Here is a 72,089-nt window from a genome sequence, read left to right as displayed (position 1 = left end):
AAATTGTATTTTATCTGTCTTTTTATTAAAAAATAACAATAATAATAATAATTATCTGTACTGCGTTAGGCTAACCAAGACTTGTAATAGCACTTGCACGTTGTTGCTCTTTTGTTGGTTTTGATTGCTTCTTATGTCCTCATTTGTAAGTCGCTTTGGATAAAAGCGTCTGCTAAATGACTAAATAAATAAATAAAAGGCTCTGATCCTCTAAATATATAATCATAAAACCCAATAAAGAAAAACATTTGAGAAACATGATTTGATAAAAAATGATGTATGTTGGTGCATAATACATAAAGGGATCTCAAAAATGAAAATTCTGTCATTAATTACTCACCCTCATGTCATTCCAAACCTGTAAGAATTTTGTTCATCTTCAGTACATAAAATAAGATATTTTTAATGAAATCCGAGAGCTTTCTGACCCTGCATAGACAGCAAGGGTCCTACTACGTTCAAGGTCCAGAAACATACCAAGAACATCGACAAAATAGTCCATGTGACATCAGTGGTTCAACATACGTTTTGTGCGCAAAAAAATTTAATAATGACTTTATTCAACAATTCTTCTCCGCGTCACCCCTAGTGCCATTTTGGAGAGTATTATGATGCATACACGTGCTTTCCTCTGAACTTAAACAAGGAGCAGCGCATGTGTGGTGTACGTCAGCAGCACCATGCGCATGCATTGTTTTCATGCAGATCAAAGCATGCGCATGCATTGTGGTATTCTCCAAAATGGCGCTAGGGTGACGCGGAGGAGAAGAATTGTTAAATATTGTTATTTTAGTTTTGTTTTTTTTGCACACAAAAAGTATACCCGTAGCTTCATAAAATTATGGTTGAACCACTGATGAAACATGGACTATTTTGTTGAAGTTCTTGGTACGTTTCTGGACCTTGAATGTGGTACGACCCTTGCTATCTATCAAGGGTCAGAAAGCTCTCAGATTTCTTCAAAAATATCTTAATTTGTGTTCCGAAGATAAACAAAGGATGAGTCTGCAGCTGTGCCAGCTTGTCTAGAGCCCCTCCTCTCTCTCTCTCCACTGTCTGTTATTGGTCTGTGCCTCTGTGACAGCTGCTCCACTATGGCTCTCACCTCTTCTGCTGCATCCCTCTATTCACACAAAGCAAGAGGGGGAGAGAGTGTGTGTGTGTGCATGTGTGAGAGGGAGAGGATCACCTCTTCTGCTGCAGAGCTCCGTGCAGTTGTTCCTGTCGGTCTCTGAGTTGGCTCTGCAGGTGCCGGATCTCTTGATGATAATTTGCTGCTTTTCCTGCAAAGTCCTCCTCCTGCTCGCGAAGACGCCGACCCAGAGCGCATACACTCGCTGACGCCTGCTGCTTGTACACCTAGCAGCCGGGAGAGAGATATGAACACAGTTGCACTGGAGAGCACTGAAGAACAGTGGAGTATCACTTAAACTAAAAAAAGAATCAAAGAAAAGCAAAATAACTCAAACAACCCTGGAGGAGCCAGAGAAAGACTCTACACAGCACGGTAAGACTAGAAAAAGAGAGCTATTTTGTGTGGAGACGTGTTCATCTGTCTGGATTAGATCAAGTCTAACCAATGCAGGAAAAGTGACTGAAAGTATTATTACCTAGAAAGAGAAGAGCGCAGAGGAAAGGGAAGGATACTGAAGCACTGAGGGGTGTGAATTTACGGTTTAATACTTCAGATCGTAAAACCTTTATGAGGGAATATTTTACCCAAGCTTTTCCAACCTTGTGGATGAAAAATGAACCTGTGCACACACACACAATTAAGAATAAAACAGGAGAAAGGAAACACAGTTGATGTAGATGAATGAAGCAGAGATCTGCAGTGATATGTTGAACTGCAGACTCAGGGCAGATGCGTTATGGAGAGGAACAGATGTTGGCTTGTCTGCTGCTAAAACAGATGTGAGCCATTTAAATAAACAAACATACACATTTGCACAGCTCCTGTGGTTTCCAGGGAGAGGCAGCCTGTTGATGTAACTCATCTTCATAGCAGAGGGCAATAAGACAATTACAGCCGCATGAGTAAACGTGAGCAGTCAGATATGCTCAGTCCATAAATGCCTCATCGTAAATATATGACACCGGGGAGGATATGAGATGGATCTCTGAGAAGAAATTAAGCACAATAAAAACAAGGAGAAGAAAGAAAATGGATAGAATAAATGAGAAAGAAATAGAGCGACAGATAAGTGGATGCTGAGAGTTGTGCTCCTTGGTAACTGACGTTAGGCACAAATGTGATTTCCTTCAGAGATCAAAACCCAGAGGGAGGAATTCACAAATGATCATCTAATAATAACCGGGAAGAAAATTTCCACATGCACATAAATGTTAAAACATACGTATGTGTTTAGAGTACTGATTAGCAATGATAATGTCTTTAACGGACCCCCTGTGTTATCATATCTGCTTCAAGCAGAGCATTAGCATGTGTGGAGAGAGAGATTATGTGTGTGTGTGTGTGTGTGTTTGGAAGAGAGAGAGGTTTTGTCTTCTGTGGGGTTTAAGAACACATAGGTCCAAGCTTTCCCTCACACATCGATCAATAACACTCCACACAAACATGCCTCTGTCAACAGGTCGTTCAGTGCATGTGTGTGTGAGCATTCAATTACAGCAATTCAGACTCTCTCTGGTTGTCTGTTCCCTTTGTGAGATATTAGAAGTGTCTTGATCATTTCAAACAGTATCTGAGCAGCCACCAGACAAACCACAAAACCATTAAGGAGAACTGAAACTAATATTGCAAAAAAATGTGGCAACATGAAGTGATTTCAGTAACGTGGTGGACTGCAGTGGGTGATCTGACAATGTGATTTCAATTTGTGAAATCATTTTATTCATATCATTGTGATAGCAGGTGTGGCTATACTGATTTAGCCATGAAATTCTTACCATCAGGGTAAATCTGTCAATTGGAGCTGTTAGCAGGATCATCCATTTGCAGTTTGGATATTTCACTTCTGTTTTGAAGTTTTTCTGTCTTTAGAGAGTTTTGTATTCTCTTTTGAACTCTGCTGTCCATAATGGAGCTTTTCCATACAAAACTTCTTCCTAGGAGCCCCTAAGGCATTTTATGCCAAAACTAGTGTTGTCAAAATGAAAAGGCCCTACTCAAGGCCACATTCTTTTAGGCAGTGTTCAGAATGAGGCTAAACAATGTAGGGAATGCCTTGGGAAGTTCGACCTGTCAACTGTAATTCAACCAGGGGTCAGATTTAAGAAGATCTTTTTTTTATTCTTAAGGAGAAAATGACCTCAAAACACTTCAAAGGCCATCTTTTCGTGCCCCCTGCAGATTACTGTAATTATCATAATAAGCAGGCACATTATTTTCGTCATAACTGGCTTGAAGGGAGTTCTCTTGGAGTCACATTTTCCAATGTGTTGTGTAATTTACATAGGTATTTTTAAAGAGTATGTCCGTGTCCTGTTGCAATAGTCTCCTTAGCTCTCTGTGTCCTGTATCTGTGTACTTCTGAAAATGATGTTGTAATAATAAAATTAAAAACTATATTATATTATATAGTATTATATAGTAGATTTCTGAATATAAACAGAAATGCATAAGACTTTGGTTTGTAGTCTCTTCTCAGATGACTAAGCTTCTGGGTTGCTTTTACAGCTTGTTTAAGTTTCACAACTGATATTTCAGCTCTTTAAGTAAAAGGCAGTAAACATTTCTAATTGACAAAACTGTTTGTACTGATAAACTGGAGTTTTTCATTGAAGAAGACAAGTGTGGAAGTTGTGAGTTAAACCTCTTTAATTAGGCTTGTGCATGTTAGTATAGACAACAAAGGTAGAGACGTTGGTGTAGTATGACTCAATGAACTACTCCATCGTAACCATGGTGGTTGCCTGGAGACTCCTGATGTTGGCTCATGTTCACTGCAGTCTCACTGCTGCTTTCCACCTAAATGCCACCAATCAGTCCAAAGCTCAACTGAAACATGACGTTTAGCACCTCTACTAATTTTGATAGCATTTCCATGCACTTTTCCATTTACAGCCTGACAGCATGATGCTTAATGGATTTTTAAACACAACAAACAGAATTTTGCCATTCTGTTGTTATTATATATAATACACAATATATATTTGAGAAAATAACAGAATATATACTCTACTGTTCAAAATTCAAAGTTTATTTAATCAAAAATAGAGTAAACGGTGTAGTGAAATATTACAATTTACTGTTTTCTCTTTTAATATATTTTAAAATGTAATTTATTTCTGAAATGGCAAAGCTGAATTACTCCAATCCTCAGTTTCACATGATGCTTCAGAAATCATTCTAATATGCTAATGTGGAACACAAAAAAAACATTTCTTATTATTTCTTGATATTTTTGTGATAAAATGTTCCAGCCTTACTCTTTGTGGAACAGAAAGTTCAAAAGAACAGCATTTATTTGAAATAGAAATATTTTTTAAGATTCGAAATGTCTATACCGTCATTAGTTTATCTAATAATCACAGAATGGATGTAAACACCGTTCTGTACTTGAAACGTGGAGATTAATCATAATGAGCATGGAAGCCAATGCAGTAAATGAAGTGTTGTAAGAAGTGTAGATCAGCATCTGATGTGTCAGATGAGATCCATAATGTGAAGGCTGCTGTGATTGAGGTCCCTGACATGCAGTAGGAGGTTAAGACAGTCTAAGTGACTAAAGTAATTAAACTAAATTGTGCTTTTGAAACAATCCACACATATTCCAGAGGGAAAATTAGGGCAGACTGAGGTCAATTTACTGAAAAATGCAGAAATGAACACGAGGTTTTCTTTCAAATGAAAGTTGAAAAGATAATAGCAAAAGAGTGATGAACAGGGTAGGCTGTAATATGTCCTAAGGTCTGAGAATCAAAAATGTGGATGTGCATATGTGTTTGTCGGTGTTCTATGCAGCTATTATTGGCTTCTTTCAGGTGTGCTTCACTTCAGCTCAGCTGTGAACTGCAAACCCTAATTTCAGTAGAAAATCTAAATAAATACATTTCACTCATTCTCTCAATCTATTCCCCATCTCCCACATAGCTTCCATTTAGACACCAAACCTACAGAGGCTTTTTTCCTCAAATCCTTGTTACAAAAGCATCTTTGAAGCCAAGGGCCCTGCTTAGAGACTTGTGAGTTAGGACTGCTACAAATACCACACACACACACACACACACACACACACACACACACACGCACACACACGCGCGCACACACACGCGCGCACACACACACGCGCACACACACGCACACGCACATTTGGACTTGTACGTACTGACGACCTTATATATGGATGCTTAGATAGGTGTCATATTCCTATAGGTAGATGGGGATCGTCAGCTGACGCGAGCTTGACTGACGCGACCTGCCAGAACTAACGCTACGCTCAGTTTGTAAGTCTGCTAAATGACTAAATGTAAATGTAAAACAGATCTTGTGCATCTTCAACTAAGCATTGAACAACAAGTCAGTAACTAATGAGTTAATGTGTTTGAATCACTAAAAAGGACCAACTCAGAGTCATTCATTTGAGAAATGAACTACTCTGGTTCCTTGGGACTTATGCTTTTGATTCACTAGAAAGAACAAACCTTATCTGTGAGTGTAACTTACTGATAAGTTACATTAAATTAAACAAGTATGCCAACACAATGATGGCACAACTATGAATTAATGTACTTTACACATACACATACATATATGAAGGCATACACATGCATATATGCAATCCACATAACATGCATTCATCCTCAAGCACAAACAGAAACATTTAACCTCTTGACAGAAGCTGAACAAATGCAGGAACAAATGTTTACCTGTGTGAATATGAAGATTGTGTCACAGCGGTGGCAAATACATTTCATTCTCTTATTCTCAGAGTACAGGAATAATGGCATGGACCTAATCAAATGGCCTGACGTACTGTGTGGATCCAATTATTTTAACTGGCAGAATAGATTAGCAGCACAGACCTGCAATCTGCTTTTGAAAAGGGCCCAACTAAATACACTTCCACTGTCTTCTGAAAATCTCAGTTCACTCTATCTTTGTCTCCATCTCTTCATTCCCTTGTAATCTCTCCACAGAGACAAACATATTATTGCAATACAAAGCATTTCAGATTCCCTATAACTGCGCAGACCTTGCTGCAAAATGAATTCAGTCTCATGCTCTTTAAGATGACAGTAAGTAGCAAAAATTGGACAGTGCAAGCGCGAAACACTTTCTCAATGCTGTGTTCAAGCTGAAGATACAGCACAAGAGAGTGTGTATGTGTAGCTTGAGCCTGATCCAGTTAAAACATCTGTGAAATGACACATTACAGTAATCGCTTTCAGAGATCAATAAAGAGTTGTATGAATAACTTGAATGAAAGAGAGCACTGATGTCTAATGTTCGTCACTGAGGTATTTCTTTATTTGTCCCACTTTTCCATAAGTTATTGAAAAGCAGCAGACTGTTATTTCCTGTGCTCTGAATCCCAACCCTGAAAGTACAAGAATTAAAGATGTTACATAGACATTACTGCCTGTTTATAAGATTTGCTGTCCAACCTAATGAGGTAAATGATCACATTCAATACACGATGCAGCATTATATTATTAGTGAGAGAATGATCATATTGAATGTCACAGTTATGAGATGATGAGCTCAGTCTGGTTTATTGAGAAGATGAACTTGGCTGAAAATGAGGATTTATTTGGTTTAGGGGTCGACAGAGCCACCACCCTCTTTGGTTTAACCCACTCAATGCCAGACTATTCAGAGTCAACTTAGCTTCTAATATAGCCTAATACAGAACTTTAGTTTTAATCATTTTTGCACAGTATAAGAATTTGTGTGAGTCTGGGTTCAGAAATAAATGATCGGTCACGCAGGATTTCAAACCACAGCCCTGAGTAATAAAATATTAACAAATCCGCATGTGCCTTAAGAGCAGATCCCAGCATCCAGTGAGCTGCCCTTTGTAGCTCACTATTCATAAGGTATTCATAATCATCATCTATAAATGATTGAACAGAGCTTTAAATAGCATTGCCTTTATTGTTAAAACAGATAAGCACTCACAGTCTTCTCTCCGTCTGTCTGCACCTTGCATCTTACATATACAGGATGGTCTAAATAATTGAATTGACTTTGGATTCTCAGGTCCCTGGAGAGCGAGATGAATGAGGCGGCTAAATTTAAGAAGTCTAAGTGATTGCACTTGAAAGCGACTTAATGAACTGTGTGTGTTGCTGTATGTGACGTAAAGAACTCTTGCTGACATCTTTCCAATAAGGAGCTTTGATTCACACACTGTGCATCTCCTGGAGTATGATTACTAGAGATGCTAAGCGTTTAGCCAATAAGCAGTGCGTGAGAGTGACTCAACGGCTTTATTTTATCTTAAAGGGATAGTTCACCCAAAAATTGATTGGGACACGTCACAACAGCATTTGGTGGGAAGGAAAAGTTGTAGTCTGTCAAGCAGGTTAAATCATGACGTTAGGGCTGCCATTTAGCCAGTAGTGGACAACTGGCTTTTCAGTGGCCGTGAGCACAATAAATGTACTTCTTGTTAGAAAAATGCCTTTTACAGTTTGCAGAAATTCTGTCCTTTGAACTGTCTATTCATCAAAGAATTGTGAAAAAAAATATTAAAGCAGCACATTTTTTAGTATTGTTAACAAATAACCCTACTGAAGTAATGGCTCACGAAAATTCAGCTTTGCATCACAGAAATAAATTGCATTTTAAAAATAAATTTGCATTTAGGAAAATAATATTACACAATATTGCTGTTTTTACTGTATTCCTAATAAAATAATTGTCTTATGACTCCTCAAACTGATTGGTCATAAATTGACCCCTAGCGTTTGAATTGTAGAGTAGGTTGGAATGGGCTGGTTGTTATACGCATATGTGACATCACTCAAGCAGCTCAAACACACAGCAATAAAATAATTAAACGGTGTTCCCTATGTGTGCTGACAAAACCGCAGCGCCTGTGTCTGCTTCATTGTGTGAACACAAGCTTTAATATCCAGTGGGACCAAGCTATAACAAAAGACCATTTTATTTATGTGTGAACTCGGCAGTCTGGACTGCTACATGTTCCTGTTAACTAACTAGATTGCACTGTTAGTTTGCGAGAACAGGAAACCTGCAGTCAGGCTCACAGCAGTCTCACACATAATTACAAAGGAACATGAAATCATCTCACCTACAGAGCAGCTCAGATATGTTTCCATGAAGGTGAAAGAACAATGTGCTAAATCATAAACAGAGTCCACTGTTAATGTTAAAACCTCTTTAAATGTGTAAGGCTTATGTATCCGAGGAAATATTCAAATACATTTTTCAAAACGGTGTCTGCATTTGCTCACGTTGCATAGTAGTGCTGAATTTATGTAGCATAGAGATGCATTAAATATTAGCCTATTCCTTTTCAGATGTTTGTCATTGCAGAATCTCTGTCTGTTGAGAGAGTATTCCAACAATAATAGAAAAACACTCGACTATAGATGAATTATGTGCTAACTCATCCTTCTACTAACAGAGGAAGATTGCTGCACCAAGTACACGTCAACATACTACTCTCCTGAGTGATATAAAATGGCCTATGTAACATTTATCATTTACAATCCATGACATTCATTAGGTCCCCGTTTCAATGCTTTTTGTGAGATACAATTACAATGACAAAATTGGTTTTGTCCATTTAAGCTACAAATGAGCTTCTTATATTAGATTTGAAATGGAAGATGTAAGAAAACTCAGAGCACATCTGTCCTCTGTAAAGCATGTTCACCACCATATGTCATTACTGCCAGGAAAAAGGGAAGGAGAGAAAGAAGAACAGAGTGAGAGAAAAAAAAGCTTTCATGCCCCAATACACATTGGAGTCACAAATACTGCAGTACATTACCATTTCCACATCAATCAATGCTTGCCATTCTCATTCACACTCATTTCCAGCAAAAGTTGATTTTTTTTTTTTGAATGTGGATGATACCATTTGAACAGGGACTGGAAACAGTGAGTCTGTTAATCTATGATCTGAAAAGGCTCTGCAAATACAGTCTGAACACTAAACAGCCTACAAACATGTTCCTTTATTGGGCTTCTATTGAGAGCCTCTGCTGGCTATTTTTCTATCCAGCAAAGCAAAACAAATTCCTCTCAGAAATACAATTATGCACTGGCATTGTTGTCATTAATAATAGAGAGAGGTTTGTATGCTGGAGGAGCATGCTCTTTGCCCAAAGGGCCACTATTTCATTCCTCCAACAATTGGCGTTTCTTCAGTATAACAACAGCTGGGTGACATTAAGGAAACAAAAACAGTTGGCTCCCCAAGACAATGAAGCAAAATCGCCACATCGATCCCACGTTTCTTTCCGTAATTAATTTCACAAAGAGCAATTAACAAAGTGGCCTAATTAAACCTTTGGAGAGTTGCAGACTGAATGAGACATTGAAAACACCCATGTGGCACAGTAGGAAGCTTCCTATGAAGACTTAATAGCAGGGGTGTTAGTATATTACAGTCACACTAACAATGCACTAATGCATGATTGCGTAACACACACAAGGAAGCTCTTCCTGTATGAAATCACCTACAGTGACTAAACCCACAGATTTGTTTACTGTTGTCATAATGTCATTCATTCTTAACGACAGCCTATTTCCGCTTGATATAAATGGTGGATCAAATGTTTTATCCTGACAAAAAATAATCAAGATCTAATATTCATAAAATAATAATAATAAGAAAATCCAGTGAACTATTATCAAATTTGAAGGACACTTAACAAGCTGAGATTGGGGCAGATTGACCCCTTAAAAACTGCATTTACTGTTAAACTAACATATTTAGAGACAAGTTTAGCATCTACAAGATGGATGATGAAACATCCAATAAATAAGGTAAATAAATAGACCAATTTGCTTGGTCAATAATGATGGGTCATCCATGAACGTGTGACAAATGAACAAAAGATATAGAAGGAAAAGTTTATGTTCCATGTAAATTATCTGTGGCTGCATTATAATGATTTTTTAATTCGGAATGATCAAGATTGTTTAGGTGGATATGTTTGGGAAATTCGGCTGTTAAAAGTACAACATTTAAAAGCACTTAAATGAACTAAATGACTTGAATAAAGATTTGTTCATTTTGATGAACGAGAGAGTCAGATCTGATCAAAATGATCCAAACATCCTATCAATATAGGTCAACCCAATTTTTTAGAACAAAATTCAATTATGAATAGGGGTAAGATGATGTCAAGTAAAACCTGCAAAAAGTCTAAATAATTTATGATATATGATTTTCACTGTTTATGCTTTTTTTTTTTTTTTTGGAAAAAGGAGTAATTTACCAAAGTCTAAATTAAATATTATATAAAAATGTATGCATTTTGATAACTTAGTTACTATACTTAACAAAAATCCAATTATTATGAATTGTGATAACATTACATTAGATAATTACATTAGAAAACACCAGCACCAACATGCCACTGGGAACATTATGTCCAAATTGTTTATTTATTGTAATTTTTCATTTAAAAATATTACCAACATTTGTTATAGTACAAATCTAAGCAAATGTATGCATCTACAACAAACAGATCACTATTATCCAATGACACACAATTAACCTTAAAATTATTCAGATATAATAAATAATAAAATGCATAATGCATATAAAATGCATAGCCAATAAATGTAATAAACAGATGTGATTTACTGAAATCTTTTGGTCAAAAGAAAAATTAAATCTTACCCCTTACATGAGAAAATAAAACTTTAAAAATCACTGTAATCTTATATCATATTGACTGTGCATGATGTCATATTCTATGCTAACATCCTTTTCTTTTTCCCCAGAGCATGAAGCCACGATGAGCTGTGCTCAGGCTGGACCGGAGGAAAGCTCCGCTAATGCCAGCACCAATACTAACACCAGCCTCAACAGCACCACCAACGATGAGTTGGAGTGCAAAATCTGCTACCAGTGCTACAATGCACACAGCCGCAAGCCCAAGATTCTCGACTGCCTGCATCGTGTGTGTGCCAGATGTCTCAATAAGATCCTGGACATGGGGGATGGCTCCAGCTCCATCAGCTGCCCTTTCTGCCGCCACGAGACGCAGGTCAGCGAGTATGAAGTGGCTGGATTGCCAGACGACTCAAACATCATGTCCCGTCTGGCCGTGCGGGACAAGTCCTGGAGCTCGGACCACAGTAAGGAGGTAGTGCTGACGCCCAAGAGCTTGTCCTCCAACGAGAGTCCATCCCACGACTCCTCCAACTGCCTGGTCATCACCATCATGGAGGTGCAACGGGACCAGCAGCGCTCACCCAGCCAAAATGCCAGCTCTGACTACTACAGCGACCACAGTCTGGACTCAGTCTCTGTAGCATCTAACAGCGGCGCAATGGATCAAGACGCACTGTCCAAGTTCTGCAATCACGTGCCACGAGTCTTGGTGTGGCTGCTGGGCTTTTTCTATTTCGGTTCGCTGCCACTTGGCATCTACTTGCTGGTGATCCAGAGAGTGACTCTGGGGATTGTGTGCGTGAGTCTGGTGCCATCCAGTCTCACAGTCTGTCTGGTCTACGGTTTCTGCCAGTGTCTGTGCCAAGGCATGTGCGACTGCTCCAACAGGGGGTGACTGGTACAAAGCAGGCTCCAGTGAAAATCACAGGCTACATCATCGCATCGGAGATAAAAATACGCTTTAGGCATCTGAATCTCCTCACTGCAAATCAAATGCAATTTGTACCATTTTGCTAGGAAGGGATGTGTACAAGCAGGTGTGATAAGAGGAGAGATCAAGCATTAAAGAGGAAGGTCAGTCTGGAGAAAACACTATTAGCTTAACACAGTTTCTGTACACACCCTTCAAGCTCATTCTGAAGTAAAAAAGCTGACCTTAGAAATGTTCTCCATGCAGAGCAGATGATGATGCACGAGCGGGAGTTTATCAAAGCGGAGCGGATGGACTTTGTGTGTACAGCGAGGCAGAGCGGATGGGCCATAAAGAATAAAGTTTTACTGTGGCTAATTTTCATCGCTGTGAAATAAATTGCGTGCCCTGATTCTCAATGAAAATGCTCCACGAGCAGCACTGTTACAGGTTAAGACTGGATTAGTCTGTCTGGATAAAGACTTCTACTATAGGTATTACAAAGTGAAGAGGTGGGTCACCACTAATGGAAGGGGCCTTAAAATAAAGAGATTTGACCCATGTTGTTGTTCTGTCCATCTATGGAAATCACAACTGTAACCAATGTCATACTACACACTAGAGTTTTTCTATCACTGACAACATAATGTGAAAATGTCCCATTGAGATCTGATGTGGTGACACAAATTGAAATGGTCTTCTATACTTCCCGGCTGAGCTGACACAATGAAAACACTCCTGGAATTCAATAACAGAGCACAAACATTTCATAACACTGCATGTGCAAGAGTGCAGGGAAGGAGGGGGAATACATGTGCTATTGCATGAGATGAGTGGAAGATGTTATCTAAACTCAATGACACCTGGCCTACAGCTAGGAGCATTTGAAGAGAGTGCCATTTTCTGCATGACTGTGAATCTCACAGCTACAGTTGAGGTGATGTAGTTAGAGAAAAATCTCATCAAAATCCGTTATCTACTCTTTTTGCTTATCCATAAATGTTTCGATATAACCTTTGCTCCGAGTCTTGACCTAAACCTTAACCTTTATCTAAAATCCATATCTTTAAAGGTAACATTGACTCCAACAAGCACAGCGGCTCTGCAATCCTTCACTCAAGCCCTGTGTTTCTTCTCCCTGCAGGTTCTTTAAAGGGCCTTCACCTTGAGACCCAATGAGAGCCATTCATCATTTTGAACTTGAGCTAGAGACTGAAAAATGAATAATTCCAGCGTTTGTACATACTTATGCAATACATTGAAAACAATAACAAAATCTGCGTGAACTATGGTTGGTTTAACAACAATTTAATTGAACTCAGCCATGAGAACGCATTTCTGAGCAATCGAGCATCAAAGCACCTCCTAATCACAGCACACCACATTCTCTAAATGTAATTCAACAATCAGGGAAGGACAGCTAAGCGTGTAATCTAAACACAGCCCTCATCGTCACAAAACTCTATTTAGGACTGTATTTATGCACACAATCAAATATTCAACATCTTTTTTTTTCTGCTATTTCATGCAAATGTGCCGCATTAATTTTAATAACCTGTGAATAATTTACACACAATATTCTTTGCTCTTGTAGGAAGTTTCACATCCCTCCTTTTCACAGACTTGTTCCCTCTTCTTTTTCACCCATTAATTCAACCATCCACCCAATTTACCAGTTATTGTTCTTTATGAATCCTTTCTTGTCTTTGCTTGAAAAATGTTTATATTTTGGAATCTGCTTGAACAGATGTTTTATAGTAGATATGGCTCTATTTGTCCCACTCAATATACACATGCAAGCAGTGCCTTAGGTCTTAGTCACACTGCTCCTCTAAGTCAAATCTGAATCTGAAATCTTAATTAGTGGCAATAGAGTGAGGGTTGTCAGAGTGTGTGTGTGTGTGTGTGTGTGTGTTAAAGCTGTAAAAGGAGGTGTGCTAAGCCCCATTAAGCAGCCTAATTTACACAAGGTGGATGTGTCTGCAGATCTTAGCTAATGTCCTTGAAACTGTCTGACTGCGCATCACCATGGGCCTCAGTGAATTGAAAAGAGAGTCAGACACATTCTCCCTTTGACAATACAGATAGACAACAAGTGTGACAATGTTCCTCTAGCCACATGTCAGGTTCAATTCATCAAGCTTTTTCACATCACATGCTCTGCAATTTGCTATATTTTCGAGACTAATCACCCAACGCAGTTCCTGATTGTGCTCAGAAAGGAACTCCACTCTTTGTAAATGTTTTGCATAATTGCATGCGTTTCGATTTTGAAGCAGTGAAACAGAATGATATGGTTTATTGAGCTTGTCATTCTGTTACAAACTAACTTCATGAGGCGCCTTGTGAGGAGCTGTATTATTACTGACCACCAGGGCAGTCGATGGGATAAAAAGTGGTGATGATTATTGGGGCCCCCAGATATTTCTTAGAGGGCATTAAACAGTACTAGGGCCCTAGATACCTAAAAAACGGCCCTGGTGACCACAGACTAAAAAACTTTTTATACCCATGAAAACAAACTTCAATATGTGAAAATATCATTAAATTTTTTTTAAATGGAAATCAAATGAATAACTGAATTTTTTTTTTTGTGGTTTATATGGTTTTACATTTACATTTAGTTATTTAGCAGAGGCTTTTATCCAAAGCGACTTACAAATGAGGAAAATAGAAGCAATCAAAACCACCAAAAGAACAACAATATATAAGCGCTATGACGAGTCTTGGTTAGCCTAACGCAGTACAAAAAAGCAAGTGCTTTTTTGTTTTTATAAAGAAAACAAGTAGATAGAATAAAAAAGAAAGCTAGTGTGAGGGTCAGATAGATACGAAGAAGACTAATAAATACAAAGAAGACAGATAAAACAGAATTACAATAGAGAGTGCTAGAGTTAGAGGGTCAAATAAAGATTTTTTTAAAATGTGTTAATTTTTAATCATGACAACTCTCTGAAGATTTTAGCATTGTAATGGATATGACAATGTTAATGTATTTGGTCTTGGCAGAATAGATCTGCTACGCTACAGCTGCTGAATTGCTGCTGCAAGCAAGTGCAGGAACTTGCTACTGCCAATGCATACAGCAATACGGTACTTTGAGTATTTAAGACATACTGCTGCTGCACAAATAGCATATAAAATAACCTGTAGCAGATCTATACAGGTGGAGCTGGGGAAGATGGAGGGCTTTAGAGGAACTCTGAAAGTGCACTGCAAAATGCTCAAGTGGATGCTAACCAGCCATTTAAATGTAAAGCAGCAAGCTCATTGGCTGCATACGCAACATGAACCAATCAGCTTGTGCCAAGTCATTTAACTCTGTGAATCAAAGGTCTTCACAGAGGACCCGAGGACCGTACGGTTCAGGTCTATATTTTAAATGGTCAGGCGGGTCCGGGTCGGGTCCCAATCTATTACTTCGGGTCCTCGGTCTGTTTAACATTGTGTGTAATACCCGAGTCGGATGGAGAACACCGTACCCGCCAGTGATCAATGTCAGTCAGCATGCGTGTGTTTTGTAACTTGCAGCTTGTAGAATTAGGATGAGAAAAGTGTGAGTGGGAAATAAGGTGAAAAAAAACAAAAAACGAGTGACCTCAGCCACCAACAGCAGAGTGCGAGCGGGCAGAGTTAATGCAGTAGTCTACTCAGTGTTCGAATTGTGTCAAAGCTCTTGGGGGGTCCTCCTAACCAGACCCCCCCCCCTTCAAAAATAAATTAATTAATTCAATTAAATAAATAAAATCTTATAAAATTATTCATATTTTTTGTCTTGTTCTCGTTATCGTTGAGAAAACCTAATTCTAAGATAAAAGCTTATTTTAAGATGATCTGTGAAATTATGTGCACCAAGCAATCACTAAGCAAAGAAGAATTAAATATCTAGCCTAGGGGTGTGCGATATAGACAAAAAGTGATATCTCGAGGCAATATTTTGCTGTGTGTGTTGCGCTGCAGGACTGCCTTGGACAGCTGACTCCTAAAGCTTTTGATATTCTTCATATTCTGAGTGGTCAGTTCACAGCAGTGACAGAAATTAATCTTTTCCAATAAGTTTACCTTGATTTTTACCCTTTATGAACATTTTTACCTTTATAAAGTCTTTTTTCTAGAAGTGTGCATTAGCTGTTGCTCAGATTCTTTTAATCAATAAAGTCAAATAGAATAATAAGATATTAGGGGCTGTTACCAAAAAAATAAAATCATTATCAACAAAATTAATCTTTGCAATGCAGAGGAAACACAGAAGCTGCATTTGAAGAGGCATTTAGATGCATTTACACACTGTTTAATGCTGGATCCTCTCCAAGATGGCGCCGCTGTGTTCGGACGCCGTGCGGGTCGCTCCACTGAGACTTTGCTTAAACCTACTTTTTTCCCTACTTTTACTTTATTTTTTTACACATTTCACGTCGGCACTGATCACCTACAACATAGAAACACTTTTGGACATTGGAAACCGCTACACCAACCTGCTTCAGGACACTTTATCCACGAATCCTGCGTGGCCTCTGGAGATTCTTCGGAACACGGAGACGAACAATAACCCCCCGAGGCGACGGACCAAGAAACACCGCGGGAAGCGCGCTGGAATTCGAGTCAGACTCAGGAAAAGGGCTCACAGTCCTCCTCTTCCAAGCATTCTCCTTGCTAATGTCCAATCCTTGGAGAATAAGATGGACGATCTTAGAGCCAGGATTAGTTTCCAACGGGACATAAGGGACTGCAACATCCTTTGTTTGTCAGAAACGTGGCTTTCGTCCTCGGTCCCGGACACTGCTGTAATGCCGAGTGATAACTTCTCTGTCTTTCGGACGGACAGAACAGCAGAGGCCGGTAAATCCAGGGGTGGAGGAGTATGTTTCATGATCAACAAGAAATGGTGTGATCCCAGGAATATCTCCATTCAGTCGCGTTCCTGCTCGCCTCATCTGGAACATCTTTCCATTATTTGCCGCCCATTTTATCTGCCCCGGGAGTTTTCATCGATCATTGTTACTGCTGTGTACATTCCACCACAGGCGGACACCGGCTTGGCTTTGTCTAAGCTTCACGATGTGCTCAGCGGCTACATCAACAAACATCCTGACGCTGCCTTTATCATCGCGGGGGACTTTAACAAAGCCAACCTCAAGCAGGTCATGCCGAACTTTTATCAACATGTATCCTGTCCAACTAGAGGACCAAACACACTGGATCATTGCTACACTCAATTCAAGGATGCCTACAAAGCCCGCTCACTACCGGCTTTTGGCAAATCGGACCATGCCACAATTTTTCTAACACCGGGATACAAACAAAGGCTCGTTCAGGAACCTCCGGTGCAGAGAGTAGTGACGCGCTGGTCCTCCCACTCAGAGGCTATGCTGCAGGCGGCGCTTGATGACGTCGACTGGGACATGTTCCGGGCGAGTTCTTCTGACGTCAGCGAGTTCACGGATGTAGCATTAAGCTTCGTAAACACGCTAACCGAGCAAGCTACAGAAACAATAACGATATGGACATTCTCCAATCAGAAACCGTGGGTGGACAGAACAATCCGTGCCGCGGTTAACACACGCTCTGCCGCTTACAATGAGGCTCTTCTGTCTGGGAATACGAGCGAGTACAAAGCATCGTGCTATGCTCTCCGACGCGCAGTAAGAGCCGCTAAACACAGATACAGAGAGAGAATTGAGTCTCATTTCCAGCTCAACAACTCTCGACGGATGTGGCAGGGACTGAGGACCATCTGTGACTTCGGAAACAAATCCTCCGCGGAGGTGAGAGTAGATCCGTTGCTGGCCGACGAGTTAAACATCTTCTACTGCCGCTTCGATGGCAACGGCGGCGGCGCGTCAGGAAGCAGCAGGCAGAGCAGCGATGATCCTGAAATCACCGTGTCGGAGGATGAGGTTCGGAGGGCGCTAAAGAGAGTGAACGTCAGGAAAGCAGCCGGTCCTGATGGGATAACCGGCCGTGTTCTGAGGTCCTGCGCCGATCAGCTCGCTGGTTTGTTCACTTCCATTTTTAATGAGTCCCTTGCTACCTCCGTGGTTCCCACCTCATTCAAAAAATCCATCATTATCCCTGTGCCAAAGAACAATCAACCCTCTTGCCTGAATGACTATCGCCCAGTTGCCCTCACATCTATAGTCATGAAGGTTTTTGAGAGACTTGTAAAGAGCCACATCTGCTCCTCCATCCCTGATACTTTGGACCCTCTTCAGTTTGCCTATCGCCCAAATAGATCCACGGACGATGCCATTTCTCACGTTCTCCACTCTTCCCTCACACACTTGGACAGCAACAATGGGAATTATGTAAGGCTGCTATTCATTGATTATAGCTCAGCTTTCAACACTATAGTCCCCATCAAGCTGGCATCTAAACTCACTGACCTCAGCCTAAACTCCTCACTCTGTGACTGGATTCAAGACTTCCTCACCGGCAGACCTCAAGTGGTGAAAGTTGGCCAGTTCACCTCAAACTCCATCACTCTGAACATAGGAGCCCCACAGGGCTGTGTCCTGAGTCCCCTGCTCTACTCTCTCTACACGCATGACTGCGTGTCCTCTCACAGCTCCACATCCATTGTTAAATTCGCTGATGATACTGTGGTTCTGGGCCTCATCTCCAACAACGATGAGACCGCATACTTGGATGAGGTAGAGAGACTCACATCATGGTGCCAGGACAACTGTCTCTCACTGAATGTGGGGAAAACTAAAGAACTGATCATGGACTTTAGGAAGAGACAGCAGCAGCCCTACTCCCCTCTCAGGATCAGTGGTACCCCTGTGGAGAGGGTGAGTAGCTTCAAGTACCTCGGCGTAAACATCTCCGAGAACCTGACTTGGACTACACACATCCAATCACAGGTTAAGAAAGCCAGGCAAAGACTGTACCATCTGCGACAGCTGAGGAAATTCAGGGTCTCACCAGCAATCCTGAAAACTTTCTATTCAGGGACCATAGAAAGTGTATTGACTCAGTGCATCTCAGTGTGGTATGGAAACAGCTCCAATCAGGACTGCAAAGCTCTACAGAGAGTTGTGCGCTTAGCTGAGCGCATCTCAGGGTCTGCTCTCCCCTCTCTGCAGGACATCTACCTCAAACGCTGCAAAAGTAGAGCTGTTAAAATCTTCAAGGACTCTAATCACCCTGGTAACTGTCTATTCACTTTGCTTCCATCTGGTAAGCGCTTCCGTAGCCTGATGGCAAAAACTGAGAGACTTAGGAGGAGCTTCTTCCCCCAGGCCATCAGGCTCCTAAACTCTAAACTCTAACTCTGTGTCATAATATCACTTGACTCCATGTAATATCACCATATCAATAAGTTATTCATAATTTTTTCTCCATGTAAATATCATATATCAATAAGCTATTCATAATTTTTCTCTACCTCATATTGCTGCTATTCAAATACCCTGTACAACTTTTTGCACATTATTTTTTGCACATTCCTCTCACTACTATTTGTCAACAACATACTGACCTGCACATTTATATTTATATTTTTTATCCTATCTTATCTTATTTTATCTTATCTTTTATTTTATGTTTGTACTTCTTCTTAATATTTGTATACTTTATAATTGCACTGTCCTTGGAGCGGACCTGACCTACATTTCACTGCTGGTTATATTCTGTATAATTGTGTATGTGACAAATAAAACTCTTGAATCTTGAATCTTGATATGAATGCATTTAACCTGCAGTTACAAATGCATGAATAATGTTTTGATGTTTTAATCCTAAAACATTGAATACTGATATTTGAAATTATAAAAAAAAGAAAGAAAAGGTACTTTAAATGTGAAATTAAAACTGCCAGCAGGTGGCAGCAAGTCACTGTTAATAAGTGAGTCATTGCGATTGAACTGAATCATTTAAACGGTTGATTCATTCAGGAACAAAACACGGTCATGTTGCTCAGAGATGCAAAACAGCGCTGTGACTATGTTTGGAACCATTTTTGTCGGCGAAATAGAGCAAAAATATTCGATATAGTGTCTAAAACGTAAGTCTATTAATATCAACTTCTTGTTTATTGATCTGCTGTATAAAATCAATATCACATTTGTGATTTTTGTGGGGAAAAAATGGCACTCTTCGTGTGATATTAACTATGTGAAATTATATAAATATACACATTTTCTGCCACCATGTCTTGATTTCTGGGAGCATTCTAAATGCATTTTTTCAGAATGAATCATGCAGTGAAAGAACACACTATAAATGAGCACAGTGTTTAAGCACTCATAAATCCTCTTATAATCTATATGATAAATGAATCTCTTACTTTTATCATAGGTACATCTGCACTTTTGCTTATGATGAGGGAATTCGCAAGTTGCAGTCAGAACAAAATTCAGCAATAACTAATCTGACCGCCTCTGATTGGCCACTGCATTCCTAAGCTCAACAGAATTGTGTGTAATTGGTTATGATGAGAAACGCTGTACATTTGCGTAAAAATAAAATACGATGTAACATGAGCAGGTCTAAATTTAATACAACAATCAAAACTTTTTAAATTTTCATTTTCACTAGTTTCATGTTTCAAGTACTATAGTTTTATTGAAAAACTAAAACCCGCAGCTTGTTTATTGACTTAATAGCAGTTTGCTGTGCAATATGTGCCGATCTGGTGCAGTCAGGTCTGTGTCTTCCCAGCTGGGTTTGGGTCCAACTTTCGAATAATGGTCGGGTCCGCGTAGTACATTTAAAGCATTTCTCAGGTCTGCAGCGCATTTACGGGTCCCTTCGGGTTCGGGTACGAATTTTTGTACCCATGAAGACCTCTACTGTGTACTGTGAATATCATCAGTTATGTAAAGACCCATCAGCCTGCGACATCTAGAGTTTCAAGAACTAGGCATACACACACACACACACACACACACATACATATACCTATATATATGGTGTGTATATATATACACACATCAGTGTTGGGTAAGTTACAAAAAAAGTAATCCACTACAAATTACTAATTACTTCTTTAAAGTTGTAATTTGATTACATTACTGATTACTGCATTTAAAAAGTAATCAATTACTAATTACTTTACTTTCAAATTTACTTTACTTTTCAAGTTATCAAACCTATAAAATACACTACAAAGAGAAACTCATAGTTCTTTCATTAATTTCATATTGACTGAAAAAAATACACAAGTAGGCCTATTATTTGTATACCCTGTTTCACTTCCAATATCAACAAAACTTTTCTTTTTTTCTTTTTTGTAAAATAAAGAAAACAAATAGGGTGCGCTTTCTGCATTCTCAGTCCCCGTGAATATCTTCCTCAAACGAGTCACTAAAATGAACGAAAATTACATGAGAAATACAATATATCTAAAGAAAGCTTGAAGTGTCTATTATTAAACGAAGTCGAAAAAAATAAAATAATCCGTATGAAACCAATATGAGGTACAGGCTTTCCCGTTTGAGCTCAGCTATAATGTGATCATGCCCACGCACATCGAGCGCTATAAGATAATCATCCACGCAAAGCTTGAGATGCGCGAACGTGTAAAAGCTCACATCACCTCTGTAGAAAGATTCAAGTTCATCTCGGCTATTTTTCGTTTTTGGAAGAAGACGCGCTGTGAGGAATAAGTCTTGAATTGTGATGCCGACACGGTTTAATGCAGCGGTTGATCTCATTCTGATGAGTCATTTATTTTTTATTTTATTAGTGTGACATAAACTTGTACACATTCACTTGTTGAGCTTTTTCCAAACTATTATGTCAGACTAAAATATGTCAATTGCAACATTTTGAAATATGATAGGCAACCTTTCTTTGCATCTAAATGTTGTAGGACTCTCATTTTAGCTCGCATTCTCCGGTGATTTATTAAAGGGCATATTGACGCGCAAAACATGATTTTTCCTTAATTTTTTTTAACACTGAATTTGTAACTTAAGTAACTTAATTTTCTTAACATAAGTAACTGTAATCAAATTACATAAATTTAAAATGTAACTCATTACTGCGTTACCAGGAAAAGTAATTAGATTACAGTAACGCGTTACTGAGTAACACGTAATACCCAACTCTGATACACATACATGAAGCCCAATCCAGAAGGGGGTGCCCGCAGTAATGCAATGCTGTTTGATAACCGCCACCAGAAGAACAGGCGAATGCCATGAGTTGCGCACTTGAAAACAAAGCCCACTAGACAGTGACCGTGTGCTGATTCTGAATGCGTCTCTCACATATAGGCTGACAAAGAGTATACTTTAAAGGCTTGTGCACTCAACTGTTTGCAAAATGGGGCTTTGTGCTCGTGTATCCTACCTCTCTCATTCGTCACAAATCCAAATATTCCATAATATTTCCATATTTTCGATGTAACGTATCTGAATGCTAAACTATTATTTATTATGTAAATTATAGGCTTTGAGTTTGTACTTCAGTCGCGGTGACACAGAGGCGCGCGCTGATGTTTGGCTCACTGTATTTTTTTTTTATTTTTTTTTAAGTACCAACTTGCTGTCAAGCTAGCAATGCTTGAACTGATGTGTGTTTTGTGTGTGTGTGTGCGCTCCGGCGCGATCACTTCAACTGTTTCCTTATACCAGCAGAATCAACTTTAAACACTTCTTGTCTTATTAATAATCAATGTATAAAGGTCTTTTATTTGTGTACACTCACAATGAAAACAAAACAGATTTTATATATGACGTAATGATATTTAGTATTTTCACATCTAGATGAAAAAAAATTATAATTTGCACTACTGTCTGTTCAAAATAAATGAAAAGAAACCGAGCATAGTAGATTTCTTTTTTCTAACTGTTGTACCGAAATTGTATCGAACTGTGACCCCCGAACTGAGGTACGTACTAAACTCTAGGGCTGTAATCAACCAAAGAAAATCTTGGTCGACTGAAGTCCTGAAACTTTCGACTAAAAATCGACTAAAAATGACGTTGTGGAGAAAAAAAAAACGTACGTTACATTAATTAGATACACACTGTGCTCAGTACTTGGTAGCCTTGTTGTCTGCCTAAATTAATTATAAATAAACATAAAAAACTAATAGGCTATTTGGAGTATATTAAATCGTTTTTGACCTAATTATTTTGCACTGAAATGAGTCTGACACACGAGTCTGTCGTCTCTGACAGCGGTGCATCACGTGCACCTGCGCAATATCACAGCCTGTGATTTCTGAAAACAGTACTATGTTGTCAACTAGTGATATCACAAGAACTTTTGAGGAATGTGCAACATAATTTAGAAAATTATTTTTGTCATATGTTATAAGTATAACTGTCAGACACTATCATTTCAGCCGCTCTGCGCAGCTCGAACAGAGCGAGGCTGAACATAAGAGCTCAGCTTCGCGGCTGAGACACGAATAGACTTAAAGCTTTTACTCTTAATAAACACAAAAGGCGCGTCCACTTTAATAAAAAAATAATATTTATTAAACAAACAAGAGCAGAAACCAAATAAAGTGCATAACTGAAAAATAAAGCATCTTAGGCTCAAAACTAACACAAACAGTGGGCACAGCGCAATTGCGCAATATTGTGAGAACTGAGAACTGATCGCGCGCTGTGTGAGAACTGAGAAAGTGGAGCACTTCTATCAGAGTGATTCCGCCTATCGCGCCTTCACTAACTTTAAGTTAATCAACAACGAATTGTGACTCCTGGGAAAAACGGGATGTCTGGTCACCCTATCCCTATAACCATTCAGTTGCTGAGGCCATTGTTTCAGATCGCTAGTTTGCGTTTTGGTAGCGTATCCGCCCACTGCGGCTGCCATACTGTGACTAGATATACAAACGCCCCTCGTCTGATTGCGATCCAGTGACAGGGACGCACATTTTAAAAGACAAGACAGTCAACTTAGCCTATGTATTTTGAATGTCCGGTAGTCCTCAAATAACATTTTAGTCCCGTCTCGTCTCGTTAACGAAGACGCGCATACATTTCGTCATAGTTTTTATCATCAGATATTAATTTTATCTCGTCAACTTCTCGTCTTAGTCACAGAAAAAAGGTTCGTTAACGAATATTTTTCATCGTCCTCTTCGTTAACGAAATTAGCACTGGTTCTTTGGAAGGAGACAGCTTCTTGTTTTATTGACACTAGCTTATTATTAAATAAATAATATTCAGCATCAAACCTTCTAAAGCCTACTTATCTGTCTCTCTTCTCCAGTGGGTTGGGCTAATCCAAAAAAAGTGAAAACAATGGGGGTGTTCTGAAAACAGACTGTTACCTGTGAAACAGGGGTGCTCTGAAAATACCCCCATTAGCAATTAGTGCTTTCCACCTGATGAAATGAGCGCGGCCAAACTGATGAAATGAGGGCGGCAAAAAATCGACCAATCAGATTTTTGGTCGAACCAGACCGTATAGACCAATTAATCGACTAATCGACTGGGACGTTACAGCCCTACTAAACTCCACAGCCAACAGAGCAATTTTGTCTTTACTGTTCCAATACTGTATATGTATATGTATATGTATATGTATATATATATATATATATATATATATATATATATATGTATATATATATATATATATATATATATGTATATATATATATACACATATATATATATACATATATATATATATATATATACATATATATATATATATACACATTAGTCCCCTCCATAAGTATTGGAACAGTAAAGACAAAATTGCTCTGTTGGCTGTGGAGTCAAGACATTTGCAAATATGATTAAAAGATGAATATGAGAAAAAAACTACAGAATGTCACATTTTATTATTAGTCGTTTCAACACATATATGTTTTACCAAAAGAACAGCACTTTTAGAGTAAATCCCACTCATTGATGTGAGCATAAGTATTGGGACAGTTGAACACAAGGCAGATATAAAAGATTAAAAGCTATTATTTAGTAGCAGATCCCTTGCACACAATCACAGAGTCTGTGACCCATAGACATCACCAGACTCTTGATCTCATCCTTTCAAATACTTTTCCCAGCCTTTAATGCAGCCAATTCCAATTGTTGCTTGTTTTGGGGAGTTTCTGCCTTTACTCTCCTCTCCAGCTGGTGAAATTCATGTTCAATTGGATTTAAATCTGGAGATTGACTTGGGCAAGACTGACTAAGACTAAGATTGACTAAGACTTTCCATTTCTTTGCACTTATAAATTCCTTGACTGAACTGGCAGGGTGTTCTGGGTCACTGTCCTGATGTAATATGAAGCACTTCCCAATGAATCTGGTGGCATTTTCTTGAATATTGGTAGGAAAGATGGTTTTGTACCCTTCCAAATTCATTTAGCTGCTGTCATACATTAAGTCATCAGTAAAGTTGAGAGGGCCTGTTCCAGAGGCAGCCATGCATGCCCATGCCATGACATCACCTCCACCATGCTTTACAGATGAGGCTGTATGCTTGGGATCATTGCAGTTTCCTTTTTTTCTCCACATTTTTGCTTTCCCATCACTTAGATAAAGCTTCATCTTTGTCTCATCGGTCCATAAACACAGTTCCAAAACTCTTCTGGCTCACCTTTGTGCTTTTTTGCAAACTCTAATCTTGCCTTTCTATTTTTGGTGCTGGTCAGAGGTTTGCATCTTGCTGTGTAGCATCTGTAAGTCTGTGTCAAAGTCTCCTGAGGACAGTAGATTGTCAGAGCATCACCCCAGCTTTCTGGAAGTTGTTGGTGATTTTACAGACACGTCTTTTAGGGTTCATTTTCACAGCTTTGATTTGTCTGTCATCAACTACTGTTGTTTTCTCAGCCGATCAGGTAGTTGTTGGTTGCTGGTGGTTTCCAAACTCTTGATTTCTCCATGCCCTTTGTTTTTGCTAGAGCTCTAACTGACTTCCTCTTTTCTTTTAGCATCCAAATTGCTTGCTTTTCTCTCAAAGTCAGCTCCCTCATCTTCATCCTGGTTTGTGTGTGTTATCATCGAATGCAAGATTCAGAATACAGAAGTAATGGATATAACTGATACGACACATTCCCTGCTTCTAATATCTGAAGAATGAATGCAACAGAACACAGCTGATCACTTAGAAAGACCTGTGAGGCAACTGTTCTAATACTTATGCTCACATCAGAGAGGGATGAAACTCTAAAAGTGCTGAACTTCCTAGTAAACATAGTAGTACATTTCATAGTAAACATGCACAGATGTTGAATATGAATATATGAATGCATGAATATATTCTGAAGGATTACCATTATTTAAAAAATAACAAATAAATAAAAGTTACTTTAGGTCAAATAATTACTTTAGGTCATCATAGGGGTTCAGCTGACTGACATTTATGAACCCCTGATGTAAAGGGACATCAGCTGTACTCCATCACATTTACCATGTTAAAATCCATCTGAATTTAACAGATTTTCCCCAAACAATGGTGCAGAAAATAAGGAAAAATCTACAGATTGACCTGCTCGTGATGACCCATAACTCACCTACAGTTCATCTATTATTCAGCCATCTGTGCAGAAGTTTGTAGGAAAACTCCAGAAGGACATATGTGGTAAATCATAACTATGCAGGACTTATGCAAAAGCAAATGTAGCAAATATATTTCTCAGCTAACTACTATTGCCTGCGCCCATAGAGCTGCATATGGACCACATGATAATATATGAATGACCATGCGTACCTCATGCTGTGAGTGTGTGTGTCTAGAGCAGAAACAGAAGAACAGAAGCTAATGGCGGTTTGTTCAGAAGGGCTGTAAGGAGAATGCCATTCTGACCCTTTAGGAAGAAACCACGCAATGAACACAAGCACACACAATACCCTGTCCTCTCACACAAATGCTTATACAAACAGACTCAAGAACAACTCTCAGGATTGTAGAGACAATGCTATATATTGTAACTGTGTGCACTTTATCCTCAAAAATAGCTAGTTTTCTTGCAGTTTGTGCTTTAAAGGCCTTGTTTAAGTCCAAATAAATTAAAATTAAAATTAAAAGAAAGAAATACTCAAAGTTTTGATTTTATCTACACTGTCAGTATGAAAGCAGATGCTGCTTTGCTTATGTACTGCTTGCCTATGGTATAAAATATGCTTTTTTCTTCCAAGTTTTGTGTTCTACGTGCTTGATCTCACTTTCTTTTACCATCTTGTGCTTCACCGTGAGGTAGTGATTAGTGATGTTGTGCATGTATTTACTCTGCATGAGTCTAGCATCTGTTCTTTCTAATTAGCCACCAGGAGATGGATGAAGAGAGAGAGACAAACAGAGAGAGTCGAGGAGAGATAGGCAGAGAAAGAGAGGGAGTGGAGGATGGACGAAAGTAAGGAGAGAACACAACAGGGGGAAAAGAAGAAAAGGTGGGGAAAAAAGGGACAGGAAATGTGACTGAGGAAAAAAAAGATGAAAAATGAAAGAAAGCAGGAAGTGTGACAGAGAATCATAGTGGTCCCAAAAACACACACTGAATTATTAGAGGGATAATTCAGCCAAAGATGAAAATTCTTTCAGAAAAGTAGTCCATGACTCATGCATAAGCCTTCTGAAGCCATAAGGGAAACAGATTCAAATTTATCTTGTTATTCACTACCCTCCAGTGGTCTGTTAACTGCTGTGAGAACCGCAGGAGTCTGATTTGTGAATGAATCCTTCAGAACAGTTCTAAGAACTAGATCAACTGATTCACTGAAAAGACCTGATTCAAAATAAAGATTCACTAGATATCACCTCAAGTAGATAGGCATGAGCATTAGATGTATAAGTGTGTATAATGTATAATGTTACTTCTGGTGCTTATAAACAGTATTCATTGTTATTCTATGGAACAAATTGACCAGCAAAACAATTTATCTTTTTGTGTTTTGAAAGATTTGAAACTACCAAAAGAGGGTGAGTGAATAATAATTTTTTGGATGAACTATTCCTGTAATGACCGCAAAGGCTTTTATTTACCCATATTAAGAATGTAAAACATGAGCATACACATGTGAGAGAAAGCCTTTGATATTCAATACATTTTCTCATTAAAATACAGTGACATACCCTGAGAGACGTTTACATCTCACACATAAAACTTGCAAAGGGAGGAGGTTAAGCAGAGAAAATGTAAATCAATCAGTGCAAATACTGCGGAAAATATACAACATTTATAATATAATATATACAGACTTGTCAAATGCACTTTATAAGAGACTCAAACTCACAGCACTTACATCCAAATACACGTGAACTCTGATTAAGACATCAGAGTTTTAAAACTCATTTTTCTTCAACACATTTGGTGACGTAACAGGTAAAAGCGGATGGTAATTAAGAGAAAATGGAAGAGAAGCGAATATTGGTGTATAATTACAGTATGTGCTAAGCAGCTAAATCTTTAGCTGAAGAGACATCTGAAGAAGAGTGGAAAAGAAAGCAGAAGGAACAGAAAAGAGAATGAAAATATGAAAATAAGAGAGTCAAAAAGAGAGCACTTCAGGACAGATATAAGGACTGTCAATCTGTTCGTCTGTGATGAGACCAGCCACTGGTACAGAAAATAATCTAATCCATGCAATATCACAGCTCAGTGGTCTGCACAGTCACTTTAAAACTAATAAAACAGTCCACAAACAATCATGGCACCAACAGACAGGAATTTGTTTGCAGAAGTAAGATAAAAAATACTTTAAAATACATAGAGAAAAATACATTCATTTTCTGATTTAGAATGCAGAGGTCTCACACACTGTTTCCTTCTCAACTGCTAGAGTTTCACTGAGTCTACATTGTAAATGAGCAGTGCACCATGACACAACAAAACTATAACAATCCCATTGTAATCAACAACACAACATAGCATGCTTAGCGTAGAGAGCTTTTTCATTACAATGGAAACAATCTAGTAGTGCTGCGCCACTTGCTGCCAGTGAAAAATGCTTTACAGAATATTTATATGCAGTGTTATAAATCAACGACATGCATAAACAGCTTTAATGTGGCACTAAATTCTTCCCTCCATAACATACTGTATGGACAGACCCAGACAGAACCAGCATATGCAGAACTTCAAAATAAGTTTAGAAAGCTACATAGATTTATGCCTGCTATTCACAAAGTTATTAGGACATCCTCTTGACCATAGTTTGATTATTTGTTACACATTTGGTAATTCTGCCTACTACCAATACAGTTCAAATCCGCTAAATCTGAAAAACAGTGCTGATAAAAACCTCTGGTCCTCCATTCAGCTCATTCACCATAGGTGCAATCTGTATGTCTATGGCATAAAACTCACCCTTGGCTTAAAAAATTACTTTGGGCTAGGGGTGGGCGATATGGCAAAAATATTATATATGACTATTTTTTTTTAGAAACATCACAATTTCATGATTTTATCATGATTCTTTGTCATGTTGGTTTTACTATTTTGTCTGAGCAGTACAGCCAAACTAATTTCCCTATTATAAAGACAAAGCCTTTCAAGGTAACAAAATATAAAAAAAAGAACGGTGGAGATTTAGGTCAAAGTGGGCAAAGATAAAAATCTTTATGACTATTTTACATTTGTTATTAACAAATAAGAACAAAGATACACATTACAAATACACATAATATACAAATAAAACAAACAGTGTTTAATTTCCAGGTACAATAGGCATATATAGCAGGAGCATTCAAGAAATTGAATAAACAAATCTAAAAATAAAACATTATATAGATTGATTCCTATTAAAGTAACTTTTTTTCAGTCAAGAGTAGGGAGTTATTTTTTTCTTCTCTTTGTTGTAATGTGCGCTGTAGCACGATACTACGATATTTCTTCAAAAGCAGATCGTGGACACATTTTTATCGTCCACGATCAAAAATCGTCATATCGCACACCCTTACTTTGGACTATTTTTTCCATCGCAGTAGAAATAAACAGGTAGTGGAGCTCACTCAAGGGAAATATCACAAATATAGACTGACACTTTCATTCAGTGCCGTCCAATCACACAGAGGTCCATCCTCATGGAAACAGGCAGCATCTGAACTGAAGCGTAGTTAAACGAGAGAGGGAAACATTCACTCTGCAACTGAAATAACCCCCCATTTGAAATGTTAATTATAGACCTGAGTGTGAGGGGTTTGTGTGTATGGATTGACCTCTTATTGGATATGTAAGAAGGGCAAGTTCATTTAATTAGGCTGTGTTTGTGTGCATGTCAGCATTCTCTGTGTGTCTTAGACTTTCTCTGTCTCCTTGTTGAATCTTTCATAAGCGTGTTAAAGCAAAGCAATCAATGCTAAAACTAACTCCTGCCCCTCAGCATGCTCTTCATACAAACATACCTCATGATTGCTGTGTGAGTGGGTAATACTTTATTTTAAGGTGACGTAGTTACAGTACAAATTACATATTAAATACATACATACAATAGAAATAATAGCCAATGTCGCATACTGTAATTACATGCAGCTAAACCTAAACCAAACCCCAATCTTAACCATATGTATGTGTGGTTAATTTACACTACGCACTACTTTTTTGTGTAATTGCACTGTAACAAATGTCACCTTAAAATGGAGTGTAACCGGTGAGCATACTATATGTGTATCTTTGTGTTTGTGAATCTTCTCATTCAGTGATTCTTACCCATTTTGACTCCAAAAGCCCCACTATACACAAATATAGTCAAAGGCAATATATTGGAAATATATTAGAGCTTGGTAGAATTAGGTAAATGTATATTCATTACACAAATACTCGTGAAGTTAGGATTAGGGTAAAGATTTTATTTTAAAGTCATATGTTACAATGTCAAGTTTTCCTTTCTCTTTGGAGTGTTACAAGCTGTTCATGCATAGATAAGATCCCTGTAGTTGCAAAGACTAAAGTCTCAAAACCAAAGAGATATTCTTTACAAAAGTTAATACCATGGCCACCTAAAATGCCTCATTTAAACACGCCCCCACATGTCTATGTCACGGTGTGGGAAGATTTGCAAAACACCGCCCAAATGTATACGCAAAGAAAGAAGGCGGAACTATTATTCTCGCTGTATTATTGTTGCTGCCGCCGGCATCATGTCCTGGAGACATTGTGTTTCGTTGTGAAAGCAAAAGTACTTTGTTTGGACTTCCAAAAGAGGACACAACTAGAAATCAGTGGTTAAGTTGTATTTACAACACTGTTCCAGAACAGTTCAACCCAAATATTAGAGTGTGTGCAGCGTAGTTTAACGGAAGACTATTTCCTGAACCTGGGAGAGTAGCCTGCAATGTCAGCTGTGCGCAGCTGTGCTTTATATTTCTATAAAGTGGGGCACTTCCAACTTTGCAAGGACAGTCTGGCGCTTTTGACTCACAGCCTGTAAGTATGTTTTCTTATTTAAAGAATTTGCCATTAACTCTTCAAACGCGAGCTTTGAGCTGTGTAGAGTAGTGCATGTTGTTTGTCATTTCTCCGATCACAAATGCAGACATGGTAATGTAAAAACAATCATTATAATCAGTAATTATGTCCCCACTGGATGCAACAAATGCCTCGTTTATAATGGGTTTTATTGTTTTAGTCTCGTTGCGCCAAGACACGGCATCACAATACAGTAAGGGGCGTAACATTTCCATCACACACTTGAGGTATTCGGCCAATCACAATGCACTGGATAGCTGGCCAATCAGAGCACACCTCGCTTCTCAGAACGATGAGCTTTGTAAAAATCAACGCGTTTCAGAAAGGCGGAGCATAGAGGAGCAACAATAATGTACAGTATGTGGAAAATAATGTGCTTTTTGAACCTTAAACCGCATAAACACATTGCATTACACCAAATACACAAAATAATGTTCTTTTTAGCAACATCATATGACCCCTGTAATGTACATGAATTTTCCAGATCCATACATTAAATGAAGTCAAAGTACAGATACTAAGTTAAATTTTACTTTAATTTTAAAGTTTAAATTTGACTTTTATCTGCCCAAATCATACTATATCTAGGTGTTTTAAAACAGTTAGATTCCTGATTCTTTAAAAAATAAAAAGAGTTGTCTTGATATTTAGTTGTTTTGCCTTATTTTAATTTTAATTTTGCATCTGATTTAATATAACTTTCATCTTGAGGCCTCCTTGGAGGTTTCCTGAGACCCCCCTTAGTGTGCCATGGCCCTGTGGTTGAGAACCATTGCATTCATCGTTTTTCTAGAATCTACAATCTGAAGCTCATTGTAAGGAAGCAAAGCCTCACCTTTACTTTTTCTTGAAGTTTTCCCAGGCTGACAGTGCTTTCTATGATGCGTGTGAGGATGCCCTGCTTGTCTTTCTCTAGAGATGAAGCCTGAGGATGGAGAAAGGGAACAGGAAGGGTTACACAGCTACAGGGAGGCAGATTGAGGTAAAAGAGGGACATTGAGGATAGCCATAATTAAAGAGAAGTTGTAGGGACAAGAGCCGGGAAAGAGAGACAGAGTTGCCAGTTACTTTGCTGTTTTCCCACTTTTTATCAAAGCAAGAGCAGTTAAAAAGTTTTCTTTTAAAAACTCTTTAAAAGTTTGACTAGACTTTTGGGTACTAACATTCTGTTGAGTACAAACATTTGCCCGAGCAGCAGTGAGGCTCACTGCTTGGAAAAATAGGACTATAAACTTTCATAATCCCCAAGCTTAAGGCTCTGCCTCAAACACAAAAGTTGCTGTGTGAAACGATTTGATGCAGGGTTTCAATGTAAACTCTTAAGGCAGATGAATTCAGGGAAAATGGTGTGTCCTCGGCTAAAACATGCTTTGTAAGTTAAAATAAAGCGCGAGGAGTTGTGAATTTATGATATGAGATAGTGTGAACCTTTCATAAAACAGTAATTGGGGCCCAACTGATTTCCTGCCTGTGACTTGTCATGCATACAGTTATTAAGTTACTTTTTTACTGGTAGAGAAGGGCAATGATAAGTTTACCATATGGGTAACTAGAACATGAATTATTCCAATATTCTTTCAGATATTTAATACTTTCAATAAAAAAAAACTTGATCTAGTGTAGGAACAGTTCTCAGGGTTGATCATTTTCAACTGGCAACAAAAAGCACAACTAACCTCTGAAACCATGTTATGTTACCGAAGTTATCTGGTGTAGAAGCACAGATCAGAACTAACAAGAGTCAGAGGTCAAGACACATGGAGATGTAAACAGATGGCAGCTTGCACAGTATGCATATGAGTTTCTGTAGAAGTACCATGTGCATGAGCTGGTCTCTTTCATGGGTGGTTCTTTCTGCAAGTGTGACAATGTTGGCAAGGTACTGATGAGCGATGAGCTCTTTCTCTAAAGAGTCTTCAACCCGTTGCTTCAGGACACTTATACGCCTCTGAGCTTTCCTAAGGAGGGAGAGACAGTCAGAGGATAAAGACACAAATAAGACATTTAAAATCTTACACAAGTCAGTATTTACGTGAGTTTATAATATATACACTGAATATCTGCCATTGAAAATCTAACTTTAAGTTTCAGAATTTTGAAAAATGTAAAACAAAGGATATCTAAATAAAAATATATACTATATGTAAATTTCTGCATTTACTGCAAGCAAATTTGTAAAACTGACCATTTGAACGACTTTGTACAAACATTTCCTTGCTTCCTTAAATATACTCAGCTCACGTAGGGAAACACGGATCATCAGGTTTTTTACAAATTTGTGGAGTTTACATGCTGTCATTAAAACTATAGCCATATATACACACATATAACTATATACGCACAGTACACACACAAATATACATATACACACACATACATATTTTTTATTTTGTGATAAAACATCAAAATTGTAAGTAAATACATTCCTATTTCAAATAAATACAGTTTTTTCCTTTATATTCATAAAAAATCATGAGAAAATCCATCACTGTTTCCACAAAAATTTTAAACACCACATCCATTTTCAACATTGATAATAATAAGAAATGATTATTAAGCAGTAAATCAGCATATTAATATGATTTCTGAAGGATTATGTGACACTGAGGACTGAAACAATAGCTGTGTCTCATTTAGAAGGCTGCGTCCTCCGGAGGTCTCATTCGAAGGGTGCATACACCATTGAGGCCGTCACATTTCAGAAAAGCAAGTAGGACACTCTGAATGCGACCTTCGAATGTGGCCTTCTTTCACAGGAATTCAGAGGATGCATCAGGTGTATCCTTCGCTGCTACAGATAACCCACAATTCTTTGCGTCGCCATAAACAACCTTCGTTAATTTGAAAAATGCCAGAGCCGGCAGATGTACACACAAGCGCAGATGTGGTGTTTTCAACTTAACTTGAATTGCCTCCAGTAAAAAAGGATAAGCTTTGTTCTTAATATCTTAATTTTTTTCTCTAACAGATGTCTGTTGTACGTACGCTGCAGCTCCACAAACATTGAGCAAAATAAAAGAAGGAAAAGTTAGTTTTTTTTTCAAATTACTTTCCAAATTTAGAAATAATTTTCCTTCAAGTAGTGTGAAAGCGCAACAATGCTCTAAATGTGTTGGCAAATCAACGTGATACTTCCTGTTTCCTTTTCCACCCGTCCTACGAAGGCAGTCTCGTTTAATTCTAGGTTGAGGACACTTCATATACGTTACGCATCCTACAGAGGATGCAATCTCCAGAGCATTCGACCTCCCGAGGACACAGTCTTCTAAATGAGACAGCTAATGGCTGCTGAAACTTCAGCTTTGCCATCACAAGAATAAAATTATGTTTGGAAATATATTAAAATAGAAAAAAAGCCATTTAAAATTTTTAAAATATTTCACATATTACCGTTTTACTCTTCTCTTGATCAAATAATTGCAGCCTTAAAAAAAGCTCACATCCTTTTTCCTACAAGGTCTCATTAATGTCTGCCATTTAAATGTAATCCTAATTCTAGCCTTAACAAGTCACCAACTGAGTGGTCTAAATCTTTCAGCAAGCAGTTCCCCTGAATAAGAGAACTGGTATAGGTTGTTTTCTTGATTTAGAGTTTCATTCTCATCTCTCCTCTAACGCAGCCTGCTATTACACTTCCTGTCTGTTCTCCTTCTGTTTCTGCAGCCCTCTGGCCAAAATAATCTGTCTCAGCTTCTGCGCCCTATTACTCATCCTGATCTGCCTCCTCCCAGCTAAAGATGCTCTTGCGGTCAGAAACATCAAACCTCAATATTGTCACATTATAGAGTCTGCTAAAAGTCATGTTTTGCTATATTTTTATTTTCCTCAGCAGTTTTCTTCACCCAGACTGACAAAAGCCAGAAAGTGCATCTCATTTCAAATGAAGAGCTTTGGTATCAAATCATTGGTAGTTGATCTTAACCCATCCATCCTACATTAGCCAGAATAAACAGTCTGGCCCCAACTCAGCACACAGGGCTTTGAGAACACTGCAAAAATTTCTCACTTCCATACACACCAGGGAGACAGTGAGAAAGGCAGAAACAAAAGAAAGAAATCTGCACATTAAAAGTATCTTCTGTGTGTTTGCAGGTGTGTGTGTTTATATGTGCTTATATGTGCGCACCTGTTAGCTTGCTGTGAATGCTGGAGCTCTGTTTCCATGTGCTTGATGTTTGTGTTAAGGTTGGTTTTGTCCAGCAGCAGAGTCCTTCTCTCTGCCTCCAGCGCACTCACACGAGCCAACAGCTCTTCAACCTCACTATTCTTCACCCTCTCATGATCCTGCAGCTGTCTGAAATGAAAACACATGCGCGACTGAGTGAAAGGCTCATAGAAAGAAGAAATCAAGGTTAAAGCATTCAACTTTACAAATGGAGTAAACAGCATTGCTATTCTAAGGTGCTTTCAGTAATCTTTGTTTATGTTGTGTTGTCTGGTATGGCATCTTGAAATAAATGACACCAACAAACGTGTTCAGTTAAAGATGCATTTTGTGTGTCTAAAGCAACATAAAGTGTCCGTGTGTTTGAATATGTGTGTGAATGAGTTCGTGTCCTTGTGTGTGATGAGTGCATATGTGCTTTTTTCATTTATTCTATATTTTCATTTGTCACCTCACTCACACAGAAAGCGTGTAGGGTAAGAATGTGTAGGCTGTTTCTTCGGCAATTCACACTGTCAGGTAAAAAAAAAAGCAATTTCTTTCACCCTTCATATTTCTCTAAGCTAGTTCTAGTGCAGTCAAACGATTAATCGCATCAAAAATAAAAGTTTTTGTTTACATAATATATGAGTGTGTACTGTGTATATTTATTATGTATAATAAATACAAATATATTTAAGAAAAATATGTTATGTTTATATATTAAATATATTTATATATAATATAAAATATATATAATAATATAAATATATAAACGTACATGTAAATATTTTCAAAATATATACTGTATGTGTGTGTATTTACATATACATAATAAATAAACAGTACACACACATTTTATGTAAACAAATACTTTAATTTTAGATGTGATTAATCGCGATTAATCATTTGACAGCACTAGTTAGTTCCAAAATTAATGAGACATCCCCCAAAAAAATTTAATTTTTTTTAATATATATTCTGGAGTAACTGAAGTAATATACTCCACACTATCTTCCCTAACTTAATACTCACAGAAATCCTCTCGCTGCAAACCCTCTCATACTTCAGCAGCTCATAAATAGCAAAGAATGTCTCTCCTTGATGCTGTTCTGTGTGTTCTTTATTCTGTCTTTTTTTAAACTTCTGCCTTCCAGACTTAGACTAATCAATAAAGAAGTGGAAAAAGTTTCTTTCCTTTTTTTCCAAGAAAACTCAAAAACCTCTCAAAATACAAAATTTCTACTCCATTAGCATGGAATGCAAGTTTGGTACCTTTTGAGTTTGTCAGTCACAGCATTGTGTTCAGCCAAGCTCAGAGAGTGTTCTAGAGCCAAGCGCACTCTCTGAAACTCTGTCTTCAGGGCATGGTGCTCTTTACGCTCCACCTCTAGCTCTTTCTCCAGAGCCTGTTTCTCTGACTCCAACAACATCAGCTGTTTGGACACTTTACACACTACACACAAATAAAGAGCTGTTTTATATTCATAACTTTATGAATAACAAGCATGCAGTATATGCTGAATGCAAACATTAAGGAACATGCTGAACAGATACTGTACAGGTAAAAGATATAGTACATGTATAGGAAATCAGGATCTTAGGATTAACCATCTTTAAGAAAGATGAGATCTAAATATCTCAAGCGATTCTTTTTCTTAGTGTGATTCCAAGTTGTTATGTACTATTCCACAACTATATGTTCTTCAATTAAAACAAGTTATTTAGAAAAAATATAAATAATCTAAATTATTTGATGGCTTTTTTTAGCATTTTAATATTAGAGCTGTATTATTTTAATATATCAATTAATAATTTAAATACTTTTAAGTCTTCCTGTGGCCCCATTTGCCGTTGAGTGAAAAATACATTGACAGTCAATCAAAATTCATCTGACTAAATGGTCACTGAGTTATGTTGACAGCAAACGTCATAGTCTGTTAGTGTCAACACTAATATAGATATTATAGTTATGTGTATATATAGTTATATATATAGTTGATGTGAACAGTTTAGTTCCTCCCCAAACTCAATCTATTGGTTGACACATTGTTGCTTTTCTGGGCTGGCTAAAAAGCTCAAACAAACAGGGGAAATGGACCAACAAAAAGGTTAAAGGGGTCATATGATGCGATTTCAAGTTTTCCTTTCTCTTTGGAGTGTTACAAGCTGATTATGAATAGATAAGATCCCTGAAGTTGCAAAGACTAAAGTCTCAAAACCAAAGAGATATTCTTTATAAAAGTTAAGACTCTGCCACGCCCCCCTAAAACGGCTTGTTCAAACACGCCCCCACATGTCTATGTCACGATGTGGAAATATTTGCGTAACACCGCCCAAATGTTCACGCAAAGAAAGAAGGCATGGCTTCAGTAACCGCAGTAGTGTTGATGCAGCCATGACAGGGAGACACTGTGTGTTTCTATGCGAAAGCAAGAGCACTTTATTTGGCTTTTCGAAAGTAGATGCAATTAGGAATCGTCAAGATTACTTACAACAGAACAGCACAACCCAGACGTTATCAACGCATTTTATGGCCGACCGTTTCGTGAACCCAGGAGAGGAGGTAATTCTGACTTTGCTATGACAATCTGGCACTTCTGAATCAGCGACTTTAAGTATGTTTTGTTATTAGTTTAAGTATTTGCTATTGACTGTTCAAATGAGGAGTTGCGCGTCATATGTGTGTGTGTATGTGTGTGCATGCGCGCGTGTGTGAGAGAGGGAGGGGGAGGGAGAGAGAGAGAGAGAGCGAGAGAGGGTCACATCACAGTGGAGTCAGCTGTCTTAATCGCGGCTTGTGTGCAAACACATAACGTTACGAGCATCATCACTGTGTCTGTCACACGACTCTGTTCCCCTTTCAGGCACTCCGTTCTCCTCTGTTACATTTCCGACGAGTGCTTGTGGTGTGCCAGTTGGCCAATCAGAGCAGACTGCACTTGTTGGAAGGAGGGACTTTGTAGAAAACGAAGTGTTTGAGAGAGGCGGGGCATAGAGGACCTACAATAATGTACAGTATTTGAAAAATAATGTTTTTTGAACATTAAAAGATGTCAACATATTCTGTTACACCAAATACACAAAATAATGATCTTTTAAAAAGCATCATATGACCCGTTTAAAAGACCATTAAGTTTCATGTTTAAACTGATAGCAAAATTAAGATAGATGTTATGTCTCTTGAGCTACAAAAAAGCAAACATAAGCAATAAAATATTTTTCTTTTCATAAAACAAATATCATAGTAGTGCCTGTTTCTGAAATCCACAGCATTTATCTAAAGCTGTCTTGATTAGCAGCTGCTATCAGACTACATCTACTGTCAGACTACACTACTCAAAGCCAGACTAAACATTTTGCATGGCTCATAGGAGGCAAGAAAAAAAACAAATAAAAAAATCAAGAGCATTAAGAGGTATGAGGTGTAATTGTGTGTACCATACCCTCCTGTGTATGTTTGCTGTGGGCTTCTTTAGCTTTGGCATGCTGTAATTCCAACTGCTCTATCAATACTTGATTCTCCTCCAGCACCAAACAAGCCTGCTCCTGCAGGTGCCTCCTACACACACACACACACACACAAAACACTGTGAGTGTTTGAGTGAACAGTGAGGCTGGCAAGAGGGATGAGTGTTCTTTCACTGATGAAGAAGATGGGCTGACTGTGAACAGCTGGCAATTAATGCAAAGACAGAAGCTAGAATCTACGGAAGCGTATTGCATTCACTTGAGGAAAAAAAATCTACTCTGTTTTTCTGAATTAACGAGTTAATTATCTCAGAATTACGAGATAATTTTTCATGAAAAAAAAGTATTTGCTCTGTTTTTCTGAATTAACGAGTTAATTATCTCAGAATTACGAGATAATTTTTCATAAAAAGTTTTTGCTCTGTTTTTCTGAATTAATGACTTAATTATCTCAGAATTACGAGATAATTTTTCATGAAAATTGTTTTTGCTCTGTTTTTCTGAATTAATGAGTTAATTATCTCAGAATTACGAGATAATTTTTCATAAAAAGTTTTTGCTCTGTTTTTCTGAATTAATGACTTAATTATCTCAGAATTACGAGATAATTAAGTCATTAATTCAGAAAAACAGAGCAAAAACTTTTTTTTTTCATTAAAAATTATCTCGTAATTATAATTAACTCGTTAATTCAGAAAAACAGAGTAGATTTTTTTTCCTCAAGTGAATGCAATACGCTTCCGTAAGAATCTCTCTAGGACATACAAATTAATTCCAGGTAACACAAACTACCTTCCTGAATTCTAAGCTTTGGGTTAAAACACACACACAGTTCAGCTCAATGAGAGGTTTAAATTAAGAAATTCAGAGAAAGGGAAAAAGTATTTCTGAGAGAGTTGTGCAGTGCTGTAAAACAAGAGTTTTCTTTTTTGTGTTTATATGGAGATTCTCATTAATGCAGAAAAGACTGCTCTTCACATTGATTTACATACACACAATTTGTATTTGTATCAAGTTGAAATTTTACTGTATGTGTAGGGGTGGGCAATATGGCAAAAATATCATATCACATTTTTTTTTAGAAATATCACAATTCACGATTTTATCACGATTCTTTGTCATGTTGTTTTTTCTATTCTGCAAGTTGTTTGAGCATTACAGCCAAACTAATTTCCCTATTATAAAGACAAAGCCTTTCAAAGTAACAAAATATAAAAAAGAATGGTGGATATTTAGGCCAAAGTAGACAAATAAAAATATACAAATAAAACTGTTTTATCTTCAGGTACAATAGGTGTATTTAGCAGGAGCATTCAAGAAATTGAATTGAGCAAATATAAAAATAAAGCACTATATATATATATATATATATATATATATATATATATATATATATATATATATATATATATATATATATATATATATATATATATATATATATATATATACACACATACACATATGCTCTGATTAATTGTACACAAATTGTATTAATCTGGAAATTACCACAAGTCATCATTTAACTTTCCAAGGGTACAGTCTGAGCTCACACAAGCACAAAATCTTCTTCTTATTATTCTTAACTTCTTATTAAATCTTCTTATAATTCTTTTTTGTGACACCATGTACTGCCATAACATATTTCACTATGAAATCACTTAAATGCTACATCTTGCTTTAACATTTTCCATGAGTTTTTTGAAACTCGCGGGCGCCGCTGCGGAGGCTGGGCGGAGTATCGATACTAAGGGCTAGAATATCGATACTGTATCTTTTTTTATTATATCGGTATGTATCTAAGAATCGATATTTTGAGCACACCCCTAATATATATACAGTATATATATAGTATATATATATATATATTCCTATTAAATCGTGGACGATAAAAATATATATATATATATTCCTATTAAAGCAACTGTATTAAAGTTTTTCAGTCAAGAGTAATGAGTGATTTTGGAGTGTTTTATTTTTATACCATCATTTACTCACTCAAAAGTTGTTTTAATCCCAAATGATTTTCTTTCGTCTGCTGAACATAAATGCTATTTTGAAGACCGTGGAAAACCAAACAGTTGCTGGTCCACAGCGACTTCCATTGTATTTTATTTTTCCTACTATCAAAGTCAATGTGGACCAGCAAATGTTTGGTTACCCACAACCTTCAAAATATCTTATTTTGTGTTCAGCACAAGAAAGAAATTAATACAGGTTTGGGACAACATGTGAGTGAGTAAATAATGACAGAAATTAAATTTAAGTGTGAACTATCCCTTTAATGACAGTCAGCCGCATGTTTAGTTCTGTTCCCTTAAGACATTCAGGCATCTAATATACAGGCACCCATCCGTTTTTTGTTTTTATTATCAACTGTTTACTTTCATTTTAGACATAACCAACTGAGCCTATAGACCAATTTGGTGTTTGCGATGACGTTTTTTGTGGGCGGAGCCTATCTGGTGGCAGAAAATGACAGTTTTCAAGTGGCGGTCTATGGAAACCATGGAATAAAAGAATAAAAAAGGTAAATTTGTGTTTATATTTAAAAATTCTGACGTTATTCTCGCAATTCTGAGATTACATCTCACAATTCTGATAAGAAAAATCTACTCATCATTCTCTCTTTTGAGTTTATATCCAACACTTCTGCCCCCCCCCTCAGAATGGACAAACTCGCTATTGTTGAGTTAAATCGAGTTATAAAGTCCGAAATACGAAATATAAAGAAACAAAAGTATCAAAAAAGAATTATGAGACTAGGTAACGTTAAATGTAAAACGCTATAGGTTTAAATAGTATTTCATGCTGTAACTGTAGGGCAAATATAATATGTTCCCTATGAACTGTATATGTGAATATTATGTAGACCAATTGTTTAAATCAAATTTATGATTTAAAAGTATAGTAATCATAGCAGGTTTCATTCATTAGTCTGTCCGTTTAAATGTCTGCATTTAGCTTCAAATGGCTTTTAAGGCTTTAAAGTGCATGCAAATAATGTACTTTTGTGTTTGCGAATAAGTGCGAGTTCAAAGTTTACTTCAGGTTGTCAGTGGCTCAGTGTGATGCTTTGGTAGCGATACTAGAGCCACATATTAAAAAGAAGACCACCCATTTCTGTGAACTCAGTGTGCAAGGATCTATATACATCTATATTCGGACTAAATTTTCGGACACAGTGTGCAATGACCATCACTCTACCACTGAATTAACACTGATGTGAATGTATGTGGCGTTGTACAGTGTAATGATACGGCGGCATCAGAACTGTAACTGAAAGAATATGCGCTGTAGCACGATACTACGATATTTCTTCAAAAGCAGATCGTGGAGACATTTTTATCGTCCACGATCAAAAATAGTCACATCGCACACCCCTATGTATGTGTGACGTGCTGATGCAAACACTTCTCCCATGGCAACTCAGAAATGCAACATGGTTTAAAATCAACCCATAACAACCTGAAGGAGACATTATAAAACAGATTATCAAAAAGAAAATTGTAGAGCGGCTTGGTTCTATCCATCGGTTGTTGATTCAATGAAGAGGCAGATCTGAATGCAAGCCTGCAGTCTTGTTTAAGCAGACTAAATGATTACAGTTTAAGCAGACTAAATGTGACCCTGGACCACAAAACCAGTCTTAAGTCGCTGTGGTATATTTGTAGCAATAGCCAAAAATACATTGTATGGGTCAAAATTATTGATTTTTCTTTTATGCCAAAAATCATTAGGACGTTAAGTAAAGATCGTGTTCCATGAAGATATTTTGTAAATTTCCTACTGTAAATATATCAAAACGTAATTTTTGATTAGTAATATGCATTGCTAAGAACTTAATTTGGACAAATTTAAAGGCCATTTTCTCAACATTTTTATTTTTTGCACCCTCAGATTCCAGATTTTCAAATAGTTGTATCTCGGCCAAATATTGTCCTATCCTAACATCAATGGAAAGCTTATATATTCAGCTTTCAGATGATCTATAAATCTCAATTTTGAAAAAATGACCCTTATGACTGGCTTTGTGGTCCAGGGTCACAAATGTATAAAGAAGTCCAGCATAAGTAACTAAAGAGAAGTCTGTCATTTCACCAGAAGATTGAATTATGAATTTGATTAAACATTACAAGGTCAAAAAACAAAAAAAACACATGTATGGATGAATTGTTTACAATATGATCACTAACATATATTTAGAAAACAGAGTATTATGTCAGATTATTTCATGACTTTAACCTTACATAAGAGAGAGGAAACCTAAACGACTATAATACAATTAAACACAACTGGACAATTCTGGTAATAACAGAGTGCATCTACAAGAGCCGTTAATGGAATATAGTTCAGATCTGCCTTTTTTTTTTTTTGAACAGTGAAAATTACATATTCTTAGTTGGTTTTTACTCTTATACTCATAACTTCAGCCCCATGACCATCAGCCATAACCAAACAGGCTATTAATCCTGTGATAAGAGCATGGCTAGTGGAGTGAGGCATGCCTCAAGGACAAGATGCTGTGTTTTTGTTATCGCCCTCTGGACTATCGCAATCCCCCTGGCCATTTTTCCTTTTCACTTTTTTTCCCCTAATTTCTGTGAAAGTCGACTGTGATTTCTTTCCAGGCACACAAAAATGCATACACTTTTACATTACACAGAAGCACACTCATACTCACCATTCTTTGTTGCTAACAGTGCTGCTTTTGTTGATCTGAGTATGAAGTTTTTCATTTTCCTGAATTACCTCCTCTGCACGTGCTCTCAGTCTCTGTAGTTCTTCCTGTCAGAAGAGACAGTCTGCGTTTATTTTGCCATGGAAAAAACACCACAAACTGCTAAAATACTTTAAGTAAGGTTATTGGTTTGCATGAACATCCTCTGGTGGATTTGTAAATGCATTCATCTCAGCCAGAGATCATCTGAAACGTCAGCATAGGTGCACAAAGTGAAAAGGTCACCTCAGCTCCTCCAAACCAATGCTTAGCAAGCTCTCAAAATAACACCTTGACACAGGAATGAATCTCTTTAATCTTATCTTTCAGAAATTTCCAGAAGAAACTGGGACATTTTTAAAGTATAAGTTGCATTGTGTTTTTTGTAAATTTGTCTTTGACATACTTATCACAAATAACACTGATGAATGCGATTATTCGAGACTTGACTACAGAGAGAAGGTGGTAAAAACAATTGTCTGTCCCTTTAAAACATAATACGTGACTCTGAATAGAAAGATCTTTAAATTCAAGGCAGGTAAGTCTGGTGGGAGTGTTGGCTGCACTGCAAGTGTGTTAGAAAGAGAGAGAGACAGAGATCAAGTGAAAATGAGAGATGTGTGTGATAGAGACAGAGAGAGAGAGACAGAGAGACACTCAAAGTGTAGTGTGGCTAAAATTTGCTTTCTCTGCATGAACTTCATTTATGGAAGCAGAATAATGACAATAGTTTTTGAAACATAAAGCATGCCAAATTCCACAAATTGAAAAAAAAAAAAAAAAAATCACACTGTCTTCAAAATATTTCGATATTTTGAATCGAAATATTCACAGCTTAAATAAACAACTATGTTAAATTTCAGGACCTACAAATGCAAGCCCTGGAAATACAAGGCATTAAAATGCAAGCACTGTTAATTGCAATGCATCTTTTTTTCGATTTGTGGAATTTGGCATGCTTTATGTTTCAAAAACTATTGTCATTATTCTGCTTCCATATTCATTCTTATATTCTCATTTTAATCTCTCACTGGTGCTGTGCATATTAATACAATACACTCCAGCATTTGACAAGCTGCTCAATATAAATTATACACTAGATGAGTTTACGCATTATATCCAATAGAAATCGATCACAATAAAGTGATACATTTCTACCTTTCCGGAATCAGATTTTTCTAAACTCCCAAAACAAATGTCACAGATCAAAGCAACCAATGCTATTTAATACACCCCAAAAAAAGAATTCTTGCACAAACACAAAAATATGTAATAAGAGTAAACTGACTCAAAAGTTCCCTTTCTCACACAGGCACAAACAAACTCACCTCACAAGACTTGAGGAGTTTGTCTTTGGCATTCAGATGGTCCTCATAGGCCAGCAGCAGGGGTGATAAATATTTCATATCCAGCTAAAGGCAATTTAGAGTAGAACCACAGCATTAAACAAAAACAAATAAAATATTTTCTGCATTTCTCTTCTGTCCAACAACAAGCAGCTGTGAAATAATCTGACAAGAGTAGGGCATCACTGCCTTTGTTAAATAATACACATTAGCACATACTAAGAAACAAGCATTTTCACTTTAATTAATGAGATTTTCTCTTAACCCTGTGAATGCATCATCTTAGGATAAGTAACCAATATGAATAATTAGCAAGAGACAGTATGGAAATGTGACACTTAGCCTAAATGGAACAAACATGCAATGAAAGTTAAAGAATATCATAAATTCACATACCAGCCAAGGAGGTGCAGATCCTTTCACTGGCAGGCCTTTAATCTGAGCATTCTGGGAAATTTAGGACAAGAAATGCATTTGAGACTACATATTATCTCACACCCTTAATCCTATATAGATATTGTGATGTGACAAAAGAAGTAAAAGTACTGTAATTACACTGAAACATAATAACAGAACAGTGCCAGTTCTTAGACAGACAGCTAAAAAAGGATGAGACAGACTCATGTAAAATTCTCACAGTACGCAGGGCAGTGAAATAAATAAAAAAAATACACTAAATATGCAAGATACAAGCACAAGTCAATCTAGCACATTTAACAGAAAAACAGTGGAAGAGAAGCACAGACGAACGCAAAAATGTATTCTGTGGGAACAACTCTTTAGAGTAAAGTTGAAGGGAATGTTCCAAAAGGAGCTGTGCAGTGTGTGGTTAATGTGATTAGCAGTAATATTGGATTGAAAATCTGTGACATGAAGAGATTGAGTCTGACAGCAGTGTGAGAGCGTGTTTTAGTGGGTGAGTGGATATGTGCTTTAAAGGCAATGAGCGATGAGCCTCTTTCGGACGTTGATGCAAGAGGGCAATTCAGAACTCACAAGTGACATGAGCCAATGGACAGACACATTGGCCCCCTCAGGACAGACACACACACACACACACACACACACAGCTCAAAGCTGATGTAGCTCAGAGGTTGCTTTAGGACAAGCTGCCATTGTGAGTTTATAAGACAGATTTTGTGAGCATGACATGGTCTGCAACCTTTGCTCTTCCTTCAAAACACACACTTTTTTTTACATATTATGGAATATACTACTGACATTTTTTTATATTTAAAGCTGAAGAGTGATATGGGTTTAAACATTAAATAGGTTTGATATAGGTGAGTGACCTCTCTGACGTCTCTCATACATACAAAAACCTAATTGGGAATGACTTCTATGTCAATTTACAATACATCGGGGCAGATGACAAGTTACAGACAGACTCTGTGGGTGCATTTCCTGAACATCAATGTAACTTGGAGCTTAACTACAACAGTATGATGCATTAGAGAAATTAACTAGCTAGTCACAACTGTTTCCTGAAACCATAGTAACTTCATTGGCATATCTGTCGCTGGAACTGCATTGGTTCAACAACATGCAGTGGTGGAGCAATAACTTCTGCTAATTAATTGTCTCAAGATAGATTTAATGTTAGATTACTGTTGTAAATAACGTACATAGCATCTGAGAATGACTTTGCTATTTTTCTTCTCCGTTGTTTTCCTATATTCATATGTTTAAATAAATCGCAGGATCCCTCTTATGACACGGTTCCTCAAATGTTCAATTAGAACTATGGTTTCCGGCAATACTGAACTTGTTGGCTAACAATGATATTGGAAAACACACACCTGGAAGAGTGTTGTAGAAACTGCATTTTTTGCAAAAACAATTCTGTTTGGTGACACTAGTGGTCCAGAAATAACACATCTTTAACTGAATATGCTTAGTAATAGAATGGATTTCTTTTTTTTTGCATTTTTACATGTTAAATGAATTGTATTTTAACATGCCCTTATAGCCCGGTACACACCAAGCTGACAGCCGGCTGGCCATCAGGCAGTTTTTGATCGTCGGCCGACAAAGTTTTCTCAGTGTGTTCTGCGCCGTCAGCTGAAGTTGGTCCTCATTGGCTTGGTGTGTACCGGGCTTAAGAGATAGCTTTCCTCATGTGCTAGGTCCAATGTTGTTTTCATGGAATGGATTCAGTTGAGGTCTTAACAGATTATGTATTGGATTTCAGAAAAAAACTGAGAGATTCTTTAAAAGGCTACCTGTGGGTTTGCAATCACAATGCTTAGTTAGAATATTTTCTAAATCTCTAATTGTGTGAATAATGAATGGAGCAGTGGACTAGTTTCAAATTGCTAATACATACTGTTACAAAGGCATAATGCATGAACCATTTCAAAGGTGATAAGACTATATATTAAACTTTGTTACAATGAAACTTTAAATTCATTAGAAAAAAAGTAGTTTTTAGAAAATACATTAGAAAATACAGTTTTTAAAATGCTACTTATCCTAAAATAATTTTATTTGCAAAATGCTGTGTGATCCATGTGTGCAATGTACTTTTTATCTCTAATTAGAGTAAAAGTACCTCTGCTGAGACTCCCTAGACTTAATGACTCAATCACATTGCAACAGTGTTGCCAGCCACTGCCCTAATCACTCCAGCAGCCCTCCAGTACACGCTTCCTGCGGCCCTCTCCCTCAACAGAGTGTTCAGACACATTCAGTGTTACACTGATCCACTTAAGGCTAGAAAGGGAAGCAATCAACAGTACTGTAAAAAGCAAAGGCTGGTGGATGGAGTGAGAAGGAGACAGAGAGAGCCTAGTTTCAGAAGTGCAGCATGTGTCTGTGTCTTCCTTAACTAAAGCCCATGGGACAACTGACCAAATTTCCTTAAATTTCATTCCTGCTGAGATGGAAGGAGGGGGAGCGGGAGAGAAAGAGCAGAAGAGAGAGTGGGATCCAGGCTACTGACCTGAAACTAAAGTGACAGAGTATATTTAGCCTGCCGATTGTCTCCTCTCTCCCCATCCACTCACATCTGCCTATCCACACACCAGTGTTCAAATTAAAGTCAGTCTTTTAACAACCAGAGTTCAAGAGTCGAGGACAGTTTAATGTTCAATCGCACTAAATGAAGAGAACTGATATGATCATTTTTTTTAATTTAAAATATTAACCGAAACCTCCTGAGAGGTGAAAATGGGTATTGGAATATTTAAGAAAGTGCTTCAGTTCTGTGATCAGCAGATCTCTAATTCATTGTGGTTAGGGACTGTTAGCCCTAAATTCATCTTTAAATGAGGAGCATGTAAGGCATCCGAATACTGTGCAGATGAATGAAAAGCAGATTAATATATTACACTGAAGTATCTGAGCAATCAGTAGAGCCATTCTCTCAGTGAACCAGCGAGCCAGACAGGCTCAAAGTTCAGACAGCACTCATCAATATGAAATAAGCTTAATACAGTCCTTCCTCCTTAATAAAATGGCACCAGCGGGACAAATCTGAGATCTTTGATCCTTCAAAGATGGACGGCAAAGAGGTCACGGTGCTTTTGGGTTGTCAAACTCTTCTGAGGCTTTCTTAAAGAAGCTCAGTTATGCAATTCCTCTGAGTGCTTTCCACTTATTATTCACTGCATAAAGGCTCATAAAACTTACAACAACTCAGCTGTTTAGTTAGAGGGCTCTTTCCAATAATATGCTCCTACTTGCAAATCCCAGCATATTTAAATAACATTGTCACCAAAGCGTTAATAGTGATCCAGTTAAATAAAGGTCTACATAGTTTTTGGACGTGTCTCAGCTGCACACCATCTCAGAGGTGCTATAAGATTAATGCGTTCATAAGGCTTAGACAAGCAAAGCAGAAACAATCTCTGATTCCACGCGCACACACACAGATTTGATCTCAACCTCTCGCTGGTTAATGCTCCTTTGAAATTATAATATCCTGCAAACTATCATCTCTGCATTAAACAGGAAGTGGGAGATGAAAGGAAGTGCTGCATATCATTACTGTGGTGTCAGCTAATCACACCCTGCAAGACTGAAAGGAGTCAGTGTCAGATACTACTAAAATTCTGAGAGTCGATTCCTTTTTCATCAGTTATGAAGAAAATGGAACTATAGTTTCCAGCGGCCCTCCAGAATCAGTCTATGCCGATATGCAGCAATTAACTTCAGTTATCACAGAGCACCAATCTCTTGCATCAGAGGATAAGGCAAGCGAGACTGCAGATATAATGTCCCGTACATGAACTCAAACATTTATCATTTCAGAGAATTATCTCCAGAATTTTAATTAGGGCCCAAGCCAGTAAGGCGCAGGGCCCTATTGTTCTTCTAAGGATTATTATTAGGGCCCAAGCCAGTAAGGCGCAGGGCCCTATTGTTCTTCTAAGGATTATTATTTTTTTTTTTTTTTTTTTTTTTTTTTTTTTTATTTCAATCATCCGGGCACTTTTGGGGGCCTTAACGTGCCCGAAAACTCTCGAAAATTGGCACGCACATTGGAACCTGCGGCCATTAGGACGCCGCTGAGGCTGGGACCCGGGCGTGGCACAGGGGCTCTACGGCGCCCCCTGGAAAATTGTCAGAAAACTTGATGTATAGCTCACACATACTTGCACGTATTCATATGAAACTCGGTACACATATAGAACTCATTGAGCTGAACAACTTTCACGCAGCATGTCTTAGGCTCCGCCCAACAGGAAGTCGGCTATTCAGGGCTGTTTAAAAAGCGCATGCTCTGGAATTTGATATACTCCTCTGAGGATTTCCATACGATTGCCACCAAACTCGGTGAACATGATCTCAGGACATTGGGGACGCTAAATTGCGAAGATATTTTTGATATGTCGAACGGTTTGCCCGTGGCGAGGCGATGAAGTTATGGCGAAAAATGAGACCCAGGAAATGCCTAATAACGTCCACATACATTGTATGATGTAGATCAAACTTCAGTGATTTGTTCTTTGTATGATGCCGATCGGATAGATGTGACTATTATGACTGAAAGTTATAGCGCCACCAACTGGCTGCAGGAAGTGTGTCGTTTTCAAAATGCTTTGAATTCAGCATCTTATTTTTACTCGATTTGCTTCAAACTTCACCAGAATAATGTCAAAACACGGCCGATGTAAAACTGTGAAGGGAAGATTGATATCTAAAATTATGTTGCCATGGCAATGTGTCAAAGTTGAAAATTCGTTTCTGGTGATTTTGAGGCAGATAACATGTTTAGAATGTCATGAAACTCAACACACATATGAGTATTAATGATAGTTAGACACTGGAAAAAGCTCATATACGGGCGTGGAAGAGGCACTCTATAGCGCCACCTTTTGTCAAAAATGAGGGGGTTAGTTTTAGCTACAGACCCCAAACTCGGTACATAAATTGTTCTAATTAATCCGGACAACTTTCTAATTTACAGTCATTAGCTACGACCAACAGGAAGTCGGCTATATTTATTTTAATGTGGGTTTTTTTTAAAAACGGGCTGTAAACAAATTAATACTCCTCCAAGCAGAAACACGGAAATCACACCAAACATTTTTTATCATGATGCCAAAATACTGAAGATGCTAAATTGCGGACGGATTTAGGATATCTTGAACGATGATTTAATGGCAATTTATTAAAGTTACAGTAAAAAAGATCATTTCTTTTTTTTTTTTATCTTTTAAGAGCAGCTTCCAAACACTTCATAAAAAATTACATACACAGAACAATACAGTCTGAGGATATGTGATTAATTTTATGAATTTACAATACACTATGCAGAGGAGAAAATTTGAAAACTATCAGAGAGTTAGACTTAGACTGCTTCTGAGTGAGAGATCCCTGTCAGCCTGCAGCTGAGTGAGGGGTGGGGGTGGGGGTGGGGTGTGAGTGACTGTGTGAGTGACTGTGTGGATTGAGCCAGTGGGTGAGAGAGAGAAAGAGAGAGAGAGGGTCTGTTTTTTTAAATCTTTAAAAAATGCTTATAAATCATTAAAGATTTTGATAACACTTTATAATAAGGTCTCAATTCTTAACATTAGGAAATGCATTAATTAACGTGAACTAACAATGAAAAATATATTTTTACAGCATGTTAATTCTTCCATGATAGTATGAACTAACAAAGAACAATTTTTTTAAAGCATTTATTAATCTTTTTAATGTTAGAAAATTAGTCATGTTCAAAAGATAAACTTTAAAATGTAATAATATATAAACACATTTTGGAATTAATATTGATCAACATTAAATGGTATATAATTATTAATGATTATATATATATATATATATATATATATATATATATATATATATATATATATATATAATGATAGCTACAGACACCAAACTCGGTACATAAATTGTTCTTATTAATCCGGACAACTTTCTAATTTACAGTCATTAGCTACGACCAACAGGAAATCGGCTATTTTTTTTTTTATGTGTTTTTTTTTTTTTTAAACGGGCTGTAAACAAATTCATACTCCTTCAAGCAGAAACCAAAAATTCACACCAAACATTTTTTCACATGCTTCCAAGATACTGAAGATGCTACATTGCGGACTGATTTAGGATATCTTGAACGGTGATTTAATGGCAATTTATTAAAGTTACAGTAAAAAAGAACACTTTTTTTTTTTATCTTTAAAGAGCAGCTTCCAAACACTTCATAAAAAATTACATACACAGAACAAGACAGTCTGAGATATGTGATTAATTTCATGAATTTACAATACACTATGGAGAGCAGAAAATTAAAACTATCAGAGTTCTCCTGTCTCTGTGCTTCTAATGTGTGCGGTGGGTGACTGGGTGGGTGACTGACTGTGTGAGTTCAGTGAGTGTGGAGGGAGAGAGAGAGAGAGAGAGAGAGAGAGAGAGAGGGTCTGTTTAAACTTCTCAATAAAATCCTTAAAAAATGCTTATAAAGCATTAAAGGTTTTGATAACACTTTATAATTAAGTCTCTTTTGTTAACAGTAGGGAATGCATTAATTAACATGAACTAACAATGAAAAATATATTTTTTACAGCATGTTAATTCTTCATTGATAGTATGAACTTACAATGAACTTACAATGAACAAAATATTTTTAATATTAGAAAAATAGTCATGTTCAAAAGATAAAACTTTAAAATGTAATAATATATTAACACATTTTGGAATTGATTTTGATAAACATTAAATGGTATATATTTATTAATGATGTAAATTAACAACAGTTAAATAATGTTGTTTTTAACATTGGTTAATTCACAAATAACATTAAATATTAACAATATATGTTTTACTTTATTCATTTGTGTTAGAATAAATTATTCATGTTAGTTAATGGAAAAATAAATCATTAAAAAATGCTTATAAATCATTAAAACCTTTGGTAACTATAATAATTTCTCATTTGTTAGCATTAGTAAATGCATTAACTAACATCAACTACCAATGAAAAATATATTTTCACAGAATTTAAAGTTTTATATGTTGTTCTGTGTGTGTGTGTTTCACAGAGTTGATGGTTTGGAATAACCCTTTAATTGCCGTATCCCTTAAAACCAAACTGCCAGAGGGTTACTGTGATGCTTGTGCTCGCTGGGCACCGTTTTATCGATGCCACCGGGATGGCGTATGCTGACGGCTTGGGCCCGTCATCGCTGCTCGCAGCTATATTTTTTTTTTTTTTTTTTTTTTTTTTTTTTTTTTTTTTTTTTTTATTTCAATCATCCGGGCACTTTTGGGGGCCTTAACGTGCCCGAAAACTCTCGAAAATTGGCACGCACGTTGGAACCTGCGGCCATTAGGACGCCGCTGAGGCTGGGACCCGGGCGTGGCACAGGGGCTCTACGGCGCCCCCTGGAAAATTGTCAGAAAGCTTGATGTATAGCTCACACATACTTGCACGTATTCATATGAAACTCGGTACACATATAGAACTCATTGAGCCGAACAACTTCCGCGCAGCATGTCATAGGCTCCGCCCAACAGGAAGTCGGCTATTCAGGGCTGTTTAAAAAGCGCATGCTCTGGAATTTGATATACTCCTCTGAGGATTTCCATACGATTGCCACCAAACTAGGTGAACATGATCTCAAGACATTGGGGACGCTAAATTGCGAAGATATTTTTGATATGTCGAACGGTTTGCCCGTGGCGAGGCGATGAAGTTATGGCGAAAAATGAGACCCAGGAAATGCCTAATAACGTCCACATACATTGTATGATGTATATCAAACTTCAGTGATTTGTTCGTTGTATGATGCCGATCGGATAGATGTGACTATTATGACTGAAAGTTATAGCGCCACCAACTGGCTGCAGGAAGTGTGTCGTTTTCAAAATGCTTTGAATTCAGCATCTTCTTTTACCTCGATTTGCTTCAAACTTCACCAGAATAATGTCAAAACACGGCCGATGTAAAACTGTGAAGGGAATATTGATATCTAAAATTATGTTGCCATGGCAACGTGTCAAAGTTGAAAATTCGTTTCTGGTGATTTTGAGGCAGATAACATGTTTAGAATGTCATGAAACTCAACACACATATCAGTATTAATGATAGTTAGACACTGGAAAAAGCTCATAAACGGGCGTGGAAGAGACACTCTATAGCGCCACCTTTTGTCAAAAATGAGGGGGTTAGTTTTAGCTACAGACACCAAACTCGGTACATAAATTGTTCTTATTAATCCGGACAATTTTCTAATTTACAGTCATTAGCTACGACCAACAGGAAGTCGGCTATATTTATTTTAATGTGGGTTTTTTTTAAAAACGGGCTGTAAACAAATTAATACTCCTCCAAGCAGAAACACGGAAATCACACCAAACATTTTTTATCATGATGCCAAAATACTGAAGATGCTAAATTGCGGACGGATTTAGGATATCTTGAACGATGATTTAATGGCAATTTATTAAAGTTACAGTAAAAAAGATAATTTTTTTTTTTTTTTATCTTTTAAGAGCAGCTTCCAAACACTTCATAAAAAATTACATACACAGAACAATACAGTCTGAGGATATGTGATTAATTTCATGAATTTACAATACACTATGCTTAGGAGAAAATTTAAAAACTATCAGAGAGCTCTTAGACTGCTTCTGAGTGAGAGATCCCTGTCAGCCTGCAGCTGAGTGAGGGGTGGGGTGGGGTGGGGTGTGAGTGACTGTGTGAGTGACTGTGTGGATTGAGGAGCTGGGTGAGAGAGAGAAAGAGAGAGAGGGTCTGTTTTTTAAAATCTTTAAAAAATGCTTATAAATCATTAAATAAGGTCTCAATTCTTAACATTAGGAAATGCATTAATTAACGTGAACTAACAATGAAAAATATATTTTTACATCATGTTAATTCTTCCATGATAGTATGAACTAACAAAGAACAATTTTTTTAAAGCATTTATTAATCTTTTTAATGTTAGAAAAATAGTCATGTTCAAAAGATAAACTTTCAAATGTAATAATATATTAACACATTTTGGAATTAATATTGATCAACATTAAATGGTATATAATTATTAATGTTTATATATATATAATGATAGCTACAGACACCAAACTCGGTACATAAATTGTTCTTATTAATCCGGACAACTTTCTAATTTACAGTCATTAGCTACGACCAACAGGAAGTCGGCTATATTTATTTTAATGTGGGTTTTGTTTTTAAACAGGCTGTAAACAAATTCATGCTCCTCCAAACAGAAACACGGAAATCACACCAAACATTTTTTCTTATGATGCCAAAATACTGAAGATGCTAAATTGCGGACGGATTTAGGATATCTTGAACGATGATTTAATGGCAATTTATTAAAGTTACAGTAAAAAAGAGAAAACTTTTCTTTTCTTTTTTTCTTTTAAGAGCAGCTTCCAAACACTTCATAAAAAATTACATACACAGAACAATACAGTCTGAGGATATGTGATTAATTTCATGAATTTACAATACACTATGCGGAGGAGAAAATTTAAAAACTATCAGAGTTCTCCTGTCTCTGTGCTTCTAATGTTTGCGGTAGGTGACTGGGTGGGTGACTGACTGTGTGAGTTCAGTGAGTGTGGAGGGGGAGAGAGAGAGGGAGAGAGAGAGAGGGTCTGTTTAAACATCTCAATAAAATCCTTAAAAAATGCTTATAAAGCATTAAAGGTTTTGATAACACTTTATAATTAAGTCTCATTTGTTAACAGTAGGGAATGCATTAATTAACATGAACTAACAATGAAATATATTTTTTACAGCATGTTAATTCTTCATTGATAGTATGAACTTACAATGAACTAACAATGAACAAAATATTTTTTATATTAGAAAAATAGTCATGTTCAAAAGATAAAACTTTAAAATGTAATAATATATTAACACATTTTGGAATTGATTTTGATAAACATTAAATGGTATATATTTATTAATGATGTAAATTAACAACAGTTAAATAATGTTGTTTTTAACATTGGTTAATTCACAAATAACATTAAATATTAACAATATATGTTTTACTTTATTCATTTGTGTTAGAATAAATTATTCATGTTAGTTAATGGAAAAATAAATCATTAAAAAATGCTTATAAATCATTAAAAGCTTTGGTAACTATAATAATTTCTCATTTGTTAGCATTAGTAAATGCATTAACTAACATCAACTACCAATGAAAAATATATTTTCACAGAACTTAAAGTTTTATATGTTCTGTGTGTGTGTGTTTCACAGAGTTGATGGTTTGGATTAACCCTTTAATTGCCGTATCCCTTAAAACCAAACTGCCAGAGGGTTACTGTGATGCTTGTGCTCGCTGGGCACCGTTTTATCGATGCCACCGGGGTGGCATATGCTGACGGCTTGGGCCCGTCATCGCTGCTCGCAGCTATATTTTTTTTTTTTTTTTTTTTTTTTTTTTTTTTTTTTTATTTCAATCATCCGGGCACTTTTGGGGGCCTTAACGTGCCCGAAAACTCTTGAAAATTGGCACGCACATTGGAACCTGCGGCCATTAGGACGCCGCTGAGGCTGGGACCCGGGCGTGGCACAGGGGCTCTACGGCGCCCCCTGGAAAATTGTCAGAAAACTTGATGTATAGCTCACACATACTTGCACGTATTCATATGAAACTCGGTACACATATAGAACTCATTGAGCCGAACAACTTCCGTGCAGCATGTCTTAGGCTCCGCCCAACAGGAAGTCGGCTATTCAGGGCTGTTTAAAAAGCACATGCTCTGGAATTTGATATACTCCTCTGAGGATTTCCATACGATTGCCACCAAACTCGGTGAACATGATCTCAAGACATTGGGGACGCTAAATTGCGAAGATATTTTTGATATGTCGAACGGTTTGCCCGTGGCGAGGCGATGAAGTTATGGCGAAAAATGAGACCCAGGAAATGCCTAATAACGTCCACATACATTGTATGATGTAGATCAAACTTCAGAGATTTGTTCGTTGTATGATGCCGATCGGATAGATGTGACTATTATGACTGAAAGTTATAGCGCCACCAACTGGCTGCAGGAAGTGTGTCGTTTTCAAAATGCTTTGAATTCAGCATCTTATTTTTACTCGATTTGCTTCAAACTTCACCAGAATAATGTCAAAACACGGCCGATGTAAAACTGTGAAGGGAATATTGATATCTAAAATTGTGTTGCCATGGCAACGTGTCAAAGTTGAAAATTCGTTTCTGGTGATTTTGAGGCAGATAACATGTTTAGAATGTCATGAAACTCAACACACATATCCATTTTAATGATAGTTAGAAACTGGAAAAAGCTCATAAACGGGCGTGGAAGAGACACTCTATAGCGCCACCTTTTGTCAAAAATGGGGGGGTTAGTTTTAGCTACAGACACCAAACTCGGTACATAAATTGTTCTTATTAATCCGGACAACTTTCTAATTTACAGTCATTAGCTACGACCAACAGGAAGTCGGCTATATTTATTTTAATGTGGGTTTTTTTTTTAAACGGGCTGTAAACAAATTCATACTCCTCCAAACAGAAACACGGAAATCACACCAAACATTTTTTCTCATGATGCCAAAATACTGATGATGCTAAATTGCGGACGGATTTAGGATATCTTGAACGATGATTTAATGGAAATTTATTAAAGTTACAGTAAACAAGAAAAAACATTTTTTTTTTATCTTTTAAGAGCAGCTTCCAAACACTTCATAAAAAATTACATACACAGAACAATACAGTCTGAGATTATGGGATTAATTTCATGAATTTACAATACACTATGCGGAGGAGAAAATTTAAAAACTATCAGAGCTGCTTTTGAGTGAGAGCTCCCTGCCAGCCTGCCTCTGAGTGAGAGCTCCCTGTCACTGCTGCTGAGTGAGGGGTGGGGGTGGGCTGTGAGTGACTGTGTGAGTGACTGTGTGGATTGAGTGTGGATTGAGGCAGTGGGTGAGAGAGAGAAAGAGAGAGAGGGTCTGTTTTTTAAAATCTTAAAAAAATGCTTATAAATCATTAAAGATTTTGATAACACTTTATAATAAGGTCTCATTTCTTAACATTAGGAAATGCATTAATTAACGTGAACTAACAATGAAAAATATATTTTTACAGCATGTTAATTCTTCCATGATAGTATGAAATAACAAAGAGCAATTTTTTTTAAAGCATTTATTAATCTTTTTAATGTTAGAAAAATAGTCATGTTCAAAAGATAAACTTTAAAATTTAATAATATATTAACACATTTTGGAATTAATATTGATCAACATTAAATGGTATATAATTATTAATTTGTATATATATATATATATATGATAGCTACAGACACCAAACTCGGTATATAAATTGTTCTTATTAATCCGGACAACTTTCTAATTTACAGTCATTAGCTACGACCAACAGGAAGTCGGCTATATTTATTTTAATGTGTGTTTTTTTTTTTTAAACGGGCTGTAAACAAATTCATACTCCTCCAATCAGAAACACGGAAATCACACCAAACATTTTTTGTCATGATGCCAAAATACTGATGATGCTAAATTGCGGACGGATTTAGGATATCTTGAACGATGATTTAATGGCAATTTATTAAAGTTACAGTAAAAAAGAACACTTTTTTTTTTTATCTTTTAAGAGCAGCTTCCAAACACTTCATAAAAAATTACATACACAGAACAAGACAGTCTGAGGATATGTGATTATTTCATGAATTTACAATACACTATGGCGAAAAGAAAATTTTCAAACTTATCAGAGTTCTCCTGTCTCTGTGCTTCTAATGTGTGCGGTGGGTGACTGGGTGGGTGACTGACTGTGTGAGTTTAGTGAGTGTGGAGGGGGAGGGGGAGAGAAAGAGAGAGAGAGAGAGGGTCTGTTTAAACTTCTCAATAAAATCCTTAAAAAATGCTTATAAAGCATTAAAGGTTTTGATAACACTTTATAATAAGGTCTCATTTCTTAACATTAGGAAATGCATTAATTAACGTGAACTAACAATGAAAAATATATTTTTACAGCATGTTAATTCTTCCAGGATAGTATGAACTAACAAAGAACAATTTTTTTTTAAAGCATTTATTAATCTTTTTAATGTTAGAAAAATAGTCATGTTCAAAAGATAAACTTTAAAATTTAATAATATATTAACACATTTTGGAATTAATATTGAACAACATTAAATGGTATATAATTATTAATGTTTATATATATATAATGATAGCTACAGACACCAAACTCGGTACATAAATTGTTCTTATTAATCCGGACAACTTTCTAATTTACAGTCATTAGCTACGACCAACAGGAAGTCGGCTATATTTATTTTAATGTGGGTTTTTTTTAAACAGGCTGTAAACAAATTCATACTCCTTCAAGCAGAAACACAGAAATCACACCAAACATTTTTTCTCATGATGCCAAAATACTGAAGATGCTAAATTGTGGACGGATTTAGGATATCTTGAACGATGATTTAATGGCAATTTATTAAAGTTACAGAAAAAAGAGAACTTTTTTTTTTTTATCTTTTAAGAGCAGCTTCCAAACACTTCATAAAAAATTACATACACAGAACAATACAGTCTGAGGATATGTGATTAATTTCATGAATTTACAATACACTATGGAGAGGAGAAAATTTAAAACTTATCAGAGTTCTCCTGTCACTGCTTCTAATGTGTGCGGTGGGTGACTGGGTGAGTGACTGACTGTGTGAGTTCAGTGAGTGTGGAGGGGGAGAGAGAGAGAGAGAGAGGGTCTGTTTAAACTTCTCAATAAAATCCTTAAAAAATGCTTATAAAGCATTAAAGGTTTTGATAACACTTTATAATTAAGTCTCATTTGTTAACAGTAGGGAATGCATTAATTAACATGAACTAACAATGAAAAATATATATTTTACAGCATGTTAATTCTTCATTGATAGTATGAACTTACAACGAACTAACAATGAACAAAATATTTTTAATATTAGAAAAATAGTCATGTTCAAAAGATAAAACTTTAAAATGTAATAATATATTAACACATTTTGGAATTGATTTTGATCAACATTAAATGGTATATATTTATTAATGATGTAAATTAACAACAGTTAAATAATGTTGTTTTTTAACATTGGTTAATTCACAAATAACATTAAATATTAACAATATATTTTTTACTTTATTCATTTGTGTTAGAAAAAAATATTCATGTTAGTTAATGGAAAAATAAATCATTAAAACCTTTGGTAACTATAATAATTTCTCATTTGTTAGCATTAGTAAATGCATTAACTAACATCAACTACCAATGAAAAATATATTTTCACAGAATTTAAAGTTTTATATGTTGTTCTGTGTGTGTGTGTGTTTCACAGAGTTGATGGTTTGGATTAACCCTTTAATTGCCGTATCCCTTAAAACCAAACTGCCAGAGGGTTACTGTAATGCTTGTGCTCGCTGGGCACCGTTTTATCGATGCCACCGGGGTGGCGTATGCTGACGGCTTGGGCCCGTCATCGCTGCTCGCAGCTATATTTAAAGTCTGTGTGGCATGTTTCTTTCCACAGTATGAAAACCCCACACATATTGTTTTGTACTTAAAAGTGTGTTGTAGAATCATAGCTCTCTCCTCTTCATACAGAGTAACTCTGAGAACTTGCCCAAAGATAGAAAATTCAGATTCTCCATCCACTACATATACATTGATATTTATGTATAGTTGAGGGGAGGGAATGTTCACTGTAACTTTTCGAAAAGTATAACATTTCAAAACTCCTGACTCTTTTATTGTAGTGCTGGGTTTGTATGGAGGGCCGAGAGTGCTGCTTAAAAATAAAATGAAGGATCGATTTAAAATGTGCATTTAAAAAGATACTGTATATTAATGTACTTTTTAAAACAAGACCCGGGTTCGAATCCACTGTGAGACAGCAACGTGTCCCTGAGCAAGACACTTAACCCCCTAGTTGCTCCAAAGGCGTGCGACCTCTGACATATATAGCAATTGTAAGTCGCTTTGGATAAAAGCGTCAGCTAAATGAATAAATGTAATGTAAATGTAAAACATGAATTAAATAAACTGTTTTAAATATGTCTATTTATACATTAAAAAATGATTTTTTATTTATTTATTGTTTTATTGTTTATTAAACTACATTTAAAGCTAAACTAGAACTAAACTAAATAAACATCTTTAAATATGTCTATTAATTTGTCTTAAGTAATTTATTTATATACAGTTTTATGTTTGAATTATTAAATCAATAAATTGATTCTTGATTTTATTTTTAAGCGGCACTCTCGGTCCTCCATAGGTTTGAGCCTATAGACCTGCCTTTAAAATGCCTTCAAACCTGTCTCTGAAAATGGTGTACAATGGGCTATTTTACCTCATCCTTGGTGAGCGGTCGGAATCTGGCCTGGTATCTGCTGAGCTCCACATTGAGACGGTGAACTGTCATCTTCAGCCCATCGTTCTCATCCACCAGCTCTTGAGCCTGCTGCCTCAGATTCTGTAACTCAGAGCTCTCACCTACACACACACAACTGCACATAGTTAGATCAGAGCTAATTTATGCAAAACCACACAACTAATCCAGCAAAAAAAAAAAAAAAAAAGGGGTTTCTTCACTTCTAGACTTTTAGAATTGTATGTACATGTATCATGGGACGCAAGCAGCGTACGCTCTTCGTGTCAGCCACATACCAGGAATGCTGTTTTCATTCAATTCAAAGCGTAAACAAACGTAGAACATGTATCCTTGTGGCATGGCTGACACAGAAGAGCGTACGCTGCTTGCATCCAGCGGATATTCTCCAAAATGGCACTACGCTGAACCAGAGGAGACGAATTGTTGAATGAAATCGTTGTTTCGTTTTCTTTGCGCAGAAAAAGTGTTCTTGTTGCTTCATTAAATTCAGATTGAACCACTGATGGCAGATGGACTATTCTGACGATGCTTTTCATACTTTTCTGGGCCTCCACAGTGTTATTTACTTGGCAGTCAATGGGACAGTCACAAACCTCCCAGTTTTCATCCTAAATATCTTAAAGGGGTCCTATTATGATTTTTCACTTTTTGAATTTTAGTCAGTGTGTATTGTGTATGTTTGGGCATAAAAAATCTACAAAGTTACAAATCTCAAAGTCCACTCCAAAGGGAGATATTTAGTTTTTTACAAATCCCTTTTCAAGAACTACAATGCGCGTGTTTGGACCACAGCGTTGTTGGTGTTTGTGTATCACAAAGAGGTGCATTAGAATATCATTAAAATAAATCCCACCTACGGAAATGCGAATGGTTGGGGTGGGGAGGGGCGAGGTCGTGGTTAAAATAATAGACACATAAACCAGGTGCGGGTGTTTTTAAGAAAGTTTTGGATGCCGTTGTCATTTAATCTTGATTGTAATGTCTGATAAAGCAACGTTTGTGAGCAGACCTCTGTTTAGTGTACAGCGTTACTGGGGATCTCTACCACTCCAACAGCGTCACCCGCTGGCAGAGAATTAATTTGCATATATATGCCGCCACAAATAGTGTAAGTCTGTGGGAAACACTGGACTATGGTATAAATAAATTCAACTGTATAACAGTTTCACTGCTATTCATGTTATAATGTTAGAATTCAAGAACAATGAACATAATACATATTACCGTTGCACTTATCTGTACATAGTAAATGCAGTTATTTATAAACGGTTGTTAACATCCTATCTAAAACATGATTTAGCCAAACAAAAAAAAACAACAACAATAACGTTACCACTCTAATATGTCTTGCAATATCCGTGCATGCAAAGGTTCTGCGAGATCCTCTTGTTCAATATTCTTGGGGTCTAAATCCAGCTCAAATTGATATGGCAATAATGACCCCAGACGAAATTGCTGCTTTGGCAAGGGGCAGGGCAGTACTGAAACACCATCCAAGCTATTCACCAATCACAACGCACTGCGACAGCTAACCAATCACAATACATTTCGTTTTTTGGAAGGCGGGTCTTCTTCAAACCCGGAACTAATCGAGCCGTTTGTGCCAGGCTGGGGAAGGTATTGTAATAATGTAAATTATGTGAAAAATAATGCGTTTTTCGAACCACCAAGCATGAGAGCATGTTCTAGTACACCCCCCAAAGGAAAATCAAGACTTTGTAAAAGAGCATAATAGGACCCCTTTAAATTGTGTTCCGAAGACAAATTAAGCTTTTACGGGTTTGGAACGACATGGGGTTAAGTGATTAATGACAAAATTTTCATTTTGCTGTGGAGTAACCCTTTAACTTAATTAGTTGCTAGATGTTCTCCCAGCTGAATCTTTTCAAAATTTCTTGCTTTTTCAGCCCTTTGTTGCCCCGGTGCCAACTTTTTTGAGACCCATAGCAGGCATCAAATTTGAAATGAGCTAATTTAGTGGATAAAAGTGTAAATTTCTCCATATAAACATTTGTTATGTCCTTTATGTTCTATTGTGAATAAAATATTGGTTCATGTGATTTGAAAGTCATTTAGTTTTCATTTTAAAATTTAAATGTAAAACATTTCCCAACATTTCCGGAATTCGGGTTGTATTATGTTCAGAAGTGATATTTCTCCTGATTTTATTTTGCTTTATTTTGTTTTCTACACACATCACATGTCTCATAAATCATCTATTCACTGACATTGTTATCTCCTTGTTAACCATGTAGACCATTTTTTGGAAAAATGTTACCAGGGGATAAATTGTCAGTTGTGATGGGAATGATGCCACAACTGAAAGACAGTTGCGCAAACATTCAAATTGGTAGCATTAGGATGCAGCATGAAAATTGTAAAAAAAAAACAAATTAAAGCAGCTGACTTATAATAGACCCATGAATGCACTCATGTTTAATGTGATCTGCAGAATGATTGTTGGTCACTGCTGGAGTGGATTCAGTATCTCAGAAACTGCTGACCTTTTTTGTGCACAACAGTTTCTAGACACTATTCACAAAAAAATGCTGTAAAATATGCCTGAATGTGTAGCTGTGTAATGTTATCATATGGGAACCATAAAAACTGCTGTTCTAGAGATCCTACCCAGAATTAGAAGGCTGTACCTAATAAAGAGGCCACTGAGTATGAAAAAAGCACAAGTCTCATTAAAATGGGTGGTTTAATTGACTTTACAGCTCAGCTGTCAAACATTACTGTGCAAAACACTGCTTGAAAAGTAGGCATATGTTGAAGATTATGCCTATTTGAAATGTAGATTTTGTTCCACAGTGCGTTGCTTAAAGGCATAGGTCACCCAAAAATGAAAATTCTGTCATTGTTTACTCCTCCTCATGCTATTTCAAAACCTTTATGTATTTTTCCCCTTAAAAAGGATCCTTTATGAAGACTGTGCAAGTCAGTGGAGCATTCAAGCTTCCAAAAGGACACAAAACTACCATTAACATTATATAGCTTAATTAAAATGGTCCATACAATTATAATCCAAAGTCTTTTGAGGTCATAAAAACTCTGGCCCCAGTCTTCCTTCATGTTATTACATTATAATGAAAGAGTGGCCCAAATATTCTTCAAAAATTCACCTCCCGTAGAAGAGAGAATGTCATATGGATACGAAGAAATATGAGAGTGAGTAAATGATGACAGTATCTTCATTTTTGGGGGAAACGATCCCTTTAATGTTGGATAGGCTCTGTTAGCGCTGTGGGATGTGAGTGAGGAGGCACCTGCGGAGTTTCCTCTCTCTGTGTGAGAGTGGCAGAGCTCCTGCCGGAGATGCTCTATGTGCTGACTCTGTTGTAAACATCTCTTCTCCAGCGTCTCTTTCTCCTGGGCCAGAATTTGAGTCTGCTCCCTCAGCTCCTTTACAAGTGCTTGCTGCACCTCTAGCGTACTGCGCCACACTTCACTGGCCTCTGCACCACACAGCACACACAGGGCAGGGCAAAACACAGCACAGCCACACGCAGAATAAAAACCACAGCACAGAAAAGCAAATACATTACACTCGAATATGAAAACAGAATTTCTAACAGTATATATCAAAACAGAAAACAGAACACAGCAACAGCACCACGTAACACACCACAAACAAGAGCACAAAATGCAAAGACAGAACAGCAGAGAAGGATTGCATTTATAGAAAACAGCAGGACACAAACAAATGAAAATGTGACAAGAGAAATGAAGGAGAAGTCAAGATTATGTAAAGGTTTGACGTGAAGGTAATTTCCTAAACGGACTGATTTTCTTTTTAAGATGGACTATATTAATTCCATTTGATGTAAAGCAGTACGTGTTTATGACCATCTGTTTAGTCCTAATACACATTTATGTGTCTGGCGCTGTATAGTCTGTTGAGTTTCCTCAATATAGTCATTCTATTAGTCTGTCTGATCTTTATGTCAGCCTTATCACATTACCACAGATTAAAATACATAATCTGTCTGATCCTATATTTTCATGAAAATAAGCAGCATGGACAAAATTAGACACAGACAAGCTTAATATTTTTAAATAACTTAAAGAACTAATGTGATCTAGTTCATTGGTTTCTTTCATTAGTTTTTTGTGCTCTAGTCTTTATCTAGAATTGTCCTGACAATCTAGTCAAATCTGGTGGGATGTGTCTGGTTCTAAGCTGTAAAATAGCCGGAAATACATTTAATTGTTTATTGAACATCTAAATGGAGCAATAAGCCACTCCGGGCCATGCATTACAATTACTTTACCACGACTAAGGAGATTTTAGCTCCAGAATTATTAATTGGAAAGACAAAAAAGCTGGAATGATCACAGAGTGCCCCCTCACCTGGACTGATGTTTCTCTCTTTCCCTCTCACTGGACTCTCCTTCATCCGTGAGGTCTTCCTTTTTGAAGTATTCACTAATCTGTGAGACTGGGTGCTCCAGTCATCATTTAGCTCTGACAAGAACAATATGAAAAAACATTTATAAAACAAGGAGGTGAGTGAGGCAGCAGCAAATGAGTGATAAATTGATTGGGCAAATAAATGAGTAATTGTACAACAGAATTAGAGAGTGATAATTAAGTGAGTGAGTAAATTAGTTGTTAATGATGGTAGTGCATCATCTAAATAAAATAAAAAAAAAATTTATATACCGTTTGGTGAATTTTTTTTATTGTTTTTGAAAAAAGTATCTTGTTCTCACCGAGACTGCATTCATTTGGTCAAAAACAGTAAACAGTAACATTGTGAAATATTATTACAATTTAAAATAACTGTTTTCTATTTTAATATACTTCAAAATGTAATTTATTCCTGTAATAGCACATCAGTTTTCAGCAGACATTACTCCAGTCTTCAGGGTTACATGATCCTTCAGAAATCAAATCAGCATATTAGAATGGTGCTCAAGAAACATTTCTTACATCAGTGCTGAAAATAGCGCAGCTTAATTCTTTGATGAATAGAAGATTCAATTGAACAGCATTTAATAGAAATAGAAATATTTTTGACAACAATAATTGTCCTTACTTTGTTTAGTTCATCCTTGATGAACAAAGTATTAATTTCTTTCAAAAAACTTTTGAATGGTAGTGTACATTTTTATTTTTGTGTCAAGAAATGCTTATGCATATTCAAATATTTATTGAACACAGAAATAATTACTAATAATAATTAATTACATTTATATAGTGCTTTTCTGGGTACTCAAAGCACTTTACATGGAAGGAAGGAATCTCCTCAACCACCACCAGTGTGCAGCATTAAACCTAGATGATGCGACGGCAGCCATATTGCACCAGAACGCCCACCACACACCAGCTTACTGGTGGAGAGGAGGCAGAGTGATGAACCCAATCAGTAGATATGGGGATTGTTAGGAGGCCATGATGGTCAGAGGCCAGTGGGCAAATTTGGCCAGGATGCCGAGGTCAGTGCCTGAATAAATTTGGCATCAATTAGGTGTTCACATTGTCCTTAATTTGCTCTGTCGAAAGAAATTATGCTTTTCCCCCAAAGCCTTGAGGAGTCCTAAAAAGGGGGCACGTTTCACACTGACTGAAATTATTGATTCTGAAATTAGCACAGGTGACATTGTTCAGCTTTTGTGATGGATAATGTATGGCAGACATGGGAAGTACCTGGAGATGCCATGCTCCCAGGAGAGCCCAATCTTGGTTGTCGTAGCGATGATGGCTGCTATGGAGACAGAGGGAAGTTAACTGATTAAAGGGTTCTTACTGCAGAATAACAAAGACCACAGACTAAAACAGACTGAAGGCAGAAAGCATTACTAAGTATATCTAATAGTGAAAAGTGCACTGTGCTTGCTCATTAGAGGCAGTTCATCTCTACTAATGAGCAATTTTCCTCATTAAGAGATGAGATTACAGATCCTCTGGTAAAGGTCTCAAAGCCCTTACAGGAATGGTAGCATTCAGATTTGACAACACAGAGTTATGAGACAGCAGGGGGCTGGTCAGTGTGCATGTGCATACGTGTGTCTGCATATTAACCGAGCATAGGTTCACATGGCCTAATTGGGGTGTGGGTGTGTGTGTGTGTGTGTGTGACATAAATTTGTATAATGACACAGGTATGACATGGGTATTACAAGGTGAAGGTGACTTTTCAGGACATTGCCCCATGTCCCCACTTTTCAAAATGCTTATAAATCATACAGAGTGAGTTTTTTGGGGGGAAAGTAGAAATGTAGAAAAGTAGAAATGTCTCCTGTGAGGGCTAAGTTTAGGTGTAGGGCAATAGCACATAAAGTTTGTACAGTATAAAAACCATTACACCTATGAGATGTCCCAACCTTTCACCAACAACAAATCTATCTGTGTGTGTGTGTGTGTGTGTGTGTGTGTGTGTGTGTGTGTGTGAATGTATAGATGTATTAGCTGTCATATCAGCGAGCCACATACTGAATGGTGAATCAGAATGGTTATGATAGTCTTTCTTGTCAGAAATAGCCGAGTTTATTATTAAACTCTCTCTCATGTTCCCACCCAGTCTAAACACCTTCCCACTGTCTCTTTCATCTTGTCTGATTTTCATTCACACTCCTTCACTGATAACAACCTTTGTGCCCTTTAACCTTAGCCTTTCATGCCAGTGTCATTTTCCCCCTGTCTTTAGAGAATTTGTTGAGCCCTGGGGCAGAATGACCTTTAGTCCAGAGTCAGACCAATCCACAACATAATTGACGTTCCTACAGCAGCGTAAAAAAATAGCTTTGAACCCTGAATTAACTTAATCAAAATAATGACTCCAGGTTCTCATTACAGTTGATGTGACGAGAGAGGTTCTCTTACCGTTTTAGCTGCTTCTTCTTGAACCACAATTTCCTCTGAAATACAAAATTGTATTAATTATAGCCATCAAGCTGCAAAATTACCAGGGCTCTCAAAGTCAATAAAATTATTATGAGAGTAAGATGTGAGATGTGAAACATTAATATTTAAAACTGAATATGTACTGTACACTGTTCAAAGGTTTGAGGGCAGCAAGATTTTTATTAGGAAACAGAAATTAATACTTTAATTCAGCAAAGATGTATTTAATTTATCAAATGTGACAGTACACTTTTGAATAAATACACTTTTTTAACTTTCTATTTGTCAAAGGACTCCTGAAAAATTAAAATGGATTCATTGCAGCATCAAATCAGCATTTTAGATTGATTTCTTAAGAATCATGTGACACCGACGACTGAAGTAATGGGTGCTAAAAATTCAGCTTATCCATCACAGGGATAATTTACATTTTAAAATGTATTAAAATAGAAAGCAGGATATCAATAATTTCAATATTTCACTATATTACTATTGTGTTTCATTTTCGATCAAATAAATGCAGCTTTGTTGAGCATAAAAGACTTTAAATATAAGTATATTTAACACTCTGTTACTTCTAACCTTCAGTCTGTAGGGGAGACACAATATCAAATGCAGAGTCTTCAGTTTCTTCATCGACGTCTGAATTGGTCTCGCCCTGACAGAAAGATTCATTCAGCCAGTCAACACATACACATATATATATATTATATTATAATGAGCATAAATGCAGGGTATGGGGTGGTTAAATGGCACAAGCCATCAGAAAACTACTGAATCTGTTTTTAATTATTTATTTCTTCATAATCTTTATGATCTCAGACTAGGTTTTAAATTTAGAGCAGGGTTTGAATGAATCAGAAGCTCCACCTCATGGTGAATATTAGTAAATGCATCAAATGCTTAACAGGACAAAGCACTCCACACACAGACCCAACCAAACAAACACACACGACTGTACCTTCCTGTGTTTTAATGGCATGGCGTAAACAACATTTATGTCATCAGCTCTGCTCTGTCTCTCAAGGGACTGATATATATGATCTTCATCTCCCTCCACCTCATCACTGTCATCACTTTCCTCATCATCAGAATGTCCTGGGGAAGGCACAGGGGGTCTTCCTGTCACAGAATCTGGCCAGGTGTCTCTAGGTGAGAGAGCAAATACATTATTTTACATGTGCCGCTTAAGAGAGCGAAGCTGACATACTTAAAATGATGTCCAGCTAATGCTGTTTAACTGCTATCTGTAACACATCCTATCATGGAGAGGTAATCAGACCTAAGACTAAATGTGAAACTAATTTGCCTCCTGCTGAATCAACAATCCTATACACTTACAATCAATGCAACCTGCTGTGTTACCCTGATCAGAAGTCATTCTGGTGTAATAATAAAGGTTGTGCTTTCAGACTCACTTAAAGGATTAGTTTGTGTCATTATAATTTTCTCTCCTCCATGAAACACAAAAGGATTACAGAAGACTAAACTAGTTGCTTTCAACCTTCAAAAATTATAATAAAGGAGTATCATAAAAGTGGTCCATATGACTTATTCACTATATTTCAAGTCATCTGAAGTCATACGATAACTTTGCGGGACAGGCAGACAGACATTTAACTGATCAGTTCATTGAAAAGATCTGACTACTTATCTCATAAACCCGCCAAAGTGAGAATAACGAGTGAATAACTTAAATATTGTCTCTGTTCTTCACAAGCTATCGTATGCCTTCAGAAGATTTGGAATATAGAACACAAGTCACAAGTCTTTTACAACAACTTTATGTTGCTTTTTCACCATTTCTGAGTCTTTTTTCACGTTCATACATTGAAAAGGGCACCAGTGTTCTTTTATTTTCTTTTTTTTAAGAAAAAAAAAATTTTGTGTCTCATTGAAGAAACTAAGTCATATGGCTTTAGAATGACTTGAGGGTCAGTATTACAAATCGTACATTAATATCTTTCTGATCACAACATATAATCATTGCTGTTAATCGTGTTCAACATGAAAATTCAATAAACCTTTCATTTCTAGGTGAACTATTCCTCTAAAAAAGTAAAAGAGGGCCAGTTTATTTATGTCAAGGTTTCCCAGACTGTGGTTTGTGAAGGAACGGCAAGGGGATGCGATTAATTAAACCAATGAAATGCTAAAAATGTAAAATTAAAATACATAAGTTTAAATAAAAGCAATCAGGATAAAACGCTTACAAAAATAAATAAATATTTGTTTACCTCCTTGTCATGTGACTACGGTGGCCGAGTGAGCTCAACGCGTTGCAACTTCAGAAAACACGTGCAAATCAAGAAAACATCTTCATCAATTTGACAGCAGGTGCTGCAAATGCTCACAACACAACCAAATAAAGAATTTTATTTGGAGTGCGTTTCTTTGTGTGGTTGTGTTGTGAGCATTTGCAGCGCACGTGTTGTTGTTTTCTTAATTTACAGATGTTTTTTACTATTTGCAGCGTGTTGAGCTCTCTCGGCCACCGTATGTGACCATGTTTAAATAAATACTTTATGTCAAACAAAAATAAAAGGCTAGGGATCCCTGAACAAGGTCAATGAAATATAATACCTGGTATAAAGTGCTGTGGCAGCATAGGGCTCAAATCCAGTTTGGCTGTCTGCACATGAACAATCACTCTCAGAGTAAGATCTTTGGCGTGGAGGAGGAATGGCAACAGTACGGCCCATCAGGGAGGTAGATAATATGACAGCTGCCAAGGCAGACCTGTGACAGTTAACAGAGAGATTACAAGGTTTACAGATCAATAAAAAGTGGTAAAGATATTGAAACAATAATCCTGACACAGCTACGTTGGAAGTCAGTTGTATAAAAACATTATGGCAAATGATGAGTGAGATTCTCAAGATCTTAAATGCATTGAGAGATGATGGAGGAGAACAAAAGTGATATGAATGGATAGGGATATGGTGTGGGAGTGTACCTGGGTCTCTCTGGAGAGGGGTTGGGGCTTCGTGGGGGAGGAGTGCGGGGAACAGCAGGTCTGGGGGCAATGGTGGCAGCAGGGATCAAGCCATGAGCTATATTCCGCTAAACAACCACAACAACACACATGATTACATTTACGACACAACTAAATCACAGGATACACATAGCAAAGCGATCCGGTGCCACTGCTAAGAAAATAAATACTGAGGTCTGAATTGATGTGTCTTTTTATAGGTTGCTTAGTAACAGGCTTTTAGCAGCTACATTAGTTCAGCACAAAATGTAACTTATATTGTTATATTTACGCGATAAAAGACTTACGAATTCTTTCTTCTCTCTTCTTCTAAAGCTGAAGTTGAATTTGGATGACATGGTCCTCAGCAAACTTCCTCGTTTTGGTGAGAGATTTGACATTAGGATTTATGAAAACCCCGGTCAGGACTGCTCATTTCCGAACTATCTTGTGGCAAAGCTGTGTTTACAGGTTTTATTTTATATATAAAGACATTATTTGTCATCGAAATCTTATTAGCTTCAACCTAACATCACGTAACTAGACGCTTTCCATGAAAAACCTTGAAATATAACAACTCCTCCTATTGGTTCGCTTTTGCAGCTCAACCAATCAGCGTCGCGGTTTAATCCTCTTAGCAACGGCGTCGGGCCGCATCTGAGTGCGGCAGTTCTCCAGCAGAGGGACGTCTCGTCCACTCAAAAAGTCATGTACACGTGGAAAAAAACAAGGTGCTTGAGAAAATAAAGAAGGATGTCTTAGATGGCATTGTATTGTTGATTTTCTGTGTCATTTTGTGTCGTTTTCAGTAAAAAAAATAAAATGCGTACTGAGACTAGCAGGCTTTGTGGCATTGTTAAGCATCTCAAAGTTGCCTAATCAAAATTATATCCTGCTTGAAAACAACAAAAACGATGTTTCACCTTCATGTTGTGCGGTTTTAAACAGCCTAGTGTTAAACAGAGTTTTGTTGATGTAGTTGTAATTTATGAACCAGTTTGATCCAAACATATTTGACTTCTTCAACCCCTCAAACATAGTTATCTATGAGGCCATTGGATGTCATTTTCACCAAAAACACTAAAAGTACCAAAACCGCTTCACTGATTCCCTAAACAGTACTGCAACAAATTGTTTTGCAGAGGTGTATGGATTTGTTGTGACAGATGTCCCTCACTGACTGATCCAAATCTGCTTGTGAAACACACAAAACCTGAAATTCTAGCTCTAAGATGTACACCATTCATTACTTAAGCAGAATACTATGTTGTGTTATTGTCAAATGCTACAAGTGATCGAAAAATAATTGTGCCCCACATTTCTTTTTACTCATATTTTATTACTCCCTATTATATTATTACTACTGTTGCTTTTATTATTATTCTTGCACAAATACACCAGACATGCACTGAAAGTAGTAAAGAGGTCAGCATGCACATCTAGTAGCGGTTTAACAGTTATTAATCCTATTGTGTAGTAACTGTGGAGTCAGGCCTGCGAGAGTGAAACCCTAATCTTCAAATGACACAGTATTGATACAAATACATTCACAATGCTGTGAAACTGTTCCATGTCCATTTTATCATTATTACAAATATATAGGCCTATATATACCGTATATTGATGGACTAGTATTTATTTCAATAATGTATCAGCTTCTAACATTTGTAAGTGGGTTAAATGTGTGTTCCCTGTGCTTTTACAA

General features: G+C 37.0%; 2 protein-coding genes across 2 annotated transcripts; one reads left to right on the top strand and one right to left on the bottom strand.

Moving 5' to 3' along the window:
• Positions 1 to 10,908: 10,908 nt before the first annotated feature.
• Positions 10,909 to 11,682, top strand: LOC306877372 (E3 ubiquitin-protein ligase RNF182-like; the record flags this gene model as incomplete). Its single annotated transcript, XM_079429106.1, has 1 exon — positions 10,909 to 11,682. The coding sequence occupies one exon, from the start codon at positions 10,909 to 10,911 to the stop codon at positions 11,680 to 11,682; it is 774 nt and encodes a 257-aa protein (XP_079285232.1).
• Positions 11,683 to 31,817: 20,135 nt separating this feature from the next.
• On the bottom strand, positions 31,818 to 70,926 carry LOC306881316 (centrosomal protein of 89 kDa-like; the record flags this gene model as incomplete). Its single annotated transcript, XM_079435346.1, has 18 exons — positions 70,693 to 70,926; positions 70,367 to 70,473; positions 69,994 to 70,149; positions 68,372 to 68,558; positions 67,993 to 68,068; positions 67,390 to 67,424; positions 66,214 to 66,271; positions 64,915 to 65,028; positions 63,830 to 64,018; positions 60,519 to 60,661; positions 45,099 to 45,149; positions 44,685 to 44,768; positions 43,321 to 43,424; positions 38,612 to 38,727; positions 36,441 to 36,621; positions 35,148 to 35,315; positions 32,838 to 32,979; positions 31,818 to 31,946 (listed from the first exon to the last, which is right to left on the bottom strand). The coding sequence occupies exons 1-18, from the start codon at positions 70,783 to 70,785 to the stop codon at positions 31,818 to 31,820; spliced, it is 2,133 nt and encodes a 710-aa protein (XP_079291472.1). The 5' UTR covers positions 70,786 to 70,926.
• Positions 70,927 to 72,089: the final 1,163 nt, after the last annotated feature.

This window comes from Barbus barbus (genome assembly GCF_936440315.1).
Source record: "Barbus barbus genome assembly, chromosome: 2".
Taxonomy (NCBI): Eukaryota; Metazoa; Chordata; class Actinopteri; order Cypriniformes; family Cyprinidae; genus Barbus; species Barbus barbus.
Note: the sequence above shows the minus strand (reverse complement) of the source record. Positions and strands in the feature narration are given on the sequence as shown.